At 33.8% G+C, this 59,416-nt stretch overlaps 6 protein-coding genes across 9 annotated transcripts; 3 read left to right on the top strand and 3 right to left on the bottom strand.

Annotated features, from left to right (window-relative positions):
- The first annotated feature begins 7,105 nt into the window (after positions 1 to 7,105).
- On the top strand, positions 7,106 to 8,023 carry LOC142554314 (uncharacterized). The gene has a single exon (XM_075664997.1). The coding sequence runs from the start codon at positions 7,106 to 7,108 to the stop codon at positions 8,021 to 8,023; it is 918 nt and encodes a 305-aa protein (XP_075521112.1).
- Positions 8,024 to 11,451: 3,428 nt separating this feature from the next.
- LOC142554315 (RING-H2 finger protein ATL7-like) lies at positions 11,452 to 11,868 on the top strand. The gene has a single exon (XM_075664998.1). It carries the CDS (start codon positions 11,452 to 11,454, stop codon positions 11,866 to 11,868), a length of 417 nt encoding a protein of 138 aa, XP_075521113.1.
- Positions 11,869 to 12,409: 541 nt separating this feature from the next.
- On the bottom strand, positions 12,410 to 17,138 carry LOC142553135 (very-long-chain aldehyde decarbonylase CER1-like). 2 transcript variants are annotated; one of them, XM_075663153.1, is made up of 10 exons: positions 16,897 to 17,138; positions 16,420 to 16,643; positions 15,044 to 15,276; positions 14,741 to 14,960; positions 14,045 to 14,420; positions 13,822 to 13,929; positions 13,514 to 13,714; positions 13,325 to 13,411; positions 13,061 to 13,234; positions 12,410 to 12,754 (listed from the first exon to the last, which is right to left on the bottom strand). In XM_075663153.1, exons 1-10 carry the CDS (start codon positions 16,954 to 16,956, stop codon positions 12,587 to 12,589), a joined length of 1,851 nt encoding a protein of 616 aa, XP_075519268.1. In that variant the 5' UTR covers positions 16,957 to 17,138; the 3' UTR covers positions 12,410 to 12,586. The 2 variants fall into 2 exon arrangements, with proteins under 2 accessions (XP_075519268.1, XP_075519269.1); XM_075663154.1 differs by lacking the exons at positions 13,325 to 13,411; positions 13,514 to 13,714.
- Positions 17,139 to 20,305: 3,167 nt separating this feature from the next.
- On the bottom strand, positions 20,306 to 25,374 carry LOC142553136 (very-long-chain aldehyde decarbonylase CER1-like). Its single transcript, XM_075663155.1, has 10 exons — positions 25,222 to 25,374; positions 24,689 to 24,912; positions 24,391 to 24,623; positions 24,088 to 24,307; positions 22,597 to 22,972; positions 22,398 to 22,505; positions 22,083 to 22,283; positions 21,508 to 21,606; positions 21,098 to 21,271; positions 20,306 to 20,715 (listed from the first exon to the last, which is right to left on the bottom strand). The coding sequence occupies exons 1-10, from the start codon at positions 25,279 to 25,281 to the stop codon at positions 20,536 to 20,538; spliced, it is 1,875 nt and encodes a 624-aa protein (XP_075519270.1). The 5' UTR covers positions 25,282 to 25,374; the 3' UTR covers positions 20,306 to 20,535.
- A 19,246-nt stretch (positions 25,375 to 44,620) lies between these two features.
- LOC142553139 (uncharacterized) lies at positions 44,621 to 48,455 on the top strand. Of its 3 annotated transcripts, XM_075663159.1 has the most exons (5): positions 44,624 to 44,920; positions 45,479 to 45,575; positions 45,851 to 45,905; positions 46,003 to 46,186; positions 48,318 to 48,455. In XM_075663159.1, exons 1-5 carry the CDS (start codon positions 44,774 to 44,776, stop codon positions 48,321 to 48,323), a joined length of 489 nt encoding a protein of 162 aa, XP_075519274.1. In that variant the 5' UTR covers positions 44,624 to 44,773; the 3' UTR covers positions 48,324 to 48,455. The 3 variants fall into 3 exon arrangements, with proteins under 3 accessions (XP_075519273.1, XP_075519274.1, XP_075519272.1); XM_075663158.1 differs by lacking the exon at positions 48,318 to 48,455 and having other exon boundaries at positions 44,621 to 44,908; positions 46,003 to 46,265; XM_075663157.1 differs by lacking the exon at positions 48,318 to 48,455 and having other exon boundaries at positions 44,626 to 44,920; positions 46,003 to 46,265.
- On the bottom strand, positions 46,452 to 50,754 carry LOC142553137 (protein NRT1/ PTR FAMILY 7.3-like). Its single transcript, XM_075663156.1, has 5 exons — positions 50,598 to 50,754; positions 49,201 to 49,327; positions 48,870 to 49,087; positions 48,203 to 48,762; positions 46,452 to 47,591 (listed from the first exon to the last, which is right to left on the bottom strand). The coding sequence occupies exons 2-5, from the start codon at positions 49,319 to 49,321 to the stop codon at positions 46,727 to 46,729; spliced, it is 1,764 nt and encodes a 587-aa protein (XP_075519271.1). The 5' UTR covers positions 49,322 to 49,327; positions 50,598 to 50,754; the 3' UTR covers positions 46,452 to 46,726.
- Positions 50,755 to 59,416: the final 8,662 nt, after the last annotated feature.

The raw sequence follows: 59,416 nt of genomic DNA on the forward strand, positions 1-59,416 counted from the left end.
AACTTGTAAAATGGAGGTGATTACTTATTGTTGTTGAATTTTTTTTTGTAAAAACGAGTACCGTTGAATTATCCCATTTAATATAATATAATATATATATGTATATACAAATAATATTTATATATTATATTATATACACGCAACGCATATGCCAATAGGAGTGATCGATCTAGTTTCAGGCACTTCGATAATTATATTACATTAATTACGTTTGGTCCAATGTAATATCGTGTTGATTTTTTCCAAGTTTAACAATAACGTCGTGATGATTTATGAGATATTATATGCTGTAAGTGAGAGAGACAAATATAAAAGTTTTTTTTTTTTTTAATTAAATATATGTATTTCGTAGTCGTAGATACTGATCAGGCCGACACACTTTCGGTTAATGCTTGGAATTTTGTAGTGGGCACTAGCAAGCGATGGCGATCTAAATGCCCCGAAATTAACCGCCTTAATCATTACAGAATTAGTCCAGTTTTGGTAATTATCACGCTCGCCTATTGAGTCAACGAGCCATTCGAACACTAATCGTTACCACTCACGTGGTGGAGTCTCGCGTGGAAGGAGTAAGAGAAAAGAAATATGGTGAAATTCTAGTTATTGGATTATGAACATTTGATGTCAACTATTAAGAGATATATGAAGGTCTCACATGATCTAACGATATTGAGATACGAAAAAAATTACTCTCGATGGAGCGTATACCAACTTTGTTAGGCGTAGTTTGGTTTGCGGAGATTGTCCAAAACACTAACAGACGCACATGCATTTTCAATATATATATATATATATTTTTAAATACGACATACTTAGACTATATATTATTTTACCTATGAAATGTATTTTTTGCTTCCTCGTAGTGCATAATCTCGAATTAAATTAGGTGAATTATTTGTGGTAACATGCATGGAATGATCAAGAGAATATTGACATTTCTATGTCCCAAATCTGCGCCAAATTATGTTCTACCCACCACATAATCGTTGCAATTGGACTATTCTCTTTTGTTTTAGTATTTTTTAAAAGAACATTCCTTAAATTTTTCGGAAAACTTGGACTTTTGAAGTTGAGATTAGAGTATTTTTATATTTTAATAACAAACCGGAGACCACCCATAAAAATGCAAAAAATTGTGTGAGACGCTCTCACGAATCGTATTTTGTGAGGCATATCTCTTATTTAGGTCATTCATGAAAAAATATTACTTTTTATGTTAAGAGTATTACTTTTTATTGTGAATATCGATATTGTTGACCCGTCTCACAGATAAAGATTCGTGAGACCGTCTCATGAGAAATCTATTCCCGTGAAAATGAGTATGACATTAATTATTGAGTATCCTTTGGGTTGCTGGCCCGATATTGCAAATACATGCATTTGAATCATAGGTTTAAAATCACATTTCCCAATATCCAGAATAATTAAGACATAGGAGTATGTTTTTTTTAGCAATATATCTTCTTTATTTTCAAATTCTAAAATTAGTTTTAAAATTGTATTTTGCATTTTGCGCAAGCACCATATCTTAAAAATAATCAATAAGTAAATAAAATTAATTAGGTAAACCTATGATTAATCCATTATTAGTGGAAGTATCATGATAGTTAATTAAGTTTGACGAAATTTAAAATAATATTAGGGAATGGGAATGCTGCCATATATGAACAATAGCACGTGCCGGAAAAAGTGCTCCGCCGCACGTAATTCCGGTACATAAACAAATGTTATTTTAGTATTAATAGATTTGATTGTTAGATTAAATATTTACTAAGGGTGGTTGTTGAAATTTTATGTTCGTTCGTAAAACTATGCATATTTGTTGTAAATCGAGGATATGTCTATATTCCATATATTTAAAATATTGACCGTGATTCAATGTATATACAGATAAATATAAACAAATAAATTGGAGTGAATTAGGATAATCCATTAGTCCAAATAAACAATTTTTAATAGGCTGTCTTCTATTAAAATCAAGGCTCTAAAACGGCATGAAGCGACTTGTTTTATCAGTTTAAACGAGTTTAAAATAAAATTAAAGTATTATTTTGTGAGACGAATATTCTATTTAGGCCACACGTGAAAAAAGATATATTTATTGTAAATATGAGCACAGTTGGCCGGTATCATGAATAAAGATCCGTGAAACCGTCTAACAAGATGCCTAATACATTTTTAAATAGCTCGTAATATATATTACGTTAAGAAAACCAAATCAAATCACACAACAATTTATCATTAAATGAAAAGGTTGGCATTTATAGTATGAATATTAGTCAGATATGCACGTCAGTATGAATTTCTATTTTGAACATTTAAGTATTAATTATGCTTATTTTGATTTTTGATCTTTGTTCACTCACTCGTACTTGGAAAAGAAATATCTTGGATACATCATATTAACGGGTCAAATACGATAAAGCGAAGAACAAAATATTAAAGAATATGAAGCATTTAATTTTGGTTAAAACCGTTGAGAAATTGAACCCACAAATGTAATAATCTTCTCACTTATGAATTGACTTCAGACGATATTGTTTGAATCTTATATGTAATACTTTTTCATTAATCATATCGAGGTAGAGATTTGTCTCCAAAAATCGATCTGTAAGACAATCTCAACGGAATTTTTTGAAATCTTTTAAGTGAATCAGGTCACAAATATGGAATCCCATTTCACAATAATCATTAACGTAGTAGAGAAGTCACTTTAGATGCAAGAACATTTAACTTGGAAAAAATATATTTTATTTAGCAAATATTTCTAAATTCTTCAAAAAAAAAATATTAATAAAAAATAAGCAACCATCAATAAATAATTTTTAAAATATTTCTTTTGCTATAATATCTCTAGGAGCTGGGGCTTACTCGTCATTTCTCATCCTTTCATTGAAAAACAAATATAGAAAAGGATATATGAAAAGCAAAAATCGAAAAACAACAAAATTGCCAAATCTTCTGGGGTTGAAAGATTTGAAACAACAATCATGGGATGAAGGCAAAAGCTTAAAGCCAATGGAAAATGGCATTATTAGACTTGAACTGAAAGAGACAACACATTATCTTAAAGTAAGGTTTGGAGATGATGATAGTAGTCTTGCCTAACTAATGCTTTACTAATAATTATTTTTGTTTATTGATTTAGGTAATTTCATCTTTCAAGATTTAATTTCCAAACTCAATTTGTATATATTACAAGTTGCAAACATAAATTGACAATGATAGAAAAGTAAAAGGTTTTCAATCACATGAGGTAAAAAGAAAAAAAAAATCAATTTTTTCCCCTATATTTTATGTGCAATACTAGAAAAATTATGTGAATTCATGGAAAACCTAGAAGGAGAAAAAGTGATAATCACCCCAGCTGCAGGTCTTCTTTCTCCCGACGGTATGATGTTTATAATTCCTTCGGTAGCTCAATAAGGGAAAAATGTAATGATTCGGTTGTTCGGTTGCTTTGAAAATTTTGAATTGGATTATCATCGTATTCATCTATCATCGAACCAAAGATATGCGCTCGATCAATGATATGCAACTTGTGCAATTGGCACAATTGACATAAGAATTAACACGTAGTGATTTGTTTGATGGTATATTTTAAAATATTTGAGTTGCATGAATATCACAGATTATATCTTTCGCTGATACAACGTACTATTCTTGAAATAAGAAAAACTCCTTAATCAAAATTTATTTATTTGGACTCCCTATCATTAGTGAACAATAATGATCCAGCCAATGCTGAGAGGAATTAAGGGAAGATTCATCAAGATGATATGTCTTATTCAGCAACCACTAACCATGGCCAAATTCTTTTGCCCTTTACAAGTTCGAACCCTTTCATGCCAACTATAAAGATTAATGCAAGAAAATGAAATATATCAAAGACATGAAGAGGGTTTGGACTCATGATGGAACCCACTCCACTTGTAAAATTGTCCATTTGAATTTAATTGTTTTTGCACGTTAACATCGATCTTTTTCCTCTGTTCATATATTCAAGGATTCATTCAATATATATATATATATATTATATATATATATATAAGTCAAATTATTAATCTATAATTTTTTCTTTCCAATTGAAGTCTACTAATCAATGGCTGACAGATACTGCATAATCAACCATTGTATATATGAGCAGGTCTCTTTTGAGACGGTCTCACGAGAGATGAGTCAATCCTAACGATATTCACAATAAAAAGTAATATTTTTCGCATAAAAAGGAATATTTTTTCATAGATGACCCAAATAAGATATATGTCTCCCAAAATACGGCCCATGAGACCGTCTCGTATAAATTTTTGCATATATATATACTTTCAGATAAACTGTTTTATAATTTGGGATGATCCAAATAAGATATCCGTATCACAAAATACGGCCCATGAGACCGTCTCACACAAATTTTTGCATATATATATGTATATATATATGCACATTCAGATAAACTGTTTTATAATTTGATTAGCGACACTAATTTAAGGTTAATCAACTTAAGATTAATTGATGGTAGACAAATTCAACTGGTAACTTTTTTTTTTCCTCCATGTACTTGCATTTTTGTCTTTAATAATTCAAAGGTAGCAACAAACAAATAAATACTATCAAATCCGTAGTCTTCTTAGACGTGTTGCCTATGGATCCATGTGCGTTGAGATGTAGTACTTTCGTGTGTTTTTTCCCCATGACTTTATTATATTGCCGACTATAGCTAAATCTTGAGGTTGTATATAGCAAGAAATTAACGTAACAATCTAAATAAACCTTACATTTAATTTGAGAATTATCATGTGTAGAATCAAGCATTTGTTATTTTAATATCAAATGTTACAGCCAGTGTTAATGATACAACTTTAATTTTCTTTTAAACATACAATAAATATAGTAATATATTTATTTATGTAATTAAAGTAATAATTTATATTAAATGATAAGAGTACAAGTAAAAATATTTATTATTTTACCTAAAGACAATTTTTTTTCGAGAAACTTAAATCTACACTGATACATACATAATTACGAACTATACAAATATTTACATTTTTTATTTATGTAATTCACTAAAATAAATAAATATTGTAAATAAAATAAAAATAATTTTTTGAAAAATATAAACTATATTAAAATTGGCTATAATATATTTTGAGTAAAAAATACTAATAAAATTATTATTTTATTATAATATAGTATGATACTTAAAATTTTTTGTTAGAAATCAATAGTCTAACTAAACTATTTGTCAATATATTTATGAAAAATTACTCAACATAGAATTATTTTTACATAAATTAATTTGAGTAAGTCTTTTGTGAGACAATATCACATATCTATATTTAATAGACGAGTCGACTCGGTCCATATCTTGAGTTAATAATAATAATTTTAATATAAAATAATATTTTTTCACGAATCGGGTCGAGTAAAAGATATGTTTCACAAATCACAAATTGAATAATGAGACGGTCTTATAAGAATTTTTGTGAATTAGTTTTAATATTTTCTTAAATTTAATTAAAGAAAAATGTATAGTATTTTATTATATATTAGACATTTTAGAGTAAAGAAAGAAATTAGAAGTGTATTTTAAAAAAAGTGGAGTGTGAATAACACTCCCTTGAATATTTGCATTGATTGTATAATTTATTTAAGTTTGATTACAGTTTTGAGTTTTATGTTACGTTTATATATTTAGTTTTCCGCGTTTTTTAAAATATTAAATAAACTATAATTTTTTATATATAATATTATAGTTTTCAACTTTTTTGTGAAAATTGTCGTCATGAATTTTTTGCATATTGACTGTTCATAAATCGATATTATATTATTATTAATATTTAATTAGAATTTTAGTATAAATATTTGTTAAAATGTTCAAAAAATAATAATAAAATTTAAAAATTCATCTAATAAAATAATTTTTTATTTTTTGAAAAAAAATTATTTATTCTTTAAATTTTGACAAACAACGTATTACATAATATTTATTCACAATATAACTAACAAAAAAAGCTACTTTTATAGTGAAAATTAATATTTTAGACAAAAAAAAAATAATGTACATGGATTAGAGTGGGTTAAATATTCAACTCACAAAATTGATTCGTGATATATTTTACGATATTTTGTGTGTGTCTCGTCAGATGAATCGATGTTTTCATAACTAAACGGTGAATTGAAAGTTTGTCGAGGTAATTTATATTTAGAAACCAAAACGTACATTTGAAATCACAAATTATTTTTTCATTCGATTGAAAGAATAATAAAATTTAATTGGAAAGATTTCACGCAATCTCAGAAAAAAAGTTACGGCTTGATACATCCAATGAACCAACATTAAGTATTCATTACAGCTTCTTCCATCGCTTTCTCTTTGCTTTATATCAGTTATAATGGAACTTTATTACTTATAACTCAACTATACAAATAAATTATTATTTTTAAATTCTTGACATTTTACATATTATTATTTAATATTCCCACTGACTTTATTTTACTATTAATTTGTAAAGAGTGATTCAATCTATTGATCAAATTTTTTATTATAGTGCAGTTTTGAACGGTACAGTTGATTTATATCAACCTTTTTTAAAAGGAAAATATTCTATACCGAATTCATATAATTGGATTTGGATATTATTTTTATTTTATTAAAAAAATATTTTTAAAAAGTACATTTTTTTTATAGTATTTTCAGACAGAAACTGATATTGAAGTTTTTTTTTAAAAAAAATCTGGCTGGACTTTGAATTTCAGACCAGTTTAATATAATTTCTGTATCTAATTCTAAACTTAAAGAAATTGAATCTTTAATATATATAAATATATAGAAACAAAATAAATAAATAACGACCAGTACGGTGGTTGGCCTGTGTCTCTTAAAAAGTTAAAACTAAAAAGCTCCCTTCCTTTCTTTGCTGTATTCTATTTATTCTTCTTCTTGTTCTCTCTTCAACAGAATAATAAAGCAAGAAGACAAAGCCCCAACGGTAGAATTCCTCCTCTCCTCGCACAAACGAACAGACATTCTCACTGAGTGTACAGCGATCAAAGTACGCACATATAGAAGATACACAGTGTTGTGTTTTGTTTGTATACATAAATGAAGTGCAAGAAACATCCGATTGATCCGAGTAGCAACGTCGGAGTCTGCGCCTCCTGTATCCGGGAACGCCTCGTCGCAGTTATTGCGGCCCAGGTTCAAGCTCAGAGAGAAGCCCTTTTTCAACAGGGTCAGCAAGGTGGCCGGAAATCGGATGCCCAACTGCCGCCATTTGTCTTCCCTCGATCAGTTTCTCCTTATGTTTCCCACCGGAAGTCCGATTCTGCAGCCACCTGGCAGATTCAAGGCCACCACCTACGTTACTATAGTACGCCCCAGGTGGGTCCTAATGGGTTTGTAGCGATGGCAATAGATAAGGACAAGAAGAGTAGTACCAAGGGGAGGTTCTCTTCAGTTTTACTCGGGCTTTTCAGATCGAAATCGGACAAATCTGGTTTGGATTGGAGACCGGGCCCGGTCTCCGATCGTGGCGTGCCGGTTGATTCGTGTGCGGATTCTCCATCTTGGTTCTCCATGATTGTTCCCGGTCGCCGGAAAAAGCAGGTTCGGACCTTTTCTGTCGAAGAAAACTCGAGCAAAGCCGGCCGAGGAATGTCGCCGTCCAACGTGGAGGATGACGAGCATTGCCGCGACGTATCTAGCGGATACTCGTCGGAGTCTTCTCAGGGGTGGAAGCAGACACCGAGGAGGACACCAGCTACCCGGCGCTGCAAAGGGAGGACGGCGTCGCACAGCAGGAATGCATCGGGTTTGGCATTTTGCCTAAGCCCCTTGGTTCGGCCCAGCCCAAACCGGAAATGGAGCCAGAAGGTTGCTCCGCCGGATATGATGGTGGCCGGAGAGGTCAGAGCCCCGCAGAAGCCACACCTCTCCTCAGCGCCGTCGTTTTGCAAGAATCGTTCCCGGAAGCTCGCGGATTTCGGTAAGCAGAGTTGCAACCCTTATCCCATTCACTGATTCTGACGTTTGACCCCTCTCGTTGCAATGACGGTTTCGCCCCTGGTTATTTTTTATTTTTATTTTTATTTTTATTTTTATTTTTATCACCACCGCACAAGACAAACGTTATTAGAGAAAATAAAATATCTTTCATGGGCTTTTAGTGGCATTTGAGTTGTATTACAAAAACATTTCCCGGTGGATGATGATAATTATATATAGATATATATAGGTTTTACTTTTTTTGATATGGTTTCCTTTCAAATTTAATTTACGCAATTCTTGGTGCCATACTTGCTTTCGTCGATATAGTTTGTCTAGTGTGATTTAATTTAACTAATACGATACCATCGATAAAATAACAATCATGTTCCATATGATTAACTAAAGTAGCAATTGATGAAGCTAGGCATAATGTGGGATTAAGATTGTATAACAATGATTAATGAGCCGGTGCATGAGTGACTTGGGTTATGCATCAAATTCTTCGTAGTCTGCCCTACCAACATCAAACAAATGACCAAAAGTCACTATTCATTTAATGATATTCAATGCTTTCATACAACCCTCTCCAGTTTTCAAGTTGTCGGAGTTTCCACGTTGTATTTTAACAAATTTAATCAAACAATAAATTCTCATATCTTATCTATTTCTTTTCTCTTTTTTGACAAGAATTTAAGTTGCACCTACTCTATCTTGAAATTTAAGAAATATACATATTCACTCATGGACTCAATGATATATAACTTAATATAGAAGATGCAATTTTTTTTTTTTTTTTAAAAAAAAAATCTGAATTGCGTTTGTGGATGGATGCCCATTGAAAAAGAGAAAGGCCCAAAAAAACTCGAGATGGGATATGCAACCAGTCCATTTTTGATTTGAGGGACGACAATTAAACAACCATCTTTAAATTTATTTAATAGCGAGAGAGAGCTGACAACGCCCTATTTAATCTGGGAACAGGTCTCACTGAAAGGTTTTTAATCGCTACCAATAGGGGAAAATTTCATGCTATTTTTATGGACACTATCACAATTATAGGTTGAAATTTATCAAAAAATAGTAGACTGTAATCTTCACTCTTAAATATACTTTGAGGTAATGCCAATCTCACTTACTCAGAATAAGACAACCGACATTACTAATATCAATTCACAAGTTTAAAGTAGTTTTATAAGTACCAAGCATGTACAAGTTAAAGTTTCCTTAACAAAAATAAAGAAATTTATTAAGCAGGTTTTTTTTTTTAAAAAAATACTCCATTAAAAAAAACACGATTTTTTTTTTTGTACAGGACTTATCAATAATAATTTGCTATGTTGCTCCTCTTTGTGTACACTGATGAAGTGACATTTACTTATTGGATGTGATGAATTATATCAAAATTGTATATCGAATAGACGCGTATCACATGACATTAACTGAACTTATGCTTTATAAAAGTTTGCATCTTTTTTAACTGCAAAATTGTGTAATAACCAACAGGAGTACGAATTAAATGCCGAGGTAGCTTGTTAGGCACGAAGTTGCCGTTGTAAACCCTGGACCACGAGTAGAGACCGTTGTATTTTAGGCCCAAGTAAAATGAGAGGCCAGTTTGTGGTCCTAAGTTATCATTATTTGAAAAATTCGAATTTGTTTTTATCCACTTAAAAGAGATTACAACCTTCCTTCTTGGTTTTCAATATTGATCGGTCTTATGAATATTTATTTGTGAGACATGTCAATCTTACCGATATTCACAATAAAAAGTAATACTATTAACATAAAAATTAATATTTTTTTATGAATAACTCAAATAAAATATCCGTATAAAAAAATACGACCCGTGAGACCGTCGCACACAAGTTTTTGTATGAAATACAATGTCTTTATAACAAATTCGTCCCCTCCGGTATGTGTTTCGAGGATCTATTTGGACGACTGTTTTTCAGGATACAACGGAACAACCAACATTAACTGACACGAAGGTACTGCGACGGAGAACTGAATGAGCTCGACCTGATTGCGTCGAATGTCGAACCAATCAAAGCAAACTTATTTATCCAGTTTAATATTATTTATCTAGTTTAATATTCAAAACAAAGAATAAAAGAAGCACGTGCATCACAAAATAATCAATAAACAATCGATAAATTTTTCCAAGTATAAAATACTCAACTTAAAGCCACAAAATTCTAATGAACCCAAAATCCAATTTCAAGCCCTATGCATCAACTTCCAAGTTCATCGTCATTCTCGACAATCTCCTCCACGTACTCTGTACTTTCATGCAGATCATCATCTGAAATCAAAATTATTCAATACAGTTCTAATATCCCAATCACTAAATTGACCTCAAGAGTAACAATCGAAGCCACAACAACAAATGATCAATGCATGTGCATGTAAAATTCTAAAATTCCAAAGAAAACAAAATGATAAAAAAAACATATCAAAATTTCATCATGGAACACATTGACTTCAACTATATATATGTGACTCGCGTGAATTGTAGTGCATGCAACATTTGACTCACATCAATCAAGAAGCGGTTCACATGACAAACATAATAGCGTACATGTAAATCACGCTAGCTCAGATAAAATAAATGTTTTATTTTTAATTTCATCAATTCTATTATTATTATTATTTTTTTGCCTCATTAGTGTTTCTTTTAAAAAATATTTTCGATTATTAAAATAGCCAAGTAGCCAACCGTTGTAGATGAATTTGTTTGGTGACTAACAAACCAATGTGGGGTAGAAGTCAAATTCTACTGCCTCAACAGCCCAAGCACCGGCCTATGTTGACTTCAAAATAGTTGTATAATTCGTTAAAATATTGTAAGAAAAGAAATCGAAAATACATAAATATATTCAAACCACACAGAGTTGAGATTATTTCAACTCATTTTTGAATTTTTGTAAGATATATCCATCCCAGAAGGAAATGAAATTAGAGTATTTTACGTTGAGCATGTAGGAGGAGCAAGTTATGATGGTGAATCCGAAAACATCGAGCTCGAATTCAATTTATCTTATTTTTGTTTATTTATGTTTTGTTTTAAATAAATTCTCTTCTTTTTTATTTATTTCCGTTTTTGCTTGATTTTTTTTAAGTTTTTTGACAAAATAATCTTTTAGAGTAGGTCTACGGTCTCATGAATCTTTATTTGTGAGACGAGTCAACTCTACCAATATTCACAATAAAAAGTAATACTCTTAGCATAAAAAGTAATACTTTTTCATAGATGACTCAAATAAGATATATGTCTCACAAAATACTGACTTGTGAGACCGTCTCACACAAATTTTTGTCAATCTTTTAATATACGTGTTGTGTCTCTATGAGATTGCAAATAAATGTTAATCCTCATTCCAACTTCCATCTCATACACGTTTATATGACTAACGAATTTGGTCCACATTAAAATCAACACATAAAACCAAAATTCAAGAAAGATGGCGTATCAGCTTCCCAAATTCACCAACGCTTTATCTCTTCTCAAGAAACTATACAGACAAGACCACCGTGGCCCCGCCACCTACGTCTTCGGCCAGAATTCTCCGGGCTTTTGTTCCATATGCCTCAATGATATCTGCCGCGGTGATACTCACCGGAGACTGCCTCGGTGCATGCACTCTTTCCATTCAGGTTGCATTGATGCATGGTTTGAGTCTCGTTCGACGTGCCCTTTATGCAGAATCGAAGTCCCTGATCAATTTATTTCCTTGAGTGAAAACAGAAACGATTTTTTGAGTGATTTTGCATCAAATTTTGTTTCGTTGGTTCAGAATTTTTTTGAGAAAATTGTGGATCCTGATATTGATGAAGCCATTTCATTACTCATGTATGGAGACATACGGACCGGATTTTAGTGCCCACGCTAACTTTCCCGGTGGTGGAGATACTCACTATGTCTATATCATCTCTAAAAGAATATTTGCAAGTATAGTATCGATCAGACTAGTTTGTTCGTTATCCTAGACTTGTTTCTTCTGTAATCTTCCTCATTTTCCCACTCTATTTTCTTTGATTCTTATGGTGAAATTAAAATTTACTTGGATTAACTGTCTTTGTGCAGATAATCTTGATATAGTGCAGATAAATAATATATCAACGGTGGTCTTTCAACATGCTTTATGTCCTCACTCACATAAGAAACTTTCCGGGAGGTTACTTATCCAAAATCAACACCAAATCAAACACATTTAACTTTGGAATTTTTATGCGATGAGCTTACGAATGGAAGATAATAAAAATTCGGATTCGCCAAATGTTTCTTTGTCTGGACAAGAAAATTGGAAATTTTGATTCACAGAGAAACATGCACATAGAAGTTTATTAACTGTGTTATGGTTCAATTTAGATTTGATTTATATGAAAAATGGTTGTCGTTGTACTACAAATCCTTCGAGCGATACACAACAATTTAAGCTTATCACCCGTCATGCAATACATGCTAATTGGAAATGTATCAATACAACATAGCATAATCAATATAGTAATGGAATTCCTAAAATCATGTAACAATAAGCATTGCTTACTACTCTTTATACGAGAGCGTAGGTTGAGGCCAGATGCAGACACGAATCATTAGTTAGTTGCAAATTGTAGAAGGCGAAATCCATGTTTGAGTGCATCATCCCAAATTTTGTTAACGTCGAACATGGTCTCCCCGCATTCGAGCACATTGTATCCTTCTAAGCCATGCAATATTCCAGCCACACGCCAAGCGCTCATAACTCTTCTTGGTAACCAGTTCTGGGGAAATCAAGGGGTACCAATCAATAATAATTTTTCAAAATAAGTAAACCAAACACACATGTACCACAAATGCGCCAAGTGAGCAGGCTCGAACTTGACCAACCCGAAAGAGCCTAGGACCAGCATTGATGACATTTTAGCTCGTTTTACTGTATTTTAGTTTATCAGATCACAATGGTCAAGATTATCGTAGCTGTTGATCAAACAGTTAACTGGTGGACTGCTTTTTTTAAATAATATAATTCTTGAGTTAATAGTCATGCAGAATAAGTGAGTGTATATTTTGGTAAAAAATATTCTAACCTCGCAGGAGTGCAGATTCTCGAGTGCGGGAGGAGCCAGCAATGCCGGAGTGTGACAGTAGAAGGCGTCTTTGCGCGCTTTCTTCGGAGGAAATTGAGAGTATGGAATGAACAATGTACCCTTTGGTGCCTTGAGTTGTTCTTCTTTGGATAGTCCATCTCCAACTATCCAAACCTACGCACAAAGAAACCACAGCAATCATTCTAAAGTTGCGTTATTAACAAACTCTACCAAGATTTACTGTTACTTTTACAATATTTTTACCCGTTCAGTGTAGGATTTTGAGAGTGCTATTTCACTCTGAGATCTGAAAGACAATTTAAGTCTTTCGAATTCATAAAACGCAGATACCTGAGATACAGCTTAAGTTGTTTAAAGAAAATTGTATAGAATTCCAAGAGAATAGAGAAAAGACAAAATGTTAAGGGTTCAAGAATTCAAGATTTTAAAGACCTGAATACCCTTTTGGCACAGAGCAGAAACGATTGCATATGCAGTTTTAGATAGGCTGCCTCTGAATAAAACCTCAGTGGTGCCTTTAGGAATGCTGTTGATAACTATAGCAACAGCCAAGCTACTTCCATCTACTACTTTGATATTTAACTTTGGATTCATTTTGATGTATAAAGCGCCACTTCTGTTAAGTTCCCAACTCTAAAAAAACATGAAGGCACGGCAAATAACGAAATCCAAACAATAGTTATGGAATAAAGACTTTAATGCATGAAACAAATAAAAATTAAATATTGCAATATGCTTGCCTGGTTCCGCAGGCCTAGACTTAAAATCTTGGCGCCTCTACCTTCTGCTTCTTGTATGGCTTCCTCGACTAAATTGTTGATAACTTGTCCTTGCCATTTGATGGAATACTAATAAAATCGAGAAAATATAAATTAAAACAATTCAAATCCACAAAATCGAGAAAATATAAATTAGAACAATTCCTAAATCCAAGAAACCTTATTGCTTTTCGATCTTTTCTACCTGTATGCTGAATCTTGGAATAACCCACGTCTGCAGCTTGAGTTTCTCGAAGTTATTTCTCTCGACGACAAAAGTACGCCCAAATATGAAGTTGAGCATCATCGGCCATGTTGTTAGAGGTCTTATGAACCATATGTACCATTTGGAATTTTGAGGCCTTGAAGCAACGGAGGCAAATCCAATTTGGAGATGAAATATGGATTCTGGTGTGGTTAGATGTGTTAAATGCACCACCTCTGGGTTGTCTTCCTGCCTCATGAGCGACGTCTCATATACTGCATCACTGGATTTATCCATGGTGCCATGTATATAGTCGTAGAATGGCATGAACAATGAATAGTTGGTACGAAAATGCGTGTGATGCAAAGAGTGAAACCTGTTTATATAATACATGGATGAATAATTAAGTAAAAACATCTCGCTTATAATCTGCATATTCATTAACTAGAACTCACATTTACCATAAGAACAAGAGCACTAAAGGGCACAAACCATGCTACCTTGGAATGAAACAAGTTATTTATTCTGAAAAATTACACTTGATCACAATGCAAACTTTTTGCCATTGATTTGGCATGATTTGAGTCCTTTAGTTTCATCAAATCCTTTTATAATCCTTTGGGTCATAAGTCCAAGAGTAAACATGTGAAAACTCATTCCAACCCATGGACATATTTAATTTGGGAGTGTACTTACGAAGGTGTATACATCATGTATTTGAGAGGAGGGCAAATGGAAAAGACCCATTTCGGAATGAATTCAAAGTTGCAATGCCCCATATTATTCATGAGATCAATATAGGTAATATATCCCACAATAGATGCTAAGGATGCCGTCCCGGTGAATATCGGTCCAAAAACGGGAATTGCAAAGAGACAAAAATACGCCAAGTGCTCAGCAAAAGGATGTGTAACAGCTGCAACAATAACCGATATCAGGACACTAACTGATACAAAGCGCGCGCGCACACACACACACACACTTAGGACTTGTTTGTACACGTAATGGGTTCGGTCACGATGGAGGAATGGTGGTGGGAGTGGTATCTTGAGTAGAGGTAATGGTGGTGCAAAGCTCTATGCAACCAGTAGTAAATGTATTCCACCGGGCCAGTGTGAAGAAGGATAGTGATAATTATGCCTTCGATTTTCCAAATAGGCAAGAAAGAACCATTTGGCAATATATAGTTGGCAACGTAAAACAAAATTCCAGTTAGCAGAATCTGATCATCCCTGCAGAATCAACCAGAAAAATATTGAGATTAGTCATATATATTTCTATACTTAGTCGTTTAGCAATCGAGATTTTGGTGTCTTAGTTTCGACTATTTTTTTTTACCACCCCCTTTCTTCTATTTCTTCCTTTTCGTCTGTTTTTTTTTTAAAAAAAATATATATATATATGGAAAAATGGTCTTTTACACCAAAATTTGTTGTTCTACCAATTTCTCTGTCATTTTTTTTATATGTGAGGTAAAATTATTTCTGTAGAAATATAAAGAAATACAAGTGTGTTCGGACGGATAAACACAATTCTTTACTGGCAAGAGGCTAAAATGTAATATTTGTTTGATTTATGCACTAAAAAAACAAAGGTAAACATCATATTCATACGATGGCCCGGGATTTGACCCGACCTAAGACGAAAATATGGGATAATATAATTTATCACTCCTATGAAAACTAAAAAACATAAAACCTCTTATGAAAAATAAATGATCAAATGCAACCTTTTGTTTTTTAAATTTAAATAAAAACCCTCTTCTTTTTTAGCTTACATTGTATTCAAATTTTATTTTAAAACATGAAAAAAAACAGTAAACAAAATATATATTTTTATTTTAAATTAAGTTAATAAAAAATTCAAAAAATATATTTTTAATTATTTATCATTATTCTTTGTTTGGCTAAAAAATGGATCGTTAAATAACGCAAATTAAAAAAAAAACTAATATAAATTGATATGTTTATTCTAACCATAATTTATTCGTGAAAAAATTGATCCAAATATGAAAAACTTGACCCAAATATAGAAAAGTCGACCTATGCTCGATCCAAATGTGAAAAGTTCGACCTAAATAAGAAAACTCTTCCCAAATATGAAATATTCGACCCAGATATAATATGTATATAATGATTTAAGTAAATATTCAATCAAACATGATATAGCGTAACAGTAAAGTGTTGTGCATGTTGTGCAAAAACACTTGGTTCGAATCTGGATTTTGTCAAAATGTGATTTTTTTTATATTTTATTTTAACAAGCATGTGTAAAGATCATGTTGTCTTTTGAGTTAAAAAGTCAGAATGAATAAAAATAAAAAGAAAGTGCTAAAGAAAAAGGGAAGAAGAAGTCCAGTGGTGAGAATAATATACCAGTTCGTTTCCCTATCCACCTGCTCAAATTCAATGCTCCTGTCAAGGATGCGGTTGTTGCCTTTGGCAGTTCTGTGGCGAGAAAATGAGATCCATAATTGATTATGAAAGGCCCTCCACACCAGCAATGGGATCACTATTAAGTTGGTGTAGTCCCATTCATTTTTCCCTTTTGTTGCTACTGAGTAAATACTTTGCATTCCCCATGGAGCCAATATCATATACTACAAAACAACAAAATTATGTACGTTATGGCTTTGATGTAATTCAATGTCGAATTATTTATTTTCCAAGCTTGTTTTCCCACATTTGCTATTGCTTTTCTCTCTTTCTTGAATGTTTGTGTTCATTCTCAGGGCTCTGTTCTTTATTTGCCAAAAAAAAATGCTTCTCTCATATAAATTTTTATTACTTTTGGAGGCAAATAATTTTAAAAACAATATTTAGACCTGCAGGATAAGAGAGAAATCTGAGTACCTTAAAACTTCCAAGGTTCTTCCATGGCCAGTCAGTAAGAAACCCTGGTGTTGTAGCCATTGTTTTTTGCTGCCTAAGCTCACTTTATTTCTCCCATTTCACGTCATATATAGAGGAAGAAACAATAACAAAAAACCATTGAATATATTTCCAAGGAAATTGATGAACGGTTGGATAAGTGCCGCAATTGGATAACTTGGAGTACCTGCCAAATACGTCCCGCCACTCGCTTTATTGCTATATTTCTCCTTCAAATAATCAGTGCTTTGCATGTGAAATATTAAATCAAATTGGCTTTTCATGGTTTCAATGACATGCATTATTGAAATACTTTCCTTTTCTAGAACGACAAGATTAGGTGCCTGGTTTTGATATCAGCGTGTTTTAAGAGATGATATTAAGGATATTTTAAGAATATTTAGCTCTAACAGCCAAAATTAATATGTCATTGATTATATCTAGTGCTGGTTGATATATATACACAAAGAAAAAGAAACACGTGATTTCATAGGTTGATCGGACTTATAGTATCTGAAATTAAGATTTAACCAAAGAAGATTATGCATGTCTCGCGTGATTTTTGGCGAGTAGTACTTCTGCCCCAAACACTATATTCTGTGATATAACAAATAGTTTTAAACTTTAATTACAGATTTGGGAATGGATCAAAGCATTTCACGTAAATTCCTAATATATTCATGCGTGTGAGGTTGTTGGAGACCTATTTTCGTGTGGACATAAAATTTATGCAGGATGGCTTATTTACTACCAATACCAGAAAGAAATAATTTGATACTTTGAATTTTAATAAAAACAATAGAGGAAGAATATAATAATATAGTTAATATGACCTCTAACCTATCGTGACCTGTAAAACATTTTTTTATTTTTATTTTGATGTCGATGGAACTTGCGGATGCTGCTATCTTCCGGTGCGCACTAGGTAGACCTTCAGACTAACGCAATAACTTTCAAACCACGTTAGTCAGGTATATCATACTAGATAAACTCAGCACGCCAGACTTGCCTAAAAAATGTTGTTAGGGAAACCGAACTTTTAATTCTTCATCAAACGCTTACCTGCTTCGTCAACTCAAGTCTCTTACAAAGGCCATTAAAGCATTTATTTTCAATCCCATTTCGTGTTAGGCCTCCGTCGTCTCATTTCAATGACAATTGACATGGCAGGAACATTTGAGTCCATCACGCCACCAGCAAGCATGTGACATGCCTGCCAAATTTTGGTCATCTAATTTGCGGATCACAAACCCAATCAAGTCAATGTCGACCCATCCAACGAGTTATTATTTATCTCTTGGATTAAATATTATTGTTACCCACTGCACTTACAAAATTATTAGCATGTGTTCTTCATTGCACTTAATTTACTGACTACACAAAATATTATTTGAAAATTGATTTTCAAGAGGATTCGTATAATTAATTAACATAAAACAAAAATTTAGTCAGATTCTACGTGTTGAATCTGAAGTTTACATCACTTTAAGTAGTTAGAATGATATTTGATCACATTTTGGAAAATATTGAGTGACAGGGATACTTTTTGCCCATTTGCAAATTGATGATTAATAAGCCACCAAGATATATGAAAGCGGAAAATAAAATAAAAAATAAAAATAAATTGACAAATGCATTGAAAATTTTGAAAATTCATGCTTAATGTGCTTGAGCACCCTCTTCGAGGAACAGGATCATTGATCCTTTCAACAATGGAGGCTCTGAGAAGATCCAAGAACGACCGTTCTCGATCCTATTTCTGTAACCATTCTCGATCTCTCGGCCAATTTTTTGTTAGATCTAAACAAATGTTTATCACTAAACTAAAAGTTATGTTGTTAATCCAGACGCAATTTATTTTCTTATACTTGGAACAGCTCAGAATGCACCTATTTAGAATGTCATCAACAGAGATAACTTCACAGTCACCGACCTTGTTATCAACAGAGATAACATTACTCGTTGAAATATAATGTCACTCTTTTACAGCTAACCAGACCAAACGACTCAACATCAGCAGCTTGACGTACGAAAACTTCTCAATAAATCACTTATCTCAATATTACTATCACTGATACACGCTTAACCTGTATTGTTTCGTGCAATTCCATCTCCTTATCCCATTTTGGTAAAAAAAAATCTACAAAAAATGGAAAACAAAATAAACTAATTAAATAAAAGTAAATATGTAAAAAACACAGCCATCTCATCGGGGAAAATAAATGGAAAACAGGAGAAAAAAAATGATGCACCAAAATTTGCAAACAGAGTCAATTTCTACCCAATAATAACATAATTCATGCGACTTCCAACCCTTTTTGCTGAAAATGAACAGAAAACAAAAAATATGTGACTCAAAACCTACAAACACGCTGAGAATTTTTTTAAAAAAATAGAATTTTAATTTGGGCTTCTGCAATCGTCAACTGCAAAACAGAGAAATTAACATGATTGAAAGAGGTTGAAGAAAATGTGAGAGAAACTGAGGAAATGGTGGGAAAAGTTGACATAAAGAATTTTAAGTCTTTTATTTATAATGAGATCATACAAATATAATAAATTATAGAGAACATAATAAATCTTAATAAATTATTTATTAATATTTACAAACAAAAATCCCACGAGATATTTTTTTCTAAGAAATTATTATACAGCTTTCTTTCTAGAAGTCCAATTTATAAAATTTTATAATTATTTTTCCCAAATGGACATTTGATTATAACAATGGATGAAAATAATTATCGATCATATTTTTTTTCATAGAATAAGATATTTCATACTTTCAAATAATAAAATATGTTTAACTAGTTAAATTATAATATATAAAAATTAATCAACCGAATTTAATTTTCCAAACTTGATAAGAGATTTATGTAGGGAATTTTAAGGTTACTAGTTTTATTTAATTTTATATATATATATAAATTCTGTACATGAAAAATTTGAGAGGGCAAGGTGTGTTACCGTCACCCACCCCAATCCAATCCCGAGATATTTTTTTTTTAGCCGTCAACTATTTATTTAAAAAAATGATATCCTCAAGTGTAATAAACATGATGTCGTTTTCTTAAATAAATAATTGACCAAAGTTATTTTGCAAATACCCTCGTCCTGGTGTATTTCGTTTTCTTAAATAAATAATTGACCAAAGTTATTTTGCAAATACCCTCGTCGGTGTATCTTGCTTTTGCGTTCGGGATTTCGATCTGACATCGGCCACAGTCAAGACTCGGCTGTCAGTTTCCGGCTCATTTGTTGGTCATAGATAATTGTCAAACATGTATTAGTAAAGCTAGAATCATCTAACGAAAACGGATCCATATATTTAGTTAATCCATGAATTTTGCATACGTTTCATAAGAAATATTTTGATCCAGAAAAGAACATAATGAACTTCAAATGCCCATTTCTTAATAATAAAGTGAAGTACTCAATAGCGCTTTAGTAATGCAACAATGGCGATCGATGTTCATCACTAGTGCATAAAGAAACAATATGTTTTTAATCGGAAAATCCATAAGTTCCTGTAAAAATGACTGTAAAAGTACTGCAGTGCACTAAATGACTGTTCGCTGAGACTAGTAGATTCCAGGTATATCATATTTGTTTTGCTATTGTAAGCTAAATGGGCTTTGGATCCGCGGACATTGTCAAGGGACGGAATCCATGCTCGAGACTGGCTTTCCAGATTTTCTCAATGCTGAACATCATGTTTCCACACTCGTGCACGTTCCATTCCTCCATAGCATGAAGTATTCCTGCTATACGCCATGCACTCATCACTCTTCTTGGTAACCAGTTCTGTAATTTTGAAGAGTTAGGAACTTAACAGTTGAATTTAGAAAAAGTAGAATAGAAGAGTGCAGAGAATCTTGGTAGTGACTAATGAGAATTTTACAGTTCTTGATGTTCTATCAACTTCCAACTTCCAAGTGTTCCATTTGAGAAAGGACAAGAAGAGTGCAATGGATTTGGGAATTGACTAATGAGAATTTAACATCTCTTGGTATTATTTGGCTTTGTCAACTTTTAAGAGAAAATTGAGAAGGAGAAGAAGTTTTTAAAGCAATTTAGGAGCTATATATGTAAAATTTTAAGATTTTATATGTTATCTCTCTTTCTTCTTTATTTATTTTTTCATCGAGGAAGTGTCATTGAAACCAATAGAGCTTGCATTCCTAACCTCACAAGAGTCGACATTTTCAAGATGCTTGGGAGCCAACATTGCTGGAGTGGAATTGTATAAGCAGTCTTTTCGCTCTTTCTTTGGAGGGAACTTTGAGAACGGAATGAAGAAAGTTCCTTTTGGAGCCTTCTTTTGTTCATCTTCAGTTAGTCCATCTCCAACTAACCATATCTGCACAACGTATCCATTATGATCATCATTATTCAGCTAATGGAATTATGTCACCAATTGTTTGGAATTCTACTGGAGTTGTTTGAATGGTCTAAGTAACTTTATATTGTATTTAGTTGTGAAAGATTTTTAACGGTTTTGACGAAATGTGTAAGAGTAACTCATGCAGCCTGCCTGTTAGGAAATGTATCTTAGAAAACAAGAAACTGAAGTGAAAAAGAAAGTAGAAAGCTAACCTTTGGAGTGCCGTATTGTGAGAGTATCAAATTATTTCCAGCCTCATTACTAAGCATTGCTTTCAGCTTTTTATGTTCATCCTCTCTCATTGTATATACCTATCAAAAGTATGAAAACCAGAATTGAGCAAAACAAGTACTGGACAGTGCTATCAATCCTGGGCGAGTTTTGCTGTCTATGTCCATGCTTTTTTACAGGCAAGCAATCAATTTTCTGATATTGTCTAGCACTGAACTGAGATTTATAGTCGGCGTGTGGCATGCAAGTAGAGCTAAGATTAGAGTTGTCAAAATGGATCAGGTCTGCAAGGTTGGCTCGCCCCGGGTTGTGGCGGATTGAGACCAACCCGCTAAATATAATTAAAAGTTGGCAGATTGGCCCGCCACGCTGCGCCATATAGGCGAGGTAGGTTAGTAATATCCTAACCTGCCCAAATGCTGACCCGTTTTGACAGCTCAAGCTGAGATGTGACAACTTTTTTCCCGGATGACATCTTATAATTCTTCAAAAGCCGAATTAAATTGTCGAAGAATATATAAACTAGTGTCTTTGACGTTGCTGTTGTCAAACGTACCTGTACACCACCCTGGCACAAGGCAAGGGCAATGGAACAAGCAATCTTCGACAGCTTGCCTCGAAGGACAACCTGAGATGTTCCTTTAGGAATGCTATTCAACACAACAGCAACTGCCAAACTACTTCCATCCACCACCTTCACTTTTAGCTGAGGGTGCTTTCTTAAGAAAAGTTCACCGCTGTTGTTGAGCCCCTCCTCCTGCATTTTCATGAATAAACCAAAACAATTAATCACTCATTCAATGGCAACGTGAAAGAAAATCTTCTTTCATCTGAAAATGAAAAACAACTGGAATGTATCACTTTTACTTGCCTGATTTAGCAAGCCGAGGCTCAAAACCTTAGCCCCCTTGTCCGAAGCTGCAAGTATAGCAGCCTCAATCATATTATTAATCGATTCTCTTTGCCATTGCATGTAGTACTGCAAGGAAGTGAAGCTGATGAGCTTGTTATAAAAAATACTTAAATGTTTGGGTCAACATTTGTCATACTTGTAATCAATAAATGTATACCTGAATTTTATATTTAGGAATTGCCCATGTTTGCAGTTTTAGGTGTTTGAAGACATTTCTCTCAGCAGTAAATGTGCGTCCGCAGATCCAAGTGACCATCATTGACCATATTGTGAGAGGCCACATCAGCCATAAGTACCATTTGGATTTGTGAGGTTCAGAAGCCAAGTGTGCAAAACCTACACGGAGATGATATATAGATTCTGGAGTTGTTAGATGACTCAGATGAACCACATCAGGTGCTTCCTCCATCCGAACAAGTGAATTTTCATACAACGAATCCGACGATTTGTCCATGGTACCATACAAGTAATCGTAAAATGGCATGAAAAGTGAGTAATTGGTTCGAAATTGGGTGTGGTGCAGCGAGTGGTACCTGTATCACCAAATATGCTGTTAGACACTCTTATATAAGATTTCATGCACATCTTCTAAAAGATACCAATTCATTCAATATTCTATTGCAACATGGTTGAATGGATAGAGAAGTTTTGATGAATTTAAATTTGAAAAACTTCGTTTTGCACTTGCTACAATAAATAACCAGAAGACCAATAATAACCAACAAGAACTTATAAGCAATGTGAGCCGTTAGAAAATATTCATCTATTTTCTTCGATTAATTCGCTACAAAACCTCTATTAGTTAGATAATATATTTTTATATTGGTCTAATTACACTACTTGGTAATAAATTTATGGAATGAAAAGGTTTGTTTTTGTTCACGTGGCCTAGGGAACAATAAATTTATATTGTGAAAAAATTATCAAACGAGACCTAAAAACAAAAAAAAAAATTGTAAATAAATTTATCTAGAGTCCCATGAATTATAAAAAGTTTATACTGGGTACATGAAAAATAAATTTTTGTGATGGAAATGAAAAAATATTCAAGAATAATAAATTTATATTAAATCATTTTACACTACTATATAATAATTTTTAAAAAAAATTATGGGGCTCGAAAACAAATAGTCCCAAATCAAATGACTCTTTTACCTCCAAATAGGGACGGCCCATTCACTCAGATTCACAATTAGACCAGACCTACTTGTTCCGCAAAAGAATTAGTTTGTTTAATATAGCTGCTGTAAGTACTGATTGTTACATGTTGGGCAGGTCTGAAAGAACTAAGCTTGGAGCCACTTCCAGAATGGGTGGCACTAATCGTGTTCGTGTACTATAGTACCATTTCTTACACCCTAGGTTCCTGTTTGAAGCTTCATATTACAGTCATAAATGGTCAGGAGTTAAACTGGGTAGTTTTCTTCCAAGAATATGAAAGAAACTAATAAAATGTTCTGTTGAGTTTTATTTCTGTGGTACCCCCATCTATACAAAAGATATACAGAAAAGAATGCAGATGTTGAGTTAGCCAGTTATTCATATTTCATAAAATGGGATCCGAAAGAAATTTGAATTTGATCTTCACCAGATCTTTATAACATCATAAAAGACAACCTCGTAACGAGTCAAAGGTTCAGATACTTACGAGGGAGTGTACATGAGGTACTTGAGAGGGGGAAACATGGAGAAAAGCCATTTTGGAATGAGTTCAAAGTTACAGTGACCCATGTTGTTCATGAGATCAATGTAAATAAGATAAACAGCAATTGATGCGACGGATGCGTTTTTCAGGAACACGGTTGAAAGCATCGGAATTGAAAATAGCGCAAAGTATGCTATATGCTCCGCGAATGGATGAATTACGGCTGCCACAACAGAAAAAATATACACCTCAGTAATCCCATGACAATTTACCCAACCTACATTTGCTCTGGAGTAAAATTCTTACATGTGATGGGTTCGGTGACAATAGAGGAGTGGTGGTGGGAATGGTAGCGTGAGTAAAGAAAATGGTGGTGTAGCGCCCTGTGCAGCCAGTAGTAGAGGAACTCCACTGGACCTGTATGAAGTAGAATCGTCCATATAACCCCACCTATACCCCATAAGGGCAGATGGCTTCCATTCTTGAGATACTTGGATGCTAGATAGAATAAAAGACCGTTGAATATAATTTGATCATCCCTGCAAGAAAATCGTTAGCAGAGATGACGAGGGAAAGTTTAGATTAATTTTAGTCTGAATCATACCAGTTTTTTTCTCTGTCTACTTGCTCGAATTCAATGCTCTTATCGACGATTCTGTTGTTCCCTTTGGCGGTCCGATAGCGAGACACCGAAATCCATATCTGGTTGTGCAGGATTCTTGACAGCAACAGCGGGAATATGAGGAAATTGGATAGATCCCTCTGAGTTTCATCCTTCACTAGGTACGAGTATGTTGAATGTACCACCCAGGGAGCCAATACCACATACTACAACATCCGAAATGAACAAAATTAATGCTTCGTTAGATTGAAATCTTGAATTGATAAGATGTGCCGAGTTCAAATTTGGCTTTTTTTTGTTAATCTTCCTCTGAGTGGAAAATACTCGTCCTTTTCATCAGTGACACCCGCGTTCACAGATGCATGCTTACAATTAATCATAAAGCGTCACTTATTCACTTCAACAAAAAAGAAATTATATTGTTTCATCTCGCTAGATATGTTTCATGACATCCAAAAATGAAGAAAAGAGAGCAGAAGTAGAAGTTGATACACGAAAGAAAGAAAATACAAAACCTTGAAGTTGCCAAGCCATGTCCATGGCCATTCTGTGAGAATTCCTGGTTTTGAAGCCATTTTTCCTTCCCCAAACACGATCTCTACGGGAAGAGCATTGCACGTAATATAAATACAAAAAAGGTGCTATCCTCGGTATCTAATAACCACCTGACTCGTGGATTTTAAATATTTTTTTCTTAAAAAAAAAGGTTATAAATGCACAGCCAACACAATACCGTACCGATAATATTGTATCAGCAATTCATTCATATCTAATGGAGTACTTACTGTAAGTCACGCGGTGTAAGTATAATTATTGAATTATTATGTTGGTAATACATAAAATGTAGTTGATAAATCATAGCATATATTTAAATTCGGGTGGGAATATTTCATATGATGACGTTTTAGAGAAATATTAGAATAAACTTAGTTTTGTTTTTAATTGGCAAAAATAGGACTTCATCTAGTTAAATCAGTTTGGCAACTTCTCATTTTCAAACCCGCACCGACGTCTACTACAATAATATCATTATTACTACTGATAATAATAGCTTTTTTCTTCTAATAATTAACAAAAAATAAAAACTCGAATTCTTATCATTCAAATCTCGTTCATGATCTAACTCGTCATCTCATTATAATTTCGTGATTTCATCTTTTTTGTTTATTAAATCTATGAATTACAAAAGTTTGTATTGATTAATAAATATTAGTATTTATATATGTAATTGGATTATTTTATCATCATTCTTTAAGTGAATTTGAAAACGTCAATATTTGAAGACCTGATGAGAATTTAATCTCCGCAAGAATTAAATGAGAATCTCCAATTAGAAAAAATATGGATTGGGGCGGGGATGGTAAGATACTTTGCCCTCGTCCCGTCCTATCTCATTGTAAATATGGTTTGAAACTGTTGTAAATATATGTGACGGGTACGCGCCATTATCAAACCGCACCTAAAATGAACAATAGAAGCGGTTCTTAAACTTGTACCACCGGTTGAAAAAATCGCTTCTATAAGATACAAGGACTTCAATAAGGTGCTGGAGCGGTTAAAACCTTTCTTAAAATTGAAAAAAAAAAATCACTTCTGTAGGAGTTTTTTTTTTTTTTTTTTTTGTGTTCGGTATGATTGTTAATCTAAGGAAGACAAAAACTTGTGTGAGACGGTCTTACAGGTCGTATTTTGTGAAAGGATCTCTTATTTGGGTCATCCATAAAAAGCATTACTTTTTATTATGAATATCGGTATGATTGATCCGTTTCACAGATAAAGATTCGTGAGACCGTTTCACAAAAGACCTACTCGATCTGGAAGGAAATTCTAATATTTTTTATTTAGTTCCCAAGTAATAGGTGTTCAATTCCCTCCGTAGGACCAAGACTTTTATTGGCTGCATTTATTACTCACCTATGCAGAGGGCCTCAGTCAATAATGCTAAACCCCTATTGGCTTCAGAGTTTATTTGTATTAACAAGTTTATACGAATCATAAACTTTGCGCCCCTTCAATTCTGCCCAGCTTTGGCCGCAAAAAATTATTACAGTTAAGCCAATGCATTATGTTCATGCATGCATTTGTTGGAGAGCCATTGTTCTTAACTGCTCTGATCGTATGATGGAAGACTCGGTCGGATGTCACCCATTTGCTTGTTTTACGCGTTAATAATTCAATTTAATGAATGATTCCACCTACTTCCGTATCCACATTTTCTTTAAGGTTTATTATAAATATAAAAAATCTGATTTGAGTGGGGGAAAAATTTATTTTTCAACTTTCCAAAATTACGACAAATTTGTCGTCTTTGAATTTGTTTTCCCCTGATAGACATTGGCATTTGCATTAAATACTACACCTTCTCGAATCGAGGGTGACCTTTAACAACTCAAACAGCAAGTAGCAAACGTCGAAATTAAATATTTTTACCTACTTCAATTTAACAGATTTTTGGGGAGGGAAATATAGTGATTTATATAAATTGAATTCCATAATATATGATTAAAACAAAAATTTGATAATATAAAAAACTAAAATCGTACAAATATAAATATTACAAAATGCTAATGAATTATTACTACAATATACATTGATGGTAGTAATTTATATTACTTCAAGAATAAAATACAACTTTTATATTATTTTTCTCAAATAATCCATATTTATTCTACCTTTAAATATTTTATGCTTTTAATTTTATCTCTGCATTTTATTTTACGATTTTAATGCAATTTTGTAATACATTTTTAATGCAGTTTCTAATTACGTAATAAATTATAATATCACAAAAAGATATATGAAACAAATAAGTATTTATCTTTAGTATATTTCACTTATATAAATTGTGATTCATTCTTTGATAAAATTCATAATTTGGTTGATTTTTAGGTTGTTATATCTTCTATGTGGTGTTTGGATATAAATATATTTTTAAAATTTGTTTCATTTCATTTTGTTCCATATATTATGTTCATTATAATTCATTATATAACATAAAATCAATAACATGAATTTTAATTGAGAAACAATTTGAAAGTAAGTTTTATAACTTCTTAATTATTTATTTGTTTTATATCACAAGAGATTCAACGAAGATAAATAACAAAATAATTCAAATTATTTTAAAAAAAAATCAAATTTATAATTTTTATTATATAATTAATATTTACTTACACACATACTTTTTCGTACCAATATATATATCTAAATATATAAATGAGAAACAAATTCAATAAGCCGTTGCTGTGTTGAAGAGCCGTGATAGGGTGTTGTCGTGAATGTTGAGAACATCTGTGAAGAAGTTGGCCGAAGACTGTTTTCTCGTGGATCTCCTTTTAGCAACACGTTTTGCTTTCTTGTTTAGTTTTATTCTGGTTATTTGTTTTAGAAGGCATTTGTTTTCTCAACTTGTTGAGTAAATTGATTTTAGTGAGAGTCACTAGTGATAGGTTTTTGTAATCGATTTGATTTTCTAGTGATTAATTTTTGCCATAAAGCACCGCACAAGTATTTATACTTGTGTAAATTTAATCTCGTCCATTTCTTTATGTTAAGTGAATTTGTGTCACAAAATATAATATTCCGATGCATGTTGTCCGAAATGTTGTAACACCTGGCACAACACTTAATTTTGACAAAACACAAATTTACTATTTTACATCCTATTTTGATATTGTTATTATCTTGAGCATCTGTCGGACAAAATAATTCTTACAAGTGGTATCAGAGCCTACTCTTGATATATTAAGTGCTGATTCTGGTTCTCGTTTTGTTTGACAGTGAATTAATCAAATGGACACTTCATTTGCAAGCGCAGCACTTCGACCACCAGTCCTAGATGGTACCAACTACAGCCTATGGAAGGTCAAAATAAGATACTACATAAAATCCATATATGAACTGGCATGGCAGCGTGTCATCAATGGATGAACTCCACCAGTCATGATAGATCAAGAGGGTGACAACCTGCCAAAACCTGAAACAAACTGGACTGTTGATGAAGTGCAAAATTCGAACTACAACTCAAAGGCCTTAAATGCTATATTTATTTCGGTTGACATGAACATGTTCAGTTTAATCACAAACTGTACTTCGGCTAAAAGTGCATGGGATACTCTCCAAAGACACTGTGAAGGTTCTGAGAGTGTTCGACGAACCAGGCTGAGGATGCTCACTTCCAAATTCGAGATGATGAGGAAGGAAGAATCTGAGAACATACTCGATTACGATCGTCGTCTTCGGGAAATTGCTAACGAGGCATTCAGTATTGGAGACTCCATCTCCAATGAGTGTCTAGTTAGCAAGGTCCTCCGCTCTCTGCCCGAAAGATTCAACATAAAAATTTGTGCAATAGATGAGGCTAAGGACATTTCTCAGATGGCATGGGAAGATCTTATCAGTTCACTACGCACTTTTGAGATGAATCTGGACATGCAGAAGAAGGATAAAGGGAAGAAAATTGTATTCCAAGCCTCAAATGACTCCTACAATGAACTCCTTCAAATATCTCAAGAAGTAATTGATTCTGATCTCTGCGAGGATTCTATCTCCTTTATCACAAAGAAATTTGGTGATTACTTGAAAAGAATCAGAGATAAGAAAAAGGATGCACAACCATCCAAATTTTCAAGCCTTCCTGCACCTGAAAGATCACAAAAGTACCCTGCCAAACAACAATTTCAACCAAGGAATGAAGGCAAGAGACAATACAATTCAAAAAGGTATGTTTCGGTGCAGTGTAGAGAGTGTAAAGGCTTTGGACACTATGCCAATGAATGTGCTAACATATTGCGAAAAAACAAAGGCTACAATGTGTCTCTAAGCGATGAAGAGTCTGATGCTGAGGAGAAATCCACTGATGAAGAAAATCAAACCTCCTTGACTGCATTATGGACAGAAAATCGCAGACTACATGTGAATCCTTTAGATGTTGCCCTAGGTGTTGCCACTCCTGGCCGCAACATCTGCAAATAAAATGTTATAATTATATTATTTTTTTCAATTTAAATATATATTTTTTTTCACTAATTTTTAATAATATCATCTCGTGCATCGCACGGGTTAGATACTAGTTGTTCTTAACTGCTCTGATCGTATGATGGAAGACTCGGTCGGATGTCACCCATTTTCTTGTTGATGTGATCTCGCTGAGATGGGTGAGCCGGGTTAGGAGCTCCAACGGACCAAATCAATAATTTATAGTGTTGGGGAATTTGATTGAAGATAATGGCTGGGATTAACACCTGCAAACAATGAAAGGAACTCGTGAATAGGCGCCGGAGGGGTGTCCGGCGTAGCCACTCCGATGCTAAAGTCAGCAGGTTGAAGATGAATACAAGCAATATCTGAGAGAAAATATGTGTAATGTTTTGAGTTCCAAGATTTCCGGATCGTTTAATGACATTAATACCTGCTATTTATAGTAAAAAAATGGGGAAGGTACCTCGATTCCCGTGCCACCTACTAAGTATGGCAAGTCGGCTATCCCATACTTATAGCTTCTGATGACTTCTAGGACACTTCCAAGCCCAAGTTGTTCTGACAGATTAGACTGCCTGTATCAATCATACTCGAGTGTGTTTCAATTCTCGAGGTATCCCGGGTAGTCGATCACCCGGGTATTCGGATGAGAACCCGGGCTGTGATGACTGCCCGGGAAGAGGAGAAAATACTCGGTTTCTTATAGGGGTATCACCACCCATCCCTAAAATAGTCGGGCTAGAGCTTGGCTCGTTGTCCCGATCAGTCATACTTGTAACTTTGCTTTGAAATATAACTCAAAGTGAATAAGAGCATCAGGTCTTCAAATATTTCACAGATGAAATGGGATACCGGGATCTAATACAACCCGGGCTCTGAGTAAGATGCCGGGGCCTCCTCCCTCCCGGGCTCTGCAATTCTTGTCGTTTAGTATCCTCGATCAGTCCAAAAGGTGTCATAATGATGCGTGATTTAGCATTTACACCGCCGAAAATCCTTTCATATTTCGAGGCAATAATGAGCATGTTCCCTCGATATCCGTACGCGCCCTTTTACCTGTCTGCGCAATTTCCTAAATTCGTCTCGTTCGTCCGATTTTGATTAAGATAAACGGCGGAGATTGATTCCTGCTATTATATATAGTAACTCACTTGTTCTTCAATCATATTAGCAAATTATTATCCGAGAAGTATAATGGCAGGTTCAAGTAGCTCGAAGACTCCTGATATGGCGGAGGAGTTCATGAACGCAGCTTTTGAAAAGCGAAAAACTGAAATGGAAGATGAAGTCTTCCAAAAGATCCTTCGCTACTGGGAGGAGCTGCAAGGATTGCAGTTTCTCTACGAATGTGGAGAAGCTACCACTCCTCGACTGGTGGCAAAGCTGGAGAAATATCGGGAACGCCTGCACGTTGCCGAGACAGTCAATCTCTTTGAAGACGACTACGTCTACCAGCTGATGCTTTACAAGGAGAGGAAGATTCTGATGAACATCACTGACTCCGATAATTTTCTCAAGACGTCCACTGGCAAAATAAAAAAGTGGATGACCATGTGGATGCTATTTGTAGAGGAGGAGTATTTCGATGTAATCCACAAAAATAAATAAAATGCTTTATCTCGTTTATCTTTGTTTTTTACTCTGCTATACGAATTTAATTTCATCAGTTGATATGTATATCATGAACTGAACAAAATAACTGACATAAGACTTAGTTGTCAATAACTGATAAATGACGAACTGAAATGCCAGTACTTAATATCCCCCATGCTTAAAATAAAGTGCTGGGGCCTCAAATCTCCCGGGATATAAAATAAGATGTCGGGGCCTCAAATCTCCCGAGATATAAAATAAGATGCCGGGGCCTCAAATCTCCCGGGATATTGATGTGGTGTTATAATGAGGTCATGAATCAGCATTAAATTCCCGCCAAAAGATGTTTCATATTCCGAGGTGGATAAGACTGACGCCTCGATAACCGTATATGTCCTTTCGTATGCCTGGTACAATTTACGAGGCGCATCCTGGTCGTCCACGTGTGCCTAAATCAACGGCTGAGATCTTCCCCCATCGCCTATATATACTAGGCCTCCTATTTTGGAAAACACACTTGCAAATTAAAAACCTCGGCAAGCTTTTGCAAAATTTTTCCTCGAAGCTCTTCCGCGCAAGCCCCTCCGTCTTCGGTGAATCTCCGCCGCTGCAACCACCCATCTTTTCTTTAAAAAATCGTAAGTCTCTCTCCTAACCATGTCTAATTCTACTTCCTCTACTTCTGGAGCCAATGCGCGAGGCTCTCCCAGTGATGAGTCCACCGCGCTGCGCTCCAACTCATCCTCATCTCCCCCTCGCCGTCGCCTCCTTTCTCAGACTTCTCAAAAATCAAGAATTCTTCAATCCAAACCCTCTTCTTCAAAACCTTCTTCCTCAGGTACCTCCCGAGCTCCAAAACATGATAAGGGCAAGGGTAAAGCTCGGGATCCTGACCATCCTTCTTCTGAGGCTCCGGGAGTTCCTTGGTTTTCCTCAATGAGCAGCTCTTTGCGCTCGGGGGCGATCGAGGAACTCCGAACTTTGGGGTCTATTCCTTCTTCCTATTCCATTCTAATTCCCGGGGCTTCAAATAGGGCAAACAGCCCTCCCCCAGGCTATAATACCTTTTTCCGAGACCAACTCAGAAATGATCTTCGTTTCCCCCTCCCTCTTTTTTATGTTCAAGTCGCCGAGTTTTTTGGCGTGCCTGTCAATCAATTCCATCCTAACTCCTTCCGTATCATGGCCTCGGCCTATGTTTTGTTTAAAATGAATAATCTTCTTATCAGCCCCCTCATTCTCCATTATTACTTTTCTTGCCGGCTCGGGGATAATGCATTTTCCCTGACTGCCCGGCAAAATGCCCGATTCCTTGATGACATCCCTTTCTCATAGAAAGAGTGGAAAGGAAAATACTTTTTTATTCAACTTCCCGATCCTCTCCCTTGTCTAACCGGGTTCCTTTCTTCCCTTCCCACACAACCCTCTCTTCCCCAAGCCTACAAACTCGAAGAGCCCTTCCTCGTGAGTCAAAACCTGGTGGAGGGCCAGAAGTATTCCTTCTCTGTTCTCATTTCAAATGAGAATCTGGAAGCTTATGGGTTGAGTACCCGGGTTGGGGACCCTTTGAACATGGTGATTGACGAGGTTGCTGGCTCGGGTGCTCAGCCTGGTATACTTTTTTCAGATGTCTATCAATTTTACTTTTATACATACTTTGCAATTTGTACTGACGTTTCTTTTCCATATTTGTGTAGATATCTCGAGAATGCAGGAGGCCTTTGCGAAGAAATGGGCAGCTGAAAAGGCAGCCAAAGAGAAAAAGTTTGCAGCCTGGAAAGCTGCTCTAGAAAAGAAACAGGCCGGGGAGCAGGCAGCCCGGCAAGCTGAGTTGAACCGGGCGAAGGCCCAGCAAGAAGGGGTGACCCGGGATTCATCCCAGGAAGACCCTGAAGACCACGTCCCTCTGACCCAGAGGAAGCGAAAGGCTATCACAAGCCCGGAGCATACTTTGGCCGAGGACAGCCGGGAAGTAGGTCAAAGCTCCTCTCTTGTGACCCGGTCAAACACCCCTTCCCTCCAACAATCTGACCAACAGCCTCCCCTCCTCGAGCTCGAGCAGCAGGCCAATCAACAACCTCCTCTCCTCGAGCAACCTCCTCGAATAAACATCCTTGAGGAGGGGCCTTCGGCACGGGGGATGAAGATTTTTAAACAGCTTCTCAGGAGAGGCTGCAAGAGGAGCTAACCCGGGTTCGAGCCACCCATGAGGAAGAAGTGGCTAAGCTGCGTTCAGCCCTGGACAAGGCCCTAGAGGATATTACTGAAGGCCTTGTCCGAGAGGAACGTCTGCAGGGCTCTCTGTCTGTCTCGGAATCGAGTCTCTGTGCCGTTTTTGAACAGGCAGAGTTGCAAATGCATCGGGTTGAGAGAGCTGAGAGTGCCTTGGCCCGGGCTGAATACAATAAGGACAAATGGCAGGCTCCCTTCCTCCAATCTCCTGAGTTCAAGAAGGTCGTGGTGGACAAGGTCTACCCTCTTTTTCAGACCAGTTTTGAAAAATGCCGGGAACAATTTGAGAAAGCCGGGCTCCTGCCCTATGATAAGGAAAATTTTCCTGATTTTGGTATGGCCATTGCATCCCTTCCCAAGGATGGTGAGGAGGAGAAGGAGGCGACCCAAGAAGAGCAGCCCGGGCCTGAACACATAGACATAGACTAGGATTTGTATTTTTCTTTTGTCTTTTCCTGTCTTGTAACTTTTCGGCCCTCGGGCTTTTATTAATGAAAATTTCATTTTTCCTTCTTCTCTGCAATCATATCCAGAAAATTTTCTAAGTGTTTCAAATTAACCGGTAGCTTTAAATAAGTATCCGGGATATTGATCCCTGTAATGAATAAAATGCCTTATATTCCACGAGTAACCCCGATGTAAGTAACCTGAAACCCTGATATAAAACCTTGGCGTGTGTTCCAAGTAGAAAAGTCGGGCAAGAGAGCATATTTCGGGATTTAGATTGATCTAGGTGCGGTGCTCCGAGCCAGGGTGTAGAGTCCTGGGCTTTTAAGAACCAAGGTACGGAGCCTTGGACCGGGGAACATGTCCCGGGACTTGGGAATGGTCGAGGTGTGGTGCCCCGAGCCAGGGTGTAGTGCCCTGGGCTTTTAAGAACCAAGATACGGAGCCTTGGGCCGGGGAACATGTCCCGGGACTTGGAAATGGTCGAGGCAGACTTAAAACTGGCCAAGTGTTCCTCAGGGTCTGCGTTGCCATCATAGTCTTTTATTTTGGCAGACTTAAAATTTCCAGGCAGGTGTTCCCGGACAATAATGTCAGCAAATGGGTATCCTCTAGTGATTGCCCGGGAAGTGCTCCGGTTCTCCAATTGTCCTTCCAGGACCTTCATCTTCTGCCTCAGCTCCAGCAACTCTTCCGCCACGGTTGGAGATTTGGACCCGGCACTGAACTCCTCAACCTCCTGTCTCTCCTCCTCCTCCCCCAACTCCTGCTCTTGCTCCTGCTCACGCTCTTGTCTATTTTCGGGCGGTGTAACATGCTGAGAAACTTCTTTCATGGCCATAGCTTGCTTCACTGCATCGGATATCATCTTTTTCAATTCTTCCGGGGTCATGGTAATGAGATTTGGCCCGGTGTTATTAACACCAACTTGTGTTGAGGTCTGCCCTCCATCTTCCTGGGCCCGAGAATTATCTTGGTTGGTTCTTCTCGTACGAGCCATATCAACATCTTGGACTCAAGTATTTCCCACAGAAGGCGCCAATGATGTGATCTCGCTGAGATGGGTGAGCCGGGTTAGGAGCTCCAACGGACCAAATCAATAATTTATAGTGTTGGAGAATTTGAGTGAAGATAATGGCTGAGATTAACACCTGCAAACAATGAAAGGAACTCGTGAATGGGCGCCGGAGGGGTGTCCGGCGTAGCCACTCCGATGCTAAAGTCAGCAGGTTGAAGATGAATACAAGCAATATCTGAGAGAAAATATGTGTAATGTTTTGAGTTCCAAGATTTTCGGATCGTTTAATGACATTAATACCTGCTATTTATAGTAAAAATGGGGAAGGTACTTCGATTCCCGTGCCACTTACTAAGTATGGCAAGTTGGCTGCCCATACCTATAGCTTCTGATGACTTATAGGACACTCCAAGCCCAAGTTGTTCTGACAGATTAGACTGTCTGTATCAATCATACTCGAGTGTGGTTCAATTCTCGAGGTATCTCGGGTAGTCGATCACCCTGGTATTCGGATGAGAACCCGGGCTGTGATGACTGCCCGAAAAAAGGAGAAAATACCCGGTTTCTTATAGGGATATCACTTGTTTTACGGTTAATAATTCAATTTAATGAATGATTCCACCTACTTCCGTATCCACATTTTCTTTAAGGTTTATTATAAATATAAAAAAATCTGATTTGAGAGAGGAAAAAAAAATTATTTTTCAACTTTCCAAAATTACGACAAATTTGTCGTCTTTGAACTTTTTTTCCCCTGATAGACATTGGCATTTGCATTAAATACTACACCTTCTCGAATCGTGGGTGACCTTTAACAACTCATACAGCAAGTAGCAAACGTCGAAATTAAATATTTTTACCTACTTCAATTTAACAGATTTTTGGGGAGGGAAATATAGTGATTTATTAAATTGAATTACATAATATATGACTAAAACTAAAATTTGATAATATAAAAAACTAAAACCGTACAAATTTAGATATACATGACCAAAACCAATTTTTTATAAAAAAAATTCAAACTTTTTTCTTGATTTAATTAATTTAATAGATTGGAGAATTATACTAAGCTCGATACAAACTATGAAGGAATTACACAAAAATGGCAAATGGACTAGGAAAGATGGCATTTATGAATGAGACTGGTTTTGGTAAAAAGTTGTCCTGCGATGCGCGTAGTTCGATGGTTTGTTGGGGAAGGGCACCCGACGAGGGACAAGATATCAATACAACGTGGGAGTACTTTATGGGTTAGCAATCGAATTATCGTTCTTCAGTTTTGGCGACAAAATTCGTAGCTTTTTCGGTAAATAAAGTACCCATGCACATTTAGGGTCAACTAATATTGAAATCTGCCCACTTTCTTTTTCCAAGAAGAGACAATTTTGCAGTGTGGCCTCAGTTGATAACTTCGATGTGGAAGCTTATATGTTTTTTTGCCACTAAAAATAAAATAAAATAAACGATCGATCGTTACGAAAACTCTCCATTTAATTTGTATGTTTTGTTCACAGAATGACAAAGGATTTGGTGGGAAAAAAAAAAAAAAGAACTTTAATTTATCACTCGGTAGACATTCACATCAGTTGATCTTATGAATGAATCCCACAAGCAACATCGAGAATGCCACAATGGATGGCCTTCTTTGCGTATGTGATTTCACTGATTTGTATACTACTCCAAACTCGAACTAAACAAGGACAACACAAACAACTGAACCACGTGCGCGAACCGGCCATTCGGTCGATAAGTTACGTTATAGCAAATTTTCCCGAATCTTGTCACTGTTAAATCTTCAACCAAATAGAAAACTCGATTTTTCTTGAGAAGTTGAGAATTAAGATTGAAGATTTACAACAAAGTATGAGCTGTTTGGGGAAGTAGGCATTGATAATTGAGAGAAGAGAAGAAAGAATAGGTTGGCGATGGGCCTATCTTTATTTTTCAGTACTCTATATTAAATGACCAAGCGAGGGAAAATTAGTGGTTACTTTTACTTCACTTCAAGTTGAGCAAGTGGAGTATTTAATCCAATGACATCGTTTCTTTGCCCCCTGAAAGAGGCTGAAAATATGGAGAACATTTTATGTTTATTATTTTTTATATTTATTTTGTGATATTGTCGGTTTATAAAAAAATTGATTTTTTTTAAAAAAAGAATTATAAAAAAATTCAGCTAGTTTTAAGAATTAAAGTATGTCCCTGATATTGAATCAATATTACATTTATACCTGCTAAGTTTACAAGTAAGATTTTTTTTATCTATCTTGCAATTAATTGAGTTATGTCAATAGAAGTAAACATGAGATTGATACAAAGTTTAAGGAAGATATGAGTTTTTTTTCAATAATTAACCAGACGTTTTTGTAATTATTACAAAGTTACCTGGCTGTCAAACGGACCAATTTAGCCATCCCTTCGGCTTGGGAGGGCCGGGTAGCCCCATAGCATTTATAATTATTGATTTCTTACGTTTATATTTTATGCACTGTAATTCATACAAAAAAAATTCACAATTTTCGTTAAAAAATACATATATCACCGTAAATTTATAATAATATATTTTTTGTTTTATTTTCTTCCAGACTCGTAGGCCAACCCAAGCCCGCGACCCATGCAGGTTGGCCCATCTAGGTCCGTCTTTGAATATGTTGAAATAATTCCAATCCAATCACAATTTAAATTGTGTTATAGGGCTAGTCGATCCGACGAACCCAACACAAATTGACAGCTTTACTGGGATGCTTGCGTAATAGACATAGACTTTGTTGTATTTGTATCAATGTTTTCACGACGGAGCAGGCGGTCGAACCAGTTTACCTTAGTTAAACTGATGGACCGTTCCACCGGAAGGTCGAATTGAAAAAACTGTTATATTGTATAAAAATAATAATTAAATATAGTAAATACTATATTTTAAGTTCTTAAAATCTTAAATATATATATTTCAAATTTTAAAATAAAAAACAATATATATATATAATCAAATATAATTATATCTATATTTTTTAGACAAAAAATAAATCAAAATAAGTTCTAATATCGCTAAAATGATATTTTTAACAAAACTCAAAATCTCAATAATATAATTACAAATAAAGTTTAAAATATTATAAATAATTTTTTTAAAAATAAAATAATATAATTAAATTCTAAAAAAATTTTAAAGAAATTAAAAAATCGATGAACTGGTCGGACACGTTTTTGATCAGTACACAATTGGTCGGACCGGTTCTTGACCGATTCTGACCGGTTTGATCATTACAATTGTTTATTGAGTAGCTCCAAATCGGGCCAGTGGTGCGTTTCCAGTCGAACGGGCCAGTCTAGTCCGATTTCAAAAACACTGATTTTATATCTTAGTTGTTTTTCACTACAGAGAGACGAACATCATAAATCAACAATTATAATTATAATCGGATAATAATAATAATAATAATAATAATAAACACGTGGATTTTAAATATGGATATCATTGACGGCCACAACCTCGAAGAGATAAATATATATGACAAAAAATACAAAAATTTCTTAAGTTTAAAAGGAAGACAAACCTTATATTTATATAAACCAAAAGTAAATCACATTTGTTTTATAATTAAAATTTATTTGTCAATAATATATGATTAATTAGTGGTCTAACTATTTCACCGAATATATAATTAATAGTCTAATAAAATGCTAATGAATTATTACTACAATATACATTGATTGTAGTAATTTATATTACTTCAAGAATAAAATGTAACTTTTATATTACTTTTCTCAAATAATCCATATGTATTACACCTTTAAATATTTTATCCTTTTAATTTTCTCTTTACATTTTATTTTATGATTTTAATGCAATTTTGTAATACATTTTTAATGCATTTTCTAATTACGTAATAAATTATAATATCACAAAAAGATATATGAAACAAATAAGTATATATGCAATAATAGAATAACATGATAAATATATAATAATATAATAATATGAAGTTTAATGCTAACATATTTTATGGTTTTTAATTAAGAGTTGTAAGTAAATAATTTAATAAATTATTTAAGAGAATTGTATCAATAATTATTTTAAAATCAAACTAACTAACTCAACAAATACAAAAATAACATTTTTTATAAAAATTATTTCTTAGGTTATATTGCAAATTTTTATGGTGAAAATCATACTTGTAGTTTAAAATTCAGATTTAATAATTATTGTATGAATTTATTTGATATTTACCACATAATTTTATTTAAATGTGTATTTCATTACATATGTTGATTTATTTATTATTTTAAAATTGTATTTAACAAGAATTAACAGTCATTGATGTAATCTATAACAACTCGATTATGATATAAAACTAATTATCTATGATATAGAATTCTAAAAACAAAAGGTATAAGTGTCATGTACAATGTTAAATACTATTTAAATTGAATATAATGAGTTGTATTTTACTAAAAATATTATTATTTCATTAGTTTCGATATTGTTTTGATGAGTTAGTCATGAGTATTTTAAATTAATAATTATTTATCTTTAGTATGTTTCACTTATATAAATTGTGATTCATTCTTTGATAAAATCCATAATTTGGTTGATTTTTAGATTGTTATGTCTTCTATGTGGTGTTTGGATATAAATATATTTTTAAAATTTGTTTCATTTCATTTCGTTCCATATATTATGTTCATTATAATTTATTATATAACATAAAATCAATAACATGAATTTTAATTGAGAAACAATTTGAAAGTAAATTTTATAACTTCTTAATTATTTATTCGTTTCCTATCACAAGAGATTGAACGAAAATAATAACAAATAATTCAAATTATTTTAAAAAAAAATCAATTTATAATTTTTGTTATATAATTAATATTTACCTACACACATACTTTTTCGTACCAATATATATATCTAAATATATAAATGAACATCACATGCATCCATCAATTTTCTCTCTTGAAAATTGCATCTCATTTTACCATCGTACACTATAGCACTTTCATTAATATGGAGGGACGCAAACCAAGCTGCTTTACAGCGGAGAAAGTGGTGTCGACCGGTGAAATCATTCCTGTTGAATTTTCGTTGTTCCATATTTTACTGTCGTCATGTCTTTGTCGCCATTATTAAAAGCTTACACCTCGCAGCGACTTAAAATCAACTGTATGTATGCATGTTAGTCATCTGTAATCACGGGAATTTAAATGTGTGTGCAGGGACGGATCCAGGAATAAAAGTTGGGGGTCTTGAAATCAATATGATAAGTTATATATTATTAAAAAAAAAATTACATTATATCGTTCAACGAAGTTGTGCCCTACGAGATTTTAAAACATAAAATTCATCAATAATAGAATTTACATCAATATGTTTAGCTAAATCTCGTTCAATATAGAGTGTCAAACAATCGGCAAGAAAGTCATCCTCCATTTTATTGCGAAGTGCCGTCTTCACATGCTTCATTGCTGAAAAAGCCCGCTCAGTAGTGGCAGTAGACACAGGTAATGTCAAAACAAGATGAATCAATCTAGTCAACATAACATAAACACTTGACCGTCCACTCTCGGTCAATTGCTGACACAACTCAACAAGTGTAGAAACCTTTAAATTCTGCATCAAATCAAGTTTATAATGTATCAATTCATACTCCAAAGCAACAATTTCTTGATCTGTGAAATCTCCAGGATAAAACTTCTTCGCAAGCTTGCAAATATCATCATTGTTAAATGAGTCAAATGAATTTTTAGGATCCAATGCCGAGATATTAGATGAATTAACATCATTCAGGAAAAGAAAACAATAGAAACAATATGCCTTATTTGTTGAAGGCGAATACTCCAACCAATAAAATTTCTGAAACCATTTTTTATGAAAACGACGATTCTGGCTTCCAAATTTTGTACCTGGATACTCCAACATATCTGGTTGATAAGGCCCCATATTTAGATATGAACGTCTTATCTCATCTCGTACATTAACATGATATTCACATATCTGTTTCCTTTTTCCCGGATCTCGTTCAATAAAAGTAGACGAAGACTGATGATCGTCTCTAGGAGATGAACATAAAGGAATTTAGATATTGGGAAATAGAAGACTTTCACTGGATTGATGTTGCATTGTAAGGACCGTAGGAATTGAAATATCTTCACTAGCTTGACGATCTCTCCTCTTAAAGAAAGAGGATATCAATGTTTTTCATTTCTTTGCAGCAGATTGATATTCCATTTTGAAATAGTTCAATTTATAATCCTAAACAAGAATAAAATAATTATTAAACAAATAAACAAGTAATAGTCAATCAACAACTCAACAACAAACAATCAAGAAACCACAAATCACACACAGAGAAGCTATAAAAAACAAAATAAAAAATGTATAGCCGATTCTTACCTGGATTGTTGTCTTGCCGATGAGCAATTCGATTTCTTCGGGAGTCCGCAATTCTATTCTGTCGCTAAAGGGCTTGGGACTTGGGAGAGAAATTTTGTAGAATTGAGGTGGGGCGGATCAGAGGATATGGGATGAATTTGGTCTCATCCTTGTAAATGGACGGGACTTGATTGGACTAAGACATTGATTAGCGACGGTTTTTGAAACAACCGTCGCTATTAGCAACGGTTTTTCAAAAAACAGTCACTAATAGCGACTGTTTGAATAAACCGTCACTAGTAGCGACGGTGTAATTAAAACCGTCGCCGATCCACATTGGCGGCGGTTTTACTAAAACCGTCGCAAATATTAGCGACGGTTTTTGAAAAATCGTCGCTAAATTATTAAAAAAGTGGACTGGGCTACAGCCCAGTACAGCCCTAGAATACATCCGTCTCTGCTGTGTGTGCCACTGCATGTGTACGTATGTATATACATATATATATAAAGTTAAAGAGTTTTGATGAAGAGTTACAAATTTTGGTTGGATCAGGTCAAAATTAAAGCAGTAGCTCCAACAAGAATTAATGGGTAAATTCAACCCAGAAAACAGAATCGAAACGAGTCTCATCACATGCACTGGTTCATTTTCGTGGCTTTGTCCTCCTTTTTAACTTTAAGGATCTTTTGGCGGAGATGAAATATATAAATAAATAATGTGAAAAAAGCTCACTACTTGGCTACTAGCTGCTTCCGGTGAGTCATAAATATGGATTTAAAGATCGAAAATAAATCCCAACAAATGCGACTGGTGGACACTAAGTTTTGTATTGGAATCCCAAGCCAGAAAGTTTTATTATTATTATTATTTTTTTGAGAGAATAGGTCACATGTATATTGAAGTTGATATTTTTAGTCATGTATATTTTATTGAATATATTATAGTTTTGTAACTATGTTTCGACGGTCATTTTTAAACTTCTTCGTCAAAATAATGTAATCACGAGAATAAAATTTTGACGAGAATGATTGAAATTGATTTCCGAAAATTAGTTACATGATGATTGATGTAACAAAAGTTACAACACTGAAATGCCATAGTAACACATACACATACAAGACTAAAATGATATGTCTTATATTTTCTTACAAAAAATTCAAACGTATTTTGACTGCTTAGTAAAAAAAAATTCATTTATTCGTCTTGCCGATTCATTGATGAATTGAAGGTGGGGGGGGGGGGGGGGGGGGGGGGGGGGGGGGGATTTGTTTTGCAATAAATTTTACCGAGAAAACCAATCAATATTTATATCGATACCGTAAAAGAACCAAAGGCGATATTATATATACATGGCGTATCCAACTAACAAATGAAAATATTAATTACAAAATTCTCGTGAAACCAATTTATATATCAATTTTACGAGGCGAATCTCCAACTCATGAAAAAATATTATATTTTATATTACAAGTATTATTTTTCATAATATGTATAGATTGAATCGACCTGTCTCACGAATAAAAACTCATGACATTGTCTCACTAGTGAACTACTCAATATTAATTTGCTCATAAATTGGGTCACGGGGCATCAAACAACAAAAAAACACAAATTACAATTGACAAGGAATGCGAAAGAGAATAAAATAAAGGGGCGTGGTTTATTTGATTTGGTCTTGGGCTTCGATCATGAAACTGTTATGGACCCAACTCGGAAACCATTAAAGGCCACTTTGTTCCAGATCCACCTTTCCCTGACCCAATAACTTTTTCATATATATATTTAGACTATTGTGGAGTAAAAAACTCGATATTAAGTGAGGCCCATTGTGTTAATCATATACATAACATTGTTTTCGAGTCATTTGTTATCGTCGTATTTCGAATTTGATATTTCATCTCAAACAAATTTTGTAATATTTTTTGTAACGATATTTCTTTCACTAATATTTTATTTATCATATGATTTTGCAAAAATTAAAACAAATTACAGTTCATTACTTATAAATGTTATAGAGAATATTGCAGTAGATTTTTTCCCTGAATCAAAATTGACTTTGATGCTTTGATCCTTTTGAATCACAATCGGCCTATTTCTTAAAGAGTTGGTGGAAAATGATATGGAAGATTCATATCCCACAAATAGTCAGGATATTTCTGTGACGTGCGAGCAATGATCTGTTACCTACTGAAGGGAACCTTTTCATGAGACATATTCATACATCATGATACTGTTTTTTCTGTAGATCGTCTGAAGTCATGACAAGCCAGAGTCTCCTCTTTTGCCCCAAAGTTCGTGATGCTTGGAAAGCTACCATTTTTTGGCCTTGTTTAAAGAAAGGCAAGCTATTGCCATTCATTTTTTGTGGTTTGAGCATAATGAATTGTTTTTCTATAGCTGAATTTGAGCAGTTTGCCATGATCGCTTGAGCTATGTAGACAGAATTATGCAACGTAAAGCACCATATTCAGATCCCCAACAAAGAAATTAAGGTAAATTGGGTCTTCTCTTACTTTGAACAATTTCAGAAAGCTCGTCTTGCTTATTGTGCTTCTCATGAGACAACCAAGCTTGTTTCAAATGAAAAATGGGAGCCCTCCCCCATGGGACATTTACGTCTTGATGTGGATGCAGGGCTTAAGGAGAATATTGGTATTTATAATGTGGGTTCAGTTATTCGTAACCACCTTGGTATGATTTGCGCAGCCTCAGCATCTTGTTATCGTTTCTCAGGTTCAGTAGTGGATGCAGAGCTTCATGCAATCCATTTTGGCATGTTGCTAGCTTTGCAATGCGACTTCCATAATGTGGCTATTTTCAGATTCAGTGTTGCTACCAAGGTGGTGACATCGCATACTGCTGGTCTAAATCATTAAGGAATATTAGTTACCAACATTTTGGATCTTCTTGATTATTGTAGATTTAATGATATTAATCACGTTAGCAGATGTGCGAATCGGGTAACACATATTCTCGCTCATTTTGCTTTTTCCCACTGTGTTGGGTTGATGCTTTATACTCATCTTGGCTGATGAATGTAACACTTTTGGATTTATCTAATGATCAAGTCTTTTTCTCCTCAAGAAAAAATAATTTGACTTTGACGCATGATTTACTATAAGTCATCTACTATATTTTGACAGTCGATAGATACAAAGATATCATACTTAATGATTTAATGGAGAATTTTAGAAGTTTATTTCTATTCATGTTCAAAAATAAGAAATTTTACAATGGTACATGTGGTGGTCCGACCCTGATCATTTTACCCATGACTTGACCCGGATATGGTTCTGCCGGTCGTATCTTTTTCGGATATTGGTCCGGTTCACACTCCAATTAAATCCGAACCAATATCCCAACCAGCATTGTTGAGTCACGCAGCCATTACCGGAAGCAGTGGTCCCGCCTCCGATTTCCATCATGCAAAATACGCCACTGATCTCGAAACCGGCGAATCTACTAACCATTGTCAGGTGCGATGCCGGAGTTGATGGTAGTCGAAGTTCTCAGGCAGCTGCGACTCCGCTTCTTTCCGTATCCAAGTCTTCCTGGATCGTCAGTACTCAGGCATTATCAATTATTTCTGCAGCTTTCTCTCCTTCTCTTTTCCCTTTTCTTTTCTTGGTTTCAATTAGTGGTAATAGCTCATACTTTGCTGAGGGAAGTGGCGAGAGATGAAACGATTTATCGCATAAATTTGTGTTTTTTTTAACTGTTTGGTAAGTCTTTTATCAGTCATAGCAGGGTGATGGGGCGGGGAAGTTTGAGCTGATTTTCTAAATAAATTTGACTTCAAATTTTAATTTTTTCTTTCCGGGGATGGAACTTCTTTTCAGACAATTTTAGAAAATGTAAAGTAAAATTTGATTTTTTTAATGCTTTTTATTGTCTTGGATCGGCTCCTGAATGGATTGGTTGCTTTTTTAATATATACGAGTCTAATTCTTTTAGATTACATCAGTCCTAAAAATATTGTTGGGTTGAAATAGAATATTGATTGTGGGAAGAACGATCCAAATACAAATCTTCAGCTTTCTTAGATATAACAACACTAAGAAGATGTTTATCCAAAATAATATAAATGTGTGTTTTTTTGTCTAATGCAATATTTGCTGATTAATGCAGTCAAATGTTCGTATAGAAAAAAGAAAAATCCCCGATCCACCTTGTGTTGTTTGCAGAGGAAGCGGCAGAGTTGATTGTCACGAGTGTCATGGTAGAGGTAGCTATTTACTCCTCTCTTTCATTCTGTTCACTACTTATGCCCATGTGTATGAGAGGGAGAGAGGCACAAAAATATCAATATTTTGGGTTTTTCACATGCAGTAAGCAATTAGTTTCATTTCAGTGGAAAGCCACTATTAGCAGCATGCTTTGTTTAAAAGAAATGATAATGAAATTTGATTGAGCTTAGATTCCTACCGAACTATCTGCTTTTCAATAGACTCAATTCACAGTTCTATTTCTCAAGAATCTTGTGTGGTGTCGATAAGTCAGGGAGGACAAATCACGTCCAATCGACCGTGCTTCCCAAAGGAGAATGGCCAAAATGGTAAGGCAAAGAAACCACAACGTGTTTCCCTGGAATCAATCTCAAGTGCATTTTTCCGGTCTTCTACCAGTCACCTCTTCTTAATCGATCTTCACAGGTGCAGGAGCTGTGGAGGAAGCGGTCTTGGGTACTGTGACCGTTGTCTAGGAACAGGAGAATACAGATATATAATGGGATTCCAATTCATGAAGAGGGATACCGATCACATCCAAGATAACCGAGCATATCAAATGGAAGATAGACGGGGTTCACATTCATTTACGGAGCTACTTCTAAATGAGGTACAGTTGAATTCAAGCGATTGACATTCTTTCTATGGATTTCATCACTCTGTATACTACAGTTTCCATCAAATTTATATTTCTGTTTGTAAAGTTGCTGTTGGTTTATATTGTGCAATCAGAGAATGTAAATCATTGTAAACCTTTTATTCATGAATCACTTAACAAACACCTGATTAGTGTAACAGAAAATACCATGTAATAGGATGTGAAATGGACTAAAAATACAGGAGGGAATGAAAAAATAATAAAAACTGAGGGGAAATTGATAATAGGCATATAGAGCTCTTTTTTTTTTTTTATATAAACTTCATCTTCTTTACATACAGAGGATATATTAGTTTTCCCAGTTGCTCAACTTGGAGAAGTGAAACAATCTTGCCCACTTCTCTAGTATCCTTGCAAGTATACACACATCCACAACCATACTTTCTTATTTTCTCTACCATTCTTAATACATATCTTAATTCCTCATAAAAAAAAACCCAGTAAAAAAGTAGAAAAACCACACAAGGATATTTCAAGTTTCTTCTACATGGACTAGATTCTCGCATCGTTGTCCTTCCCTTTATTGCTCCTGTCTTCAAATCTTGTGGACTTGTACCACTTTGCACACACAATGTACAACAAAAGATCAGCCGCAGTCAATGCCGCCAATAGGTAATAAAACCTGTCCAAATGCCCCTTGTTTAGGTTTCTAGGAATCCATCCAGGCATTTCATCAGATGCCGAAATTTTGATAACTATGGTCACAATCAAGCTACTAACATAATTCCCCAATGATATGGACATCATGCTAAGTGCACTTCCAAAGCTCTTCAGTCCATCTGGTGCCTGCCCATTAAAGAACTCGAGCTGCCCCACGTACATAAAAACTTCAGATGCTCCAATTAGAACATACTGAGGCACCTGCCAGAATATGCTTAAACTGCTGGAATTTGCACAGTTTGGACAGTCTTTTTGTGAGTATTTGAGCCTGAAATGCTCGACTAACCCAGCAGACAGCATTGCTGCAATGGCTATGACCAAGCCAATCCCCATCCGCTGGAGCTCAGTTAATCCGCCAGACTTCCTGTACCTGGACACGAGGGGTTCAATGAGGCGCTTGTTGATAAAAATGAAGGCTGCAACACTTAGGATGTCAAAGCTGGACATGCTGGCTGGAGGGATGTGGAAGTCTGCCAAGGTTGTTTTCATGGCGGCACCTTGTTCAACGAAAATGGATTGCATTTGAGTGAAGACTACCGAGTATGGTATTGTGCATAACCAGACTGGGAGGAGTCTTAATATACATTTCACTTCTTCCACTTGTGTGATGGGGCACATATTCCATGGGTTATGGGTGTTGGTTTTCTTTTCAACAGTGTAGTCTCTTTGTGTCATGACTGCTGCTCTGTCCAAGAATCTGCGGGAGTAATGACAGAATGGTAAGATTTGAGAAGGTGATCATCTATATAATGAGAAAAATTTGAGAGGCTTATAAAAGAACAGAGTCAGATTTCTTCAGTTCGATCTACCACACGAGTAATAGGTGCAAGCGAATCTGAATTAGAAGTAGCTCTCATGCTGCTAGGCAAATGGGAGCGCTACCTAAGTTATTTTAAGCTACTCAAATAGGCAATTTAGTTGATTTTCATGTTCATGTTTTTCATCTTCATTACCGTTGAAGCATGGTCACCTGTTTTCATAAATGACCAATTTCAACTTCAAGATTAATATGATGCAAATGGCATTTTAGTCTCTTCTCAATACACACGCGTCATGGATTTCCAGCCCAAGCAAATCGAGTTCAATTTCATATAAAAATTCAATCCCAAGTGGAATTGGAGTGCTCAAATTGCGAGTCTAAGCCAAGCTCTGGCATAAAACTGTTAGATCCTGATATCTATTTTGGGTTACAGTAAGAAGAGGAGCAAAAGAGTCGGTAATAGAGTCAATTCTGCAAATAATCGCATCCTCGACTCTTAATCGGGGAAGATGATAAAAGATTTGTCAATTTTTAGTGTGACGACTTACTTGAATCCTTGTGTATGAAGTATTTTTCTGCCTGCATTGTCAGCAAGATCAGCTTCCTGTACTTCATATAACTCATCATCACAAGGCACCTGAATTTTCCATTTCCTTGATGCAGCAATAATCACTTGACAAAATCTTGATAAAGGATTGCCTTTGGGTACGAAATGTCTGTATCTTGGAGTCCCAATCAGGAACAAAATCAGTGCAACTGTAGCAGATCCAGCAGATGCCCAAAACCCTATTTCCCACATCCCTTTATCTTCATAATAACCCAAGATTGTGTTTGAAAATAAGCAACCGAGATTTAGGGCCAAGTAGAAGTAGCTAAAGAACTCCACTTTTGAGTGGCCTTCTTTGGGATGTTCTTCATCGAATTGATCGGCTCCAAATGTTGCGATCGTGGGTTGGTACCCTCCGTTTCCAAGGGCAATTAGGTAAATCGATACATAGAAGAGCGAAAGTTGGAGCGTAGAATGTGAGTCGCACAGAGTTCTTTCATCCCCACAGCCATTTGGTTTGACCAAGAACAAGTATGATGTCAGTGATAAGGATACCAAACCCTGTCATTAAACAAACACATTTCACTGTTTTAGCAACTGATATCCAATTTCTATGATGCTAATAATTGTTATTCGTAACAACAAAATTGCTTGATACTTGGACTCACAATCACAAATATGACTTGGAAAATGGCACAAGTTTTGTATCGTCCCCAGTAGGAATCGGAAAGAAACGCCCCCAGAAGGGAAAATAAGTAAACTGTGCCTGTCCATTTGCTAACATTATTTGCAGCTTCAGCATTGTCTTGGCCCATTACTCTCGTAAGGAACAACACTAGATTGACTCCAACCCCGAAAAATGCAAGCGTGGCAAGGCCTTGATTCACTGAAACAAAGTGTAACAATAAGAAACCAAAACATATTAAGGTTTACGGGAAATTTTTTTAGCGATAGTTACAAGTTTAGCATATGCAAGAGCATGATGCAATTTTGGCTTACCTAGTATAAGAAAACCAGCACACCATGATCCAGTTCGTGCTCGAACTGCAGGCGTTCCATTGCGATCAACTGATCCGTCAAGGGTGTATTCTTCTTGGTGCATTATGGTCTTCTCTCTCATTTGATCCTGATGATCAAGCATGTAAATGTTTATCAATTTATATTGAAAACAGAAACACAATTTCAACATATATATGTCATCAAGGTCGCTACCATTGGATTTATCCAGGTCAAATCTGCTGGAGCGGGTAAAAAATAAGTTGATTTTACTTCTAAAATTTTGTACGATTTTTCTCATAATTTAAGTGGTTTTTCAGCTAGATCGTTATTCGCTAAATTGTTGGTGTGACAATGTGTTTGTTAATATAACATGATGATAATTGTGACACACGTAAACCGTGATTTTATTTAAGAATTAAATATAGTTTTGATCCAAACTAAGAAATCATAAAAATAAAAATAAGGACAGAAAGATACAAACAATTGCTCACAGATGACATGTGAAGCTGGAATTGCTCATCAATATATTAACTTTTTCCGTATATCAAGGAAATACAGGAAGAGAAATTCAACTCGAACTTCTTTCTTCTTAGAGTATTTTACAAGACAACTATTATATACAAATTGTTGCATTCTTCTTATTTTCGAAATCGGACGAGATACTCGATCGTGCTAGAAAACTAGAATTCTCTGAGATGCAAATGTCACCTTAAATTATAGTCATAGATGTTACATGTTCGATAAATATATATATATATATATATATATATATATATATATATATCTTATCATAATTTTTTTTTTGACAGAATATATCTTATCATATTTGTCTAATATGTTCCGTGAAATTTTTAGAAGGAAGCGCGAGCAACCGCCACGTTACCCATCCCACCAAGAGTTTAACTTTCTTGCAACTCCGGCGGATGTTTGCGAAAACATGGGATTAGATAAGATGTCAGATTCAATTAACAATTCCATGCAACACAGAAATCCTGCAATTCGTCATGCTTTTTTAAAAAAAGAGAAGAGATGGGATATAGATCAAGGAGTCTTTAAATTGCTTTAATTAATAAACCACGATCGAAGCTTCAAAATATAATCAAGATTACGTTCAAAGAATCAAGAAAACCTTAACCGGACAGAACTGTTCCTTGCTACTGCTCATAATCGCAATAACTTATTTACTGATAACCACAAACGGCTATCGATATGGACGTCTAATTATCAAAGCTGATGATATGACTGATATCACGGTGTACCAACTGCAGATAACACCGAGCATGATATATGTACCAAACCAAACCCACTAAGATTTCGAATAAACGTTTAAATTTGGCACTTGCTAGTTAATTCTAACGAGAAAAAAAAGAGTTCAGAGCTATCGTAAAAGCACTAACCGATTAGCTTGCAAGCAAAACCTAAGCTTTGTTTCTGCTTAATAATTGTAATTGCTTAGTTTGTGGGGGGGGAGAGAAGAAATGTGTGAGCTTTCTTGGGGTGGTGGGAGCTGTGTAGTGAAGAAGAAGAAGAATATGGTGATGTATTTATAGAGGGTGGGGGATTCGTTAGGGGAAGCTATGAGGATGCCCACTATTATATAATATATATATGGAAAACTCGACATTTTCATTTTTTTATTTAATTAAAAACATGTGAACAGTGATAAATATGAATATTTTAATTAACATGGTTCCATAGTTAAATGTCATCGTATTTATTGTAGTTGTGAATTTCAAGAATGTCGTGTGCATGTCCGTAAAAAAATATTGCAGTTCTAGCGAATATTTTTAGCTCGGGATGAATGTTTTAGTTTTTTTTTCTAAAAAAAGAATTATTCTTTTGATAATTTTTTATTTTTTAAAAATGGGATATTTGAAAAAAAAGAAGAAGATTTTGTTGCCCAAAATATATTTTTAATAATAATCCGGAATAGTAGGGCAAAAAACAAAAACATAAAACTGAAATCAAAATTAAAACACTTATGATAACTTCTAAGTTTCATTTAAATTTTCAAAGTCGTTTCATACGACACTTGCATTCGGAGAGAGATGTACATTGCATGTGTACATATATATAGGAATTTTAACAAGAAAATTGGCACTTTTAAATATTGTACTCAAACATTTATTTATTATTTTTTAAAAAAATCTATAGATAAAGCCACTTGAATTTTCTTAAAAGGTAAAAACAAAATTTGATTATTATTTTTATTGGATTAGAGTCGAGTATTATATTAATTTAGTCCATACATATACTTCATCACTATTTGTAGCCGTATCCATGCTTTCACCATATCATTTTATCTCCACTATTTTCTATATATATTATGTTGTTTACACTCCATAAAAATGAAACGACAATTAAAAAAAATTAAACCAACGTCGAAAAATTTAATAAAAAGAATTGAAAAATAGGTCCGATAAAAAATATTATCAAATTTTCAACGACAGAATCGACTCGACTCGACTCGACTCGTTTACAAGTGTGATGCGGAGATGGAGGAGCAAGAGAAGCGTGATTTGGTTGGATTCATTGAGCAGGGATTGATAACTAAATGGGCAATGTCGTTTTCATATAACCAAACTAGTTGGGATGAAGCTGTATTCACTTTCAGGAAAGCTGTATCGATGCTGACACACTAATTTGAAACGTAGGTGTACTTTTTTATATTACTAAACAACAATTTTATTGGCTCCACTTGCTTTCTTTCTTAATTTATTTATTTAAATTAATAATTTGGTGGGTCTATGCGGAAAAAATGCACGATGTGAAATCCATTGCCAGGAGAAATTGTTTTAAATGTTTAGATGGAACCACCCCCACCCTTTTTTTTAAAGAAAAGATTATATATATGATCATGTGTCTTTTAAAATATATTAATTTAATTATATCAAGAAAATTTTACGTGATGTTGATTTACTTATTATGTTTACAAAATTAGTGAATATTTATTTCTGGATCGATTTTATTAGGAAGTTCTGAATTGAATTTGTCAATTTCTTTGATAAAAGATAGTACTTAAAAAGGTTCTTTATAAAAGAGTTGCTGTAAATTAAGATGTTAAAAAATGAAGGAGACCCTAATTATTTAGAAGATCTTATACATTTTTCATTCAGCAATTTTAACACGTGTATGTAAGTTAAATATGATATTCGATAATGCATGCTTTTAATAATTAATAATCTATGATATAATATATTGTATATTTAGTAAGGACATAATTTTAGGTAAAAAACGGTAAATAAATATAAAATTTGTCACTTTAAAAGCAATATTGTTAGTTGTCCAACATCGGATATATAAAATTCCTGAGAGTTGTATATATGGTCTTAGACAATCCTCCCCCATTGAGCTAGCTTTTGGGGTTGAGTTAAGTCCAAGTTACAATCTTAACATGATATTAGAGCTCAGGTTCCACCGTTATGTGTTGGACCACCCGTTCTGCACATAGTTGGGTCATTTGCAAACTTCACGCTCCAGATGTTCATTCTGGACGTGAGTGGGTGTGTTAGTCGTTCAACATCGGTTATATAAAATTCCTGAGAGTTGTATATGTGGTCTTGGACAATCCTCCCTCCTTGAGCTAGCTTTTGATGTTGAGTTATGTCCAAATTCCAATTGTAACAAATATTCACGACTTTCCTTTCATTCAGCCTGGCCTCAGGTTGGAATTTGGATATTCTGGTTTCCCAATCTCGTTAAATGGAAAACAAATTGTATTCCTTTATTTCGCACTCATGTTAATTCACTATTAGGGAATTTAATATATATATATATAACATAATATATATATATATATATATATATATATATATATATATATATATATATATATATTGTTAAATTGGTGAATTGATGACTTTGTTAACAGTATATACTGATGACTTTGTTAAAACAAATTTATATATACTCAAAACTCGTTTTAATGATCAATACATTGCTTATGATATATAATTGAAAGTTAACAAATTTAGATTTATGTTTGTGTGTATATTTAATTTTGTTTTTTGGTTGGGGGAGGAGCATGTTATAATTAAGTCTCGAACTTAAAACCCCGTCTCAAACTTGAAACTTGGCGTCAGATAAATTACAAATAATCGACTGTGTATCTTTAATTTGAATATTGTTTTGATGTCTCGTCCAGCTTACAGCGACATATTTGGCTTATTGATTAAAGATAATTGATAAACACGAGCACTAACATTCAGTTGGATAGTGCTTTAATTTGGTCGATGGAGTTTAGGTTTCATTACTTTTATGTGACAGTGCACTAACAGTCTAGACATTTAATTTGGGGCTTAAAATGAGGTCGGTTCTAGGGAGATGCTTAACTAGTTCTTTTGTTCATGTCTCAAATTCTAATTTTAGCACATTCAAATTCTGTCAATGTTATATATCTATAATTATCTATAGGAGCTTTTAGTATCATGGTTGTCGGTGAGCGATAATTGTCAATGTTAGAATAGCAATCGAAACATAGCATTTGATTGCTGTACGATTTAACGATATTAAATTTATACTGTTACCATCAGCTATAATTTTTTAAATTAGCTAGTGCTCAGTCATAATTGATAGTAGAGTCAAAATCACATTTTCAGTTTTCTTTGATGGTAAGAAATGAAATTATCGTAAGGATGATTTTTGTTGTGAAATAATTGTCCTTCTCGAAACGTGATGATTAGACCGTTGAATAGTTTAGAGTTTCAACATTACCAGCTATAAATTTTTTATTGAAGTGGCAAGCGATCGATTCTACAATGATCCGACAATTTTTTAGATATCTAAAATAGTTGAACTATAGCAATAATTTTACCTGTTGATTATACAAGAAATAATTACATACTAAAATAACAAAATTATCAAAATTTTAAGATACCCAACATCCTTGTATATGACAATTATTCCAACTGATCATGATAATTTATAAAATAATAATTACACCCTAAAACAGTCAAAATTTATAAAAAAAAAAATCATTATAACTTCAAGACAAATCACTATTAAAGTTCTTAAATATTTATATATTAATTGAATTAACTCAAAACCTTTTTGAAAAAAACGATTATATCCACACACACAAAAATTTGAATGTACAAACGCACAACTGATCCGCAATATATCGCTAATCTTATATTAAACAAGAGATGCTAATTGTAGTGAAAAATATTTATACATCTGTTTACACAATACAAAATACTAAAGTTTTTGTTCATTACATAAATTCTTGATCACTGGGAAACGAACATAGACGCAAACAGAAATCTCAAGGCCAAAAATATTTGTTTAATTATAAAAATATAAGAATGTGAACACTGTTTTCTATTTTTTTTCACTGAAAAATCGAATTTTTAACTAATAATAAACTTCAAAAAAATTTATATTATATTTTTCAGAACAAAATGAGTAGTTTACAGGTCACAAAACCATTGTAGTTGAAGCACCAAAAAAAGCATTCAATCGGAGATGGATTTATGTCGTAGACAAGACAAGTGAAGAGATATCCAACGTACGTAACTCGACCATATGTCACCTTACAAAGTGGATGTGTCTTGTAAATACAAATACAAAAAAAAAAAAAAAAAAAAAAAATTGTAAAACGCCAAATTTGACAACATTCGTGACCTAACTAATTAATGGGGCCGGGTGGCAATTTGAGAGTTCATTTTATTTGGGGCAGGTTTACTTGTGAAGCCCCGTGTAGAGGACTGGAAAAAAGAGGGAATTTTAACAAAAAAAAAGTATTGTCGTGGGGATAGTGGAAAAGCATGCAATGGAAACTTTAGAGTTAAAACAACAGCTTAATCACCCGTTCATCTCCACTATACATATCATCATCAATATTTAGGTTTTAATAGTGAATTACTTGGTATAGGTCTTGTACATATCTGATGCTCACTTAAATTTACTCATTAACAAATTGAATCGAATAAGATTTATTATAGAGAAAATAGTGAAATGACTTGGATTGATTGTGATCTTATCATTTTAGTCGTTTATCTAATATATATTTTTTCGACAGAGTGTTGACACGTAATTAATAAACTTTTATTAGAATAGGACGTACTAGAATTCAGGAGCTTGGGAAAAGGCGGCGGTCAGATATAATAAAATATGTTGAGATGTAATAATTGTCTATCATACTAGAACGATCGAAACTTGACGTGTGTGCTATATATTGTACAGTTTAAAATATTTGAGTTACTTCATTACCGTTAGCTATTAACTTCTGATAAAACGTACGTTTAAAAATTTTAGTATCAAAGTATGAAAACCATTTCCGTAGCTGGCATGGATGTAAATATTCCAAACCAAGCCTAACAATATCAGACTTGAACTTGGCTCGTTTAAGATTGATAGAAGTTTGAGTTCGGCTCGAGCTTAATTCGAGCTTTTATCAACAGGATTGAGCTCGAAATCGAGCTCGATTTTGGTTTGATATGAATAACAAACGAACTAAAACGAGTTTTTTATCGAACCGAGCTTCGAATAGCTCGCGAACAATTTGGATCGTTTATATCCCTAGTAGCCCGCGTATCTCTTCTACCGTTTACGCATATTCAGCAGGGCTTCCCATAACTTCTAGCACGATATACATCAATTTAATTGATTATTAGCAAGTCTTTTTTTTTTTTTCTTTTTTTGTAAGAAAAACGTGACACATATTAAAAGAAGTAGCGTGCACAAATTGAAATTGACACAGCTAAGAAAATTTAGATGCGTACACGATTCTTCTTTTTACTCTCGGCTCCCGATTTTTCTCGTTAATGATATGAGATGCCTATAAATAGAGACGATTGAGGTCCCTAAGTACACACACCTCATAAGAAATATACATCATCTATCGAGAGGGTGGACTGCTTAGAAGATTTCAACCGGAAGGAAAAGCAGATAAATCAAAATTATTCAATGACCGGAGGTAATTCTCGATCCGCTTCCGCATATTATATCATGTTTATACATACGTGAAAACATGATTTTTGAGAAAAATTCTAACATTTTTTATATATAAAAAAAAGTCTTTCATCATCAATATGATTTTGCCACAATATTAACAGTCGTTGACACGTTATAGATCTTATCATTTACCATATCAAAGTCGCTTGAAAGATTTGAAAAAAATAATACTTGAAAATAATGTTTAAAATATTTTCTCCCACAATCAATCAAACACATTACTATCATACGCATCATCCATGCAGTATTCAATGCTAAACGTTACTTTACGATATGTTAATATTGTTTTCTAAGCAATAAATAAAATTGGTCACTTGTAACGCGTAAGTAATTTTATAATTTTATTATAATAACCAAATAATAAAGTCATGCAGATATATTAATTAAAATCGTTGCTATGCTCACAAAAATCGCATTAATTAATTATATCATAGATAAGATTTGTCGAATAAAAATTGACACATCACACAAGAATCCCCTAGTTTAATATTTCTCATGAAAATTAAATGATGATTTGATGACAATGATTATTAATTATTCGAGGGACGAAATCTTTTTTAATATATATAGGAAAGATAAGCTCGCCAGACCACATTTTAATCACACTGAATTTTAGTTTTATGCAACATAAATAATTCCAAATATTTGAAATTGAGTTTTTTTTTTAAATGTCAATGATATTGAGATTAAGTGGGGTGTGTTCAATTCAGAGTTTTGATGATTTTTTCAAATGATAGACTTTCATGCATTTGATATATTTTTATTGACTTTTACAGAATCTCACCGATTTATAAACAACATGTTTATGTGAATTTATGTAGACTTTTTTGCAATATTTCTATAGAATTTTGTGAACTTTTTTTTTTATAGAATTGTATAAATTTTGTACTTAATTATAACATATTATTTTTTTATTAATTTTTTTGAACCAATAATTAATTGACATATATAACATATTCAGTTTGAAATTAATTTCAATATTTATATTAATAAATAAATTTACTTATTTAAAAATTAAATCATTTAATCTTTACATGTTTATATATGTGGGTTTGTATGCATGTTTGTAAATTTTTTAAAATACATTAATTGATTAACATATAACCTTGTTTTTAAATTGATAATATACATGTGAAAAGAATATTATTTAGTATTGTGTGAATATAATTTTGTGTAAAAATATCATAGCTTACATATTAATTGAAAATGCTAAAATAAATTTAAAAAATCATAGTTGTTACGAGACTATTCAATTATTAAGAATTAAACAACATTTTTTGGATCATATTTTATTATTATTGAATATTACATTAATTTGTATAAATCATAAATTAAAAACCACAAAATCAATTCTAGAATTCAAAATTTCCTGCGATATTAAAATAAAAAATTATTAAATGAACAATCAACCAAAAAATGAAAATTTTGAAAAGGAAAGATGAAAATGTATATAGAGATACACTTCGAAAATTTGAGAGAGTGATAGAAATAGATGAGATGAGAGAAGATAAGAAGAGAGTTGATGTGAAACGACAGAGAGAAAAATAAATAGCTTGTATATGAGTTAGAAGTTTTAAAAATCCATCCAAATCTTTGGGTTGAGCCAAATACAATTTTTTACAATTTATAGTCGTACCTTAGGCTTTAATGTTTGTATGTTAATGAATTCCATGAAGTTATTAAAAGTCTATGGAAAATTTGAATACCTATAGACTTTTATAGAGTTTTTAAAAGTCAATTGAATATCACTTGACTTTTTAAAACTTTATGAAAGTCTATTTTGAATACCACTAGACTTCTATAAAGTATGTAAAAGTCTAAATTGAATACATCTAGACTTTTAAAATTTACGAAAGTAATTAAAAGTCAATAAATCTCCTATATTGAATACACCCCCCTAATTGTATTAATAAAAGACACGAGATATGTGTTGAGGAATATGATTAGACCGAGCATGAAATATCATAAGCTAGTTATTACTAATTCATATTTAATAAATCAATACGTTTTGTGTAACGGTTTTATTGATTTATATCTGTGAAAACGGTCGACCTGATCCATATATGCAGTGAAAAATAATATTTTTGACATAAAAAAAATATTTTTCACTTAAATAAGTATTTATTACACATTATATATTTGATATAAAAATAATAATTTTCAATCGAATAATCATATATTACAACCTTGTTAGATCCAAACATAAGCTATCTTGACAGGTTTTAATATATGGTTTCACGTGAGTTTTGTGTTAATAAATAAAGAACTCAGCTAGATCCAAACATAAGCTATCTGATTAATTACAACCTTGAATGCCATGTTTCCCAAACAATTTTGTATGTACTTTTTCTCCCCTTAAAATAGTGATATTGCATAATTAATTAATCAAATGTATTCAACCATATAATTGATTAAAAAAATTAAATTAACCTACATAACAGATAAAAGATAAACAAACCCTACTTATCTCTCGTTTCATCGCAATGGAAAGAAACAAAATCAATTGTGGCTAAGATAAGTTGAAAATCAGATAGTCGTATTCAACTGAGGCACGCCTCCTCTCAAGTCTCTACTTATCACCTGCAGAGAAACGACAAATTAAGAATATAATAAGCACTCTCAATTATAATATATTAACCACGAATATATATATATATATATATATATATATCGTAGACTTGGAATATAATATATTAAAATTCTTTCTGTTATTTTCGAGGTGGTGTGTTGGGAAAATACTCCAGATTGATAAGCACAATAATAATTAATGACATATTATATATTCGAGGTTAATATATATATACATATATATATATATCCGGTGGCGGCGGTGGCTGCCTTGAGGAGGCTCTGGCGGTCGTGTGGTTGGCGTATACTGGTCCTATGACAGCTATTTGGCTCGCACATCCTTAAAATTGGGAAAATTAGCTATAAAGTCTATCTATAATGTAAAATTTTCAAAATATTGAGGAAAAAATATACACGTTCAAATTAATCAAGACCAAAATTATAGCACACCATCCCGAGTTTGTGCATGAAAACAGGATACTAGAAAAAAGTTCAAGAAATCAGAAACGTGTGGTGACACGAATTGACCCGTGATTAAGGTTTTGAAAAAACGCGATTTATATATGTAACATTTCACATGAAACCTATGAATCGGATCTGAAATTTTACACGTAAACATTGTAAACTTAAAAATCTCCAAAAAAATATCTGAAATTTACACGTACTATATATGGTGTTTAATTTGTTTACGTAG

Source organism: Primulina tabacum, chromosome 8 (assembly GCF_025594145.1).
Source record: "Primulina tabacum isolate GXHZ01 chromosome 8, ASM2559414v2, whole genome shotgun sequence".
Lineage (NCBI taxonomy): Eukaryota > Viridiplantae > Streptophyta > Magnoliopsida > Lamiales > Gesneriaceae > Primulina > Primulina tabacum.

Coding starts and splice junctions, on each gene's coding strand:
- LOC142554314 (XM_075664997.1), top strand. CDS start 7,106: ATGAAGTGCAAGAAACATCCGATTGATCCGAGTAGCAACGTCGGAGTC.
- LOC142554315 (XM_075664998.1), top strand. CDS start 11,452: ATGGCGTATCAGCTTCCCAAATTCACCAACGCTTTATCTCTTCTCAAG.
- LOC142553135 (XM_075663153.1), bottom strand. CDS start 16,956: ATGGCTACAACACCAGGGTTTCTTACTGACTGGCCATGGAAGAACCTT. Junction 16,644..16,896: donor AGAACCTTGGAAGTTTTAAG/GTACTCAGATTT, acceptor GTTGTTTTGTAG/TATATGATATTGGCTCCATG. Junction 14,421..14,740: donor TACATGATGTATACACCTTC/GTAAGTACACTC, acceptor TTATATAAACAG/GTTTCACTCTTTGCATCACA.
- LOC142553136 (XM_075663155.1), bottom strand. CDS start 25,281: ATGGCTTCAAAACCAGGAATTCTCACAGAATGGCCATGGACATGGCTT. Junction 24,308..24,390: donor TGTCACCGAACCCATCACAT/GTAAGAATTTTA, acceptor CTGTTGTGGCAG/CCGTAATTCATCCATTCGCG. Junction 22,284..22,397: donor GCCTCGGCTTGCTAAATCAG/GCAAGTAAAAGT, acceptor ATGAAAATGCAG/GAGGAGGGGCTCAACAACAG.
- LOC142553139 (XM_075663157.1), top strand. CDS start 44,774: ATGCAAAATACGCCACTGATCTCGAAACCGGCGAATCTACTAACCATT. Junction 45,576..45,850: donor TCACGAGTGTCATGGTAGAG/GTAGCTATTTAC, acceptor TCGATAAGTCAG/GGAGGACAAATCACGTCCAA. Junction 45,906..46,002: donor AAAGGAGAATGGCCAAAATG/GTAAGGCAAAGA, acceptor CGATCTTCACAG/GTGCAGGAGCTGTGGAGGAA.
- LOC142553137 (XM_075663156.1), bottom strand. CDS start 49,321: ATGAGAGAGAAGACCATAATGCACCAAGAAGAATACACCCTTGACGGA. Junction 48,763..48,869: donor TCCAAGTCATATTTGTGATT/GTGAGTCCAAGT, acceptor GTTTAATGACAG/GGTTTGGTATCCTTATCACT. Junction 47,592..48,202: donor CTTCATACACAAGGATTCAA/GTAAGTCGTCAC, acceptor TTACTCCCGCAG/ATTCTTGGACAGAGCAGCAG.